Source organism: Sturnira hondurensis, unplaced genomic scaffold, assembly GCF_014824575.4.
Source record: "Sturnira hondurensis isolate 20B ecotype Veracruz unplaced genomic scaffold, ASM1482457v3 Scaffold0013299, whole genome shotgun sequence".
NCBI lineage: Eukaryota > Metazoa > Chordata > Mammalia > Chiroptera > Phyllostomidae > Sturnira > Sturnira hondurensis.
Window position 1 is genome coordinate 1,426,363 of NW_028085930.1, and position 72,089 is coordinate 1,498,451.

The following is a 72,089-nucleotide window of genomic DNA, read 5'->3' on the forward strand; positions in this document are numbered from 1 at the left end:
TGTGCAGTTGATTACCCATTCATTTGACAACACTGTGAGCACCTCCTCAGGGTCATTGAGGACAAGGTCCTCACTCTCAAGATGCTCCCGCTCACATGGGGGAAGCATACAGAGAGGGATGAATGTGTATGTTTATTCATCCACTCAACAGACAGTGTTTGAGTGGCTACTGAGTTCCAGGCACTATGTGGGGTGGCCAAGGCAGACGGGGCCTGTCCTCATGGGGCTCAGGGAACATAGACACCAAAGCTGTTATAACAAAACAGTGCAGTGAGGCCCGGAGAGGGGCTGCACGGGGTTGGGAGGACCCCTTGCAGGCAGGAATAACAAAGTCTCCCTGGAAGAGAGATGTTTAACAGAAACCTGCAGTAGAAGTTTGTTCAGATAAAGGAGCGGAAGCAACTGTGCTCCCGGTAGGGGAACAGCCTATGTGGAGGAGGGCTCAGAGGCAAGAAATAGTGAGAAGCTCTCGAGGGCTTTGAAGATGTTGAGTGGGGTGTGTGCTTGCAAGTGTTCATGTGCCTAAGTGTGTCTATCCATGTGTGCACGTGTGCAAGTCTGTATATGCATGTGTGCATGCGAGTGTACATATGCATCTGCATGTGTGTTTATAGCATCAGGAGCTTCTCCTCTGCACCTGACCTAAGCTGAAGGAGTGTCCCTGCTCTGCAATCCAGAGGTCCCAGGAACAGCACCCCACCCCTGCTACATCTCAAGGGTACCCATGACCCACCCCTTGTTGCACCCTGGCCTGATGGAGACATACACCATTAGCTCCCCAGGTGGGCACATGGCGACATGGCCTGTGATTGGTGTGCAGCACTGACAGAGGAGGCAAACTCTGGACTCAGCCTCAAGGCAGCCAGAGCCCCTCCTCCTCAGGCCTGCTGGGGTTTCCTGGGGGCCTCCCACTTTCCCTATTAGAACTGCATGTGACCCAAGCTCAGTGTGACAGGGCACTAGAAGGGGCCCTGCCACTCACTGGACTAGACTGCCAACTGCATCTGGATCCGCCCTTGCCCATCTCTGAGCCTCTGTGTGCTCTGCTGTGAGAAGAGACCCACCTGCAAGGAAGAGACTCCCTCCCCATGTGAGTCAGACAACCCCACCATGAAGACATGTGGATGAAAGCCCCCCAAGACAGTCTAGTTTCAGGTCCATTTCTCCTTGTTAGTGGGCTTAGGAGCTAGAAGGAGTGGGAACTGGCAGGGAAGAGGTAAGGAATAAGGCTGGGCCTTTCCCAAACTCAGTCCGTCAGTGGCCCCAAGGGGAAGCTATTCCAGAACCATGTCTCCACCTCATCTGCCATCAGCTCCTCAGCAGCACACCAGAGAGAGAAAGGAGATCGTCACAGTACCAATAATATTCTCAGGACTATTCCAATCATTCTCTTTCAGTCCTCCTGTTCTCTATGGGCCTTTTCCCTCCATCGGGACTCAGTTCACTGCAAATAGTAGAAGCAGAAAAAAACTAACAGTGGCTTTAGCATGATAAATGTTTCCCCATGAAAGAAATCTAGAGGCAGGCATTCCAGGCCTGGTATGGTGACTCTGCAAAATCTGTAGGGACCCAGGCCCCCTCCCATTCACTGCTCTGCAGCTGTTGAGGCCAAGTTTATCTCATCCTCATGTACAAGATGGCTGCTAGAGCTCCAGCCATCACATCTGTGGACAAGGAAGCTCTTCCATATTTTTTAGTTAAAAAAGCTGTACTGAGGTATAATTTACATAAAATAAAGTGCACACATTTTAAGTATAGAGTTTAGACAAATTTCAACACCCATATGACCACCACCTCCACTGAGATACGGAACATTTCCATCTCCCTAGAAAGTTCTCTTGTGCTCCTCTGCTGACAATGCCCCACTGACATTACTACAATTTTCTTGCTCTAGAACTTTATATAAAGGCAATAATTCAGTATGTACTTTTCTGTGTCTGGATTCTTTCACTCGGCTTAATGCTTCTGAGATACATCTGTGTTGTGTTGTATCAGTGGTTTGTTTCTTTTCATTGCTGAGTAAATATTTCATAGTATAGCCACTGTTTCTCTACTTACATGTTGACAGACACTCACTTATTTCCTCTATCTCTCTTTTGTGAGACTTCCTAGAAGTTCCATGCGACATTTCCTTTGGATTTCAATGGCCCCCAATAGTCATATGGCCACACCTGTCTACAGGGAACCTGAGAGATGTGGCACTTTAGTTGGATGGCAGTTGGGACTTTTTCTAGGAGGGAGGGGAGAGTGGATGTTGGGGACAGTTAGCAGCCTCATTTGACTAAGAAACCAAGATCCAAAGGAGCAGCGATTTCTCTAAAGTCACACAGAGGTGGGTCAAAGCTCTAGATTTTGGGACTTTTCAGTCTGTCCCCAGCACCACTCACATCCAGTGGGAACTGCCCATCCACCAATGTCCACAGACTCTGGGGTACAAGGAGAGAACCCCTCGAAGTAGCTGACTGGCCTCAGGAAGGAGGGAGAGTGTTAATGCCACGCAGGATTTGACTGAGCATTGACGAAGCACCAGGCCCTTTGCCCACAGGCCAGCTGCTCTGTCAAGCCATCCAGGGGGCTCCTTACTCCTGTTAGCCCCATTTCTCAGAGGAGGGAACCAATCCTTCAACAGGTTAAGCAAGTTATTTGAGGACATGCAACTAGCAAAGAGTGCCTGCGGGGTTCTAGACCTCCGGTTCTGCTGAAGTCAAGTTCTGGCCACAGAAAGAAACATACTCCAGAGAGTCTCAATATCCTTTCCAACACGCAGAGGAGGTTCTACGTTGGCACTCACAAATAGACAGGCCCTCAGAGCCCCGAACGTTGGCCTCGAGGGCCCGCCACATACCCACACTCCCCTAATTCATTCAGGACTTTCCCTCACAACTCGACTCTCCCCCATGTCATGCCTATAACGTATTAACGTAAACAGCGGTGCTGACAGCAGCTCACCTCTAACCGCTCAGGCTGGAATCTGACCGATGGTTTTCATCAGGGAAAAAGACTAAGCAGGTTAAGATGATTACATTTTCTTAAACCTACAGCTAAGCCTAATCAAAGCCACTTGTGCAGAGGTGTGTGTGTTTTTCCTTTGCTGGAAGGTTGACTGGCAGCTTTAAATAGATGAGTATGACTTCTGGGGGAACAGAGCTGAAGTGCGGCACTTTCCACAATGCCCAGACCCAAGCACGGGCCATCCCCACTTCCCTGGGTAGCTGGAACGCTCATTTTCCCTGAGAAATATCTGATAAGGAAGTTGAAATTCAGAGTGTCTACACTCTACCCTCTCCCGGTCTGCCCCCATCCCAAGTTGAGTTCTTCTATAATTAGAGTGGTCTGTGTTGAGTGAATAGAGAAGTGCCTTAGCTTCCCAATTTCCAGGAGTTTAAGGGGCCTGGAGCCTCTTACACAGCCTGCCCACAATTCCCTGGGCAAAGCCTTTCCCCTCTCTGGGCGATAGGAGCCCTGACTATACCGTGGAAGGCTGGCCCTGAGGATCTCCTGTCTACCTCTCCCAGGCAGGCAGTGGAGTAGAGGCGCAAAGAGGGGTCATGGTGGGAATCAGCCCCCGCAGGTGTGATGCTCTTTGCCACACGGAGCTCATAAGAGGACTTGCTGATTATGTCATATAACCTACCTGGACACTGAAAGGGCTGAATGTGCTGGGGGCGCACATAGGTGACTGGAGAAAGAAGGAGGAAACTCCCGTTTGTAGTTCCAAGACTGACTTGCTGGCTATTTTGCCCTCTGTAACATCAGACACCAAAATGCTGCCCACCCTGCCCACCCACTGGGAGTGCATGCACAGGGTCTACGGACACCTGCTCACTGCACGGCACGGCTCTCTAACGATGGCCATGAGCCTCCTGGCTGACCTCTTCAATCCTGTTCTCAGCAACCCCCTCAGTGGTTCTCCTCAGAGCATCTTACCACTCAGACGCCTCTCCACAGTAGGCTGGTCCTATCTAGACGGCTTGAGCCGTAGCACCTCCCATCCTTCCTGCATGACCTACAGAAAACTCAAGTGAGGCTGCTCTACTGTCATCACCCTGCCCCCCCCCCACTGTGGGCCACTTGGAGTGGCTTTTTGAGCCAGACTTTTGAGTCCCTGGAAAGAAGTAGGCAGCGGTGTCCATGTTCACCGGCAGCCCTAAACTCCAGGTACGCATGCCACTTCCTCTACCGCCCTTTCCTCTGCTTCATGCAGCAAAATACCCCGTGGGTTTCTGAAGTTCAGCAAATATCCTCCCAGGCCAACTCTGAAGTTCTGAAAGTACTTTGGAAGTGCTATGAACCTTTTAGGGGGAGCAGCCCCTTCTCCCCCAAGGAGTAGCGGATACGGGAGGACATAAGACTCCTAAATTCTTTTCAGATCTATTTTCTTTCTCGTAGACTAGAGGTAAATGATGGGGGAAGGAGTCGCTGGACCATTTCTGCTACCTTTTGGCATTACCTGCCTACATGTGGCTCGCATCTTACTTTATAATGTATTTTTCAGCCTCAGGGCTTCAGGGTTGTAGGGTTTTTCCAAGTACTTTGTCCTACAAAAAAAGAGGGACAAACTAAACCCAAATAAAGGAGGAGACAAAAAATGAAGACTACAGTGGAAATAAATACAACAGAAATCCAAAAATAGAGAATAATTGACAAAATAGAAAGAACAGAATTGACAAACTTTCAGCTAGACTGGCCAAGAGAAAATAAAAGGCCTCAGATAACCAAACTCGGAAATGAAAGAGGAGACATCACTACCAATCTTACAGAAACAAAAAAGGAGTATAAGGGAATACTACAATTTACCATATGCCAACAAAGTAGATAACTTAGTTGAATGGATGAATTCCCAGAAAGACACAAACTGTCCGGAATGACCCAGAAGAAATAAGAAATCTGAATAGACCTGTAAGAAGAAAAGAGAATTAATAACTTAAAAACTTCCCACAAAGGAAAGCTCAGCTTCAGATCACGTCACTGCTGAATTCTACCAAATGTTTAAAGAACAATTAATACCAATCCTTCACAAACTCTTCCAAAAAATAGAAGAGGGAACACTTCTCAACTCATTATGTGAAACCAGAATTCCTTGATACCAAAACCAGACAAAGGCACCATGAGAAAAGAAATACAGGTGCCAAAAAAAGAAGTCCTCAACAAAATACTAGCAAACTGAATCCAGAAACATATAAAAATGGTTATACACTACGGTCAAGTGGGTTTTACCCCAGGAATGCAAGACTGGCTCAATCTTAAAATCAGTCCATGTAATCCACCCTATTAATATAACAAGGGATAAAAAGCCCACACAATCAACTCAACAGACACAGAAAAAGCATCTGGCAAAATACCCAAAGGGGAGGAGACACAAAAGGTACTCCCAGCAGAAGAAACAACCTAAACAAACTTGCAAAGAAAAAAGTTTTATTTGGGGGATGTATGGGAGTTGAGAAGATACTTTTCAAAAGGCGTAATGGGTGGTCAACCTGTGGACAGCCTTGAATGGGAGTTTGAGAGATCAAGGGGGAGCCATGAGGGCTTTGGGCAGAGCTCTGATATAATGAAAGTGGCATCTAGAAACCCAATCTGGACCAGTGATGACTTTACACAGGCCAAAGTGATTCCGAGGTACAGAGTTACAGTCACATAATGTTCTGGAGGATGAGTTGCAATCTACTCTACTCCCAGAGTCGATCAACGCTTTGCAGCTGGAAGTATATGTAGGTTTTGAGGCCCTATTTAAGAAAACAAAAATAAATTATAAATCAAAATTAAATACAAAAATGAACATATATTTAGAATGAAAAAAGAAATCACAGCAAATTACACCATATCCATGGCTACTCCAAAACATTCATTCAATATAAGTTGGAGTGGAAAGAGGAAAGCATTTTAACCAATGCAGTTATTATATCTGACTTTTGCAAACTGTACAAAAACATATGACCATGTGATCATTGCATGGGCCTTGGAAGGATCCCTACAAATGAGAAGCCCCGAAGCTGGAGCCCCCTCTGCCTTGCGGTGAATCTACCCACAAGTATGCTGAAGCCAGTGTGCACAGGATCAAGAAAAACAACTGTTAAAACCCTTCCCAACTTAACGTTCCATGATGTCATGTTGGTACTTGCGATCAGCCATAGTGGGAGCATTTACACCACAGAAATTGGCAAGTGCCACACATTAGGGCTTCTCTCTACTCCCAGAAAGCTGGTTTTTAAACATTTGCCAGAACACTGCTGAATCCACCTTTACTTAGGGCAAAAGTGTAAATCCAGCTCTAGTGCTTGGCACAAAGTCCCTCTCATCGGCCATCACAGCTGGACTACGCAGAGGTCAAAGTCATTAGACTCAGTATCAAATCAGGAGAGACCTCACTAGGGCAGTGATCTCAGAGCCTTCCATCTGAGCCCTGACCACTTTTTCCATTGTATCTGCTTCACTCTCTCATCTTCTCTGTGCCTCGCCTACGAAAACAAAACAAAACAAAACAAATAAGCAAAAACACAAAAGTGGCCCTGTCACCATCTCTGAGAAGGTGAGACGAAAACATTTCAGATCAGGACTGAATGTGAGCCCGTTTCTAAGCCTAGTAGCTGCAAGCAGACAGGATCACAGGGGAGAGAGACTCTCTAAGCTTCTAGCCTGGGAGTCTTCCAGGATAAAGACCTAAAGATGAAGCCATGCCCTCAATGACCCACTGGTGCTAACCCTGAGGTGACCTGTGTCTCCTGAGTTAGGTAACATTTCCAGCCTTCACCACTTTCAGAGCAGTGAGGCCCTCAGTCTCCTCCCCAGTGGCCACACCCCCTCTCACTTTGCCTCAATGGGCTGACCTCCAGTCTGAAGGGCTAGGGGGAGGAGTTCGGGTTCCTCTCTGTGCTCTCCAGAGTTCGCAGGCTTTGACCCCCTTCCTGTTCTTCCTCCCCTCTCCAGGTTCTGGTGGGCCTCCATAGAGCCAGCCTTCCCCCCCCTTCCTCTGGACTGGCAGTCCCATTTCACTAAGAGGGAAACTGGGATTCAGAAATCAGGAGTCACACTGAGTCTTGCCTGACTCCAAGGGCCATGCCCTTTCCCTTCCATTACGTTGTCTCCCACATAGGTGTGGGTTCTGTCTCCTGCTAGCAGCATGCACCAGGTTCCTGTGAAGAGTGCCCCCCAATCCTCCACACAAGGCCCGGAAAGCATGGAATTCCCAGCGTAGCCACCTCTAGCTTTAGGGCTCTGAGATGCACAAGTGGGAGAGCAGGCAGGGTAAGGACAGGGGAGGGAGGGGCTGGGTGGGTATGGAGCCACGTCCTGGGGTTATAGCCTGAGGACTTCAGTGAATGGTACTCAGTGGGCTATACCTGAATGCTTCTAATTTCTGGGGATGCTCATGTGCATCTAAGTGTGTGCGCCATCCATCAGCCAGTGTCGTAACTGCCTGTGATTATGCCCAGGCTCTGCATTCCCTTTGAGAATAAGCAATGGATACCGGCAGTGGGTTAGGAACATCTTTTTGAGCCAAAAAATACAGGTCTGAATTGAGGCTCTGTTACTAACTAGCCATAGACTGAGGAGAAGTCACCTAACCTCTCTGAAGTTCAGCTTCCTCCCCTGTAAAGTGGAGGCAGTAAAGGTACCTACCTCATGGGTCATCAGGGGGATTCTTGGCTTACAGGAACCATGCACAGTGGTCATTACCATGATGCCAAGATTGCACTATACCTCACAAATGTTTACTGACCAAATGAATGGCGGTCCTTGCCCAAAGATATCCAGCAAGCCAGTGATGAAAGGCCCGCTCACTCAAGGGAGATAGATAGTGTTGTCTCCCTGTGGTTAGGCACATACACTTAGAGGTCCTAGTACATAGGTTCAAAATCCCAGCTCAGCCTGGGCGGATTACTTAACCCCTCTGTGCTCCAGTTTCCTCACCTGTAAAACGGGGACAATAATAGGGACCAATTAGGTAGATAACAGAAATAGATACATAGATGAGTAGCGGTATAAAAGATATGTCGTGTGCATATGCACACACACACACAGTTAAGTTAAGGCTTAACCTAATTAAATTTGCAAAGAACTGGGCACAGTGCCTGGCACATTTCGAGTGCTATTCAGTGTGAGCTATTACCGCTCTCTGGGTGTCAGCCCGTGGCTGTCGGCAGAGAGCAGGACACTGGGCCCCAGAGCTGAATTACTCCCTCCAGGAGCTTTTGTCCCCACCACATCACCCCACCCAGAAGGTCTCCCACAGCTGCCAGACCTCTGTCATCCAAACCATCAGCCCCACCACTCACCCTGCTCAGATTTCCAATTATTTGTCCTGTTTTGAATTCAAGTGGGATATCAGCAGCAAGTCTGGCTTTATTAATGGCGGTGTCTTTAGTGTTATCGACTTTCTCACTCACTCCTCGCTCTCACTCCGAGAAGCTCTGTTTCCTTTAATTAAGCCCCATGCTAAGTGCAGAGCAGGTGACGCGAGTCTGGAAAGGCCTTTGTTCTGGGACTTAGGCACTTTCTCATGGGCTGGAGATGGGAGAGACAGTGTGCGCTGCCTTTGAAGTCTGACATCCATCCCCACAAACGGAGAAGTGGAACAGTGTAGAGAGCCAGACCCCAGAAAAAGGAGGCCAGCCCCCCCCAGTCTGCCTCCCTTATACCTGCAGAGTGGGGGTGGGGTGCGTGAGAGTGTCTCTACCACCGCTCCCGAGTGTGATGCTCCGTCAGCATCTACTGACGACTGGAAGATGTCAGCCCGGCAGAGAGGTTCCATTCTGCACGCTCAATGACAACGTGACAGAAGTCAGATACCAAGAAGGAAGTGAGGCATGGAGAAAGGGCCCAAACACTGCCTTCCCCTACCTGCCCTGCATGCCTTGCCATGTTCCTGAAGTATACTGAGCCTCAGTTGCCTCCTCTGTAAAATGGGGTGATGAAAAATCTCCCTCTCAGAGATGACAGATGGGAGCCATCCTCAAAGCCAGCCCCATACTGCTAGGGTCTTTCTGAGCAACAAGCTTGCTCTTTGAAGGACAGCTCCTATCCCCAGCCTCCAAGGCCTGCTTTGCTGTCTGCACCTCCTCCTGTTTCTCCTGATCGCAGATAGGACTAGTCCTACTCTTCTCTGTACACGTTTCCCTGTCTCGTCATGGACAGACGCATGCATCCCACACTATGAAATGATGGAGGACATATCCGAATTTCCAGCCATGGTCTGCTTCTTATTCTATCTCTGGCAGTGGAATGGGGACGGAGGCAGGCTCGGTAAATAGTAGGTACTTGGTGACTGAACCCGTTGAGTTCGGCTGCATTTACTTTACAGTAAGCCATCACTGCAGAGGCCAAGAAGACCCTCTCGCCTGGGTGAGATAGCCCTGCCCTTAGTTCAGGACTTTAAGCCTTTTCGAGCAACATCAGAAAAGTGAGGGTCAGGGCAGGTGACTCACTGTGAAGGGAGGACACAAAGTCTGAGTGTAAAGCCCCCAGCACAGTGGCTGTCACGTGGAGATACCTGGCCACAAAGCCCTTGGGTAATGACCTTGTGGTGAACATGACTGTCTCACACAGACGAATATTGCCACCTGCTTCCCTGCCTCATCATGCAGTTGGAAAACCCCATCACCTTGAGCTGGCCCTGAATGCCCACACGTGTCCTGGACAATCACTGAAGTGTCCTGCTCACCCCTCAGCAGAGGGGCTGCTAGGGTGGGCAGGAAGAGAGACAGTTGGGAAACCTCGCTTAGGTGCCAGACAGCAGCTTTGGGGCCTCTTTGCCAGAGGTCTGGGGCAAGTGGCCTCAGTGCTCCTGACCGAGGACAGTCCTGAAAATGCCTCCAATTCTACCACCCACCCTGTAACACTGTCCTGGAGGCCTGTCTCACCACCCCCATGAAGCCCTGCCCACCTCCTAATCTTGCGCCTGCCCCTCATCAAGGACCCCCAGGGCCGTGTGATTGGAGCGATTCTCTGTAACACACAGCACAACTTCCTCCTCTCAGCCCCTGGCTATAGTTAGATGCGGCTCTCTTACCTCCCTTCCAGGCCTGGGGGCTTCTCCCTGCTGGGTTGCTTCTGATCTTCTCTATGTCCCCAGCACCCAGAGGAAGAGCAGCAGTCAGGAAAACTGGCACACTGGCTTCAGTCACAGAATAATGCCAGAAATCTTTGATTTTCATAGTCTCTAAATTGCATTCATTTGTAGAAGTACCTACTCCTCACTCCTGGCAACTAGTCCTGTGCCTACTAAGTCAGAACTACTGGCCTCTGTGTAAAGGACTGAAACCCACCTCAAACCATCCAAGACAAATGAAAGAAGGCCAAGCCTGGGATTAAAGTGTGAGTGAATCACCCATGGCTGCATTCAGGTGCTTGACCATGGACCTAAGAATCTCTCTACCCCCATTTCCCAAGTATTGGCCTCACTTTCTGGGGAGCTGCCCTATGAAGTGAGATGGCCCCTTGGAGCTTCAACCTCTGATTCTCCCAGTTTATCAGTTCCAGAGCAGCCCTCCCAAGGAGGCCTCACATTGTCCTGTGTGGGTCACGTGTCCATCCCTGAGCAAGTAACTATAGCCAGAGGAGGTACTCTGACTGGCCAGATCTGGCTCATGTGCACCACTCTGGCACCTAGGGCTAGGAGGAGTCTGGTCAGCTCTGCCCGGACCACTTGGATGGAGACTAGGTAGTCAGTGGTTTCCCCAAGGGAAATCGGGGTGCTAACTTTCCAGAAGAAGGAGAATGGACATTGCACAGGCAAAGGCAATTAATAATCACCAAAGCTTCCATTAAATAAGGGGGTAGGGAGGAACAAGTCCAGATCCCAAAGGAATATCTAACACCCCTAAGGAGACAGAGCACCAAGCAAAACTGACCCAAGCTAGTGAATGTCTAAATAAAAGCCAGCTCTACCTCACAGAAGCCTATGTGCCACAGACTCCGAGCAGTTGGAGATTTAAAAAAAAAGAGCAGGCTGGAGCAGTCAGGAAGTCTCCCTGGAGGGAGAGGTCCGTCTTAAAGGACTGGCAGGCCCAAGAAAATGAGGAGAATCACCAGGCTGCTGTGCTTGGGCATCAAGGGCTGGTGCTGGTCTCAGGCGTCACAGCAGGACACGGAGCCGGAGCCGTCACAGGACCAGAGTAGCTGGGTGAGGGGTGGGGAGGGGAGTGGAGGGCAGGGGAACCTCATTCCTCCAAAGGACTAGGCTCCACCCACAGGATCCGAGCCAACGAGATCAAAATCTAATTTACTCATTAGGCATGTTTCTTCTGTACAAATCAAATCACGGGCTATTTTTCCACATCGTAAATATTGTTTTAAACTCTTGCTCATGGGCAATTAGATTACAAGCATCGCCTAGTGAGTTATATGCCCTCGTGTTTGGCGGGCCTCTGGCTGCTTTGTGAGCAGTTTCCTTTTGAAATCTTTCCCAATGATTTTTAAGGGGTTCTGAAATCCTCTCCCTAGTGATGCGTGAGGGCCCTTGTCTATGACCATAAATCTCCATAACAGCTCAAGAGAGACAGTCTCATCTGTGTTCATTTCCAAACAGCCACGTTGAGCTTCTCTTCTCCTCCCTACTTCTCCCTTTCGTTCTATTTCTCTTCCCCAGTGTCTCCGTGGCCCCACCCACTGCCTCTGTCTTTGTGTTCACCCTGAGCACCAGCCTTCAGGGGACCCGCATTCCAGTGCCAAGATCGTCATTCATTTTGAGCAAGGTATTCCCTCTGCCCTACCTGGGCCTCAGTTTTGACAACTACAGAATGGGGTTAATTTTTGCCCCACCCAAGTGGTCCCCTATTCTCCTCTGCTGGCCCGACCAAAATGCTTAGAAAGACTTTTGGTCTTTCTTTTCTCCATAAATGCTCCTTTCCCTTCCAGGTCAGCCCCTGGCCTCTGTACATATCCTCTGTCCTAGAATGACAGCTCTCTCCTTAAGACCCACATAACCCCAACCTGATCTGGCTAAGCACCAGGGCCACCTCCTCCAAAAAGTATGTTATGACTTCCTTGGCCCTCACTTACCTGTCTCCTCTGTGGACATTCACCCACGAGACATAGTTTGGTCCCTGATAATGTAACAGGGTGCAGACAAGAGGGGGGGGGGGCAAATAGGGATTTGGAATGTGGTCCAGAACTCAAGGTGTCCAGGGAATATTAGGATGTCCTCACGCCACAGGTGTAAGTTGGGGGAAGGGACCCATGGAGCAGGAACATGCAGAGCTGTTTTGTACAGCAACAGCTTTGCAGCTAATCCATGGCATGGCCATTTAACATACCTATAACCTTTAACTGGCTGCATAGATATGTTAAATAGCTGTGGCCATGCTCTGAGCCAGGGGAATGGAAGTGAATTCCCCTCAAGATGTAACTTGGGGCAGGTCCCCCAGGTGACAGTGCCTGCATGAGAGCTTGGACAAGACTGGCTCCACACCATGGGGCCACACCTGCCTGGACTCAGTACGGCAGCCCAGTAAACTTGGAATAATACAGGAATGCTGGCAGGTATAACTGATTGTAGGAGGAGTCGGAAATGGGGGTACAGAGGAAGATTGGCATGGGGATTTAAACGCAGACACGGCAGCCATTGAAGAGAGAGCCACACTCTTTTGGCCAGAGTGGGGACCCCCTTGCAGCTTTGCCAGGAAAAGGGATCCACATGGTTTGGCCAGAGTGCAGACCCCCGCAGCTCTGGTGGAGAGAAGAGCCATGCAGTTTTGGCCAGAGTGGGGACCCCTGCAGCTCTGATAGAAGAGGACCATGAGGCTTTGGGGTGCTCCTTTTGGCCACGTGGCCTGGGAAGCAGGAGAGACTTTGCCTGGAAGAAGGCGAAAGAACTCTTGCCAGTAGACCATGAGAAGGTGTCACACACTTTGAATTAATTAGAGATCCTGCCTGGAGGGCGACACAGCTGACTGTGCTGGGAGCCTGAATCACGGATGCCTACTTCTTTTCCTGAGACACGGTACCCCGAATTGGGGAAGGAGGAAAAGCACTGTGGGTGTCTGTGGACATCCAAAAAGGACTCTGATATTTTAATGAAGACATTAGGTCACTACTTTAAGTCTGTATAGGCTTAAATAAACATTGTGCTTCCCTTCCACAAATCTCTGGTATTGAGAGACGTCTTTCCTATTGGCAACGGACAATTGGACCGGTTAGGGGGTCCTTTCGGTAATAGTATATCATGACCCACCTTGGTCCCTTGTTCTGTACCAATAATAATGACAATAACTATAACCACCTTTTACTGAGCACATCCTATGTGTCAGACACCATGGTAGAGGCTATATACATAAGTGTTATTACTCCTATTTTACAGATGAAGAAACTGAGGCTCAGAGAGGTAAAGTGGCATCTCAAGTTCATACAACTTTAATAGCTGAGCCAGAATTTCTCCCTAAGAAGAATGATCTCATACTGACCCTGTACTACGTTGGACAGGGGCTGAATCTCACTTAATCCCCACAACAACCCTCCATGAAGCCGGCAGTGCCATCTCCACATCATAGAAAACAAAGGCCCAGAGAAGTGGCGTCTGCCACCTGCAGCTTCTCAGCCAGCACGGGGAGGAAGAGTCAAAGTCAAATCCGCCAGCTCCACAGACCTTCCCCTCCCACCCATCACCCCACCCACACACCGCCACAGAAGACCAGGGAACAGCCCCATTTGCCACGGCACCAGCCCACCTTCCCAAAGACAGTGTGCCTGCTCTGAGCTGTGAGCATGAAAGAGAAAGGTTAGGAGCCCATGCCCACCAAGAAGGATCCAGAAAGCACGACAAAATGTAAAATCTTGTCCAAAGGTCTTTTCATTCCTTCCTTCCTTCCACAACTACTTGTGGAGCAGCACTCTGTGCAAAGGGTAGTGCCTGGCTCTATGTCCCTCCTTGCTTTAGAGAGACAAAGTCCCTGCCTGTCTTCCAGCCAAGAACTTTCTGGAGACGTGCTCCCAGGGTTGCCAGTTCTCCTCGGGAAAGTGAGTCCCTGGGCACCGACATCCTGGAGGCTGTACCAGCCAGCACGGATGGGAACGGAGGCCTGATCCGGGGCTCCCAGCCCCTGCACTCAGGGAAGGGACATGGACCAGAGTTCTCACACTAACATCTGTCCCCAGGGAGTGATGTCAGCCCTGCCCTCAAAAGGAGGGTGGACTGGCTTTTGTCGGGCTGCAGAGAGTCGTGAAAGCAGTAAAGGGCCTCCCCCTACTCCAGCAGTGCTTGGGGCTCTGGCCGGGGGCTCTGTGAGGGCCTGAGGTTATGAGACAACTGCCTTGCAACACAGGCAGCCCCTTCCAAGGGTCTGCCTCTGACCGTCCTGTTTATTCCTCCCTGCATTTGCTTTCATCAAGCTGAGCTCTGACCTCTACTGAAGGACACTATGAGAAGCCCCCTCAAGAAACCCTTTCGTCATCATTGAGGGACGCTGTTGCTGAGGGTATCATCTATCACATCACATCTGATCCTCACAACACTGACTTCCAACAGTCCTCTCAGTCCCAACATCAGGAACACTCACGTTGTTAATATTGTGGCTGTTATGAATTCTGTATCTGATCATACAGGGTCAGGAAAAGTAGGTTTGTAGTTGTGAGCATGTGAACGGAGTTTATTCTTGTGCTACTATTCATTAATTACTGGTGTTATTACTTGTTAATTATGGTATCATTTTCCATAGAACAGCTGTAAACCTACTTTTGCCTTACCCTGTGTGTCCCTCTGCGCTTTGGTTGCTAGGGAACGAGGTCAACATTCATCTAATTCCCAGCGGTTGCATAGGACCTTATGATGCAGGGCCTTGTTTTCTGTCCCTATCTTGGTTTTTCCCCCTCACCTCAATTTACTCACATATTTTTATTAAATTCTTTTGGATTGAATATTGTTCTGTGCGCACTTCAGGTACATCACTTTTCTGCTGTGTGCCCTGCAGAAAGTCACCTCTCGGAGCCTCTGCTCCCGGGATGCGAAGTGAGGAGAGGGGTACACATCTCCGCATCAGGCTGTGAGGGTTAAATAGAAAGTGCGGGCCACACACTTGGCACCATGCCTAGGGCACATTCCTAATCATTATCTACCGTTACTGTTAGTATGGGGACAAACAAACAAACAAAATTAAATAGAGACACCTCAGTGGTTTGGGAAGAATTCTTTTATATTCTCTTCGGTTACAAGCAAAGATCAGGAGCTAAGAATGGTTAGAATTTAAGGTAGAATTTAGCCCACACTTCAAATCACGCCACTGCACAATTGGCCTCTCCTCACCCACCTGCCTTCGCTTTGTGGCTCCCATACTGTTGGTCTTGAGGAGTCTCTAGTGCCCAGAGAGAAGCTGGGTGGAGTTGCAGCTGGCTGTGATCCTTCCCCATGGTGTTCTCCAGGATTTGAACCCTGAGTCTTGGTTGTTGGGCAATCTGTTGGGGGAGGTGACCTTAAGGGGAATCATCCAACGAAGGGAGGCAGGTCTGGGAAGGAGACGCAGGAGTTCTAGAGCTCCTGGCTTCATTTCTCTCCAATTATAATCAGAAAACACCAGAGCAGGAAGGTGTTACTTAGCGTATAATGCAGCCACCTGGTGTTGCCCATGGGGAAACTAAGGCACAGAGAAGGAAAGGGGTTGGACTAAAATCACACAGCAATGTAAGGGTCCCCTTGCCTGCTCCGTAGTCCCAGCTGAGACCTCTCTCCTGAACTCCAGGCCCACCCCCTACTTGCCAGCTGAGGACTCCAGCTGGGGCTGTGATGGGAGCCCCCCAGTCTACCGCAGCCATACAGAAAACCTGGTCTTTCCTCAGAACCCGTGCTTGCCATAGCCCCCCACCCTCCCTCTGGTTAACGTCAGCTCTGCTTTTACAATGACTAGAACTGACATTTTGGGCATCGCCTTTTCTAGCTCTCATGCTCTCTCCTCCCCACTTCCCCGCCTCTACCATCATCACCACATTTGGACTATCGGCAAATCCTCTCATCCAGATTTTCACCACTGGCCACCCCCTGGCCCAGGCCACCATCTGCTCTTGCCTGGGTGGTCTCCTCACTGATTCTCCTGCTCTTGCCACAGGTCCCTATGTCTAGTCTCAGTATGGGAGCCAGAGTGTAAATATAAATAACCCTCCAATGGCCTCCAATTTTGCTCCGGGTAAAGCAAAGTCCTCTCTGTGACACGCAGGCCCTCCACAATTTCCTCTCCCTGCCCTCCTCTCTGGCCTCATCTCACACCCTTTACCCCTCGCCCACTCCGCTCCCTCAGGCCCACTCTGCTCCTTGTACAGACACTCACTCTTCCCACAACCCCCTCATGGCTATTTCCCTGCTTCCTCTAGGTCTTTACCAAAAATTTTCCTTTTCCCTCAAATGAGCATATTATTTTCAATAAGAGTCCCAAGACCGTGCAATGGGGAATGGATGATCTTTTTTCAACAAATGGTACTAGGAAAAGTGGACGTCCACCTACAAAAGAGTGAAGTTGGACCCTTACCTAACATCATGTACAAAAGTTAACCCAAGACAGATCAAAACCCTAAGCACAAGAGCTAAAACTATAAAGCCCTTAGAAGAAAATGGAGGGGAAAGCTTCATGACATTGGATTTGGCAGTGACCTCTTGGATATAACACCGAAGGCACAGGCAACAACAAAAAATAGGTCAACTGGACTTGATCAAAATTAAAAACTTTTGTGCATAAAAGGACACTCTCAACAGAGTGAAAAGGCAATCCACAGAATGGGAGAAAATATTCACCAATCAGGTATCTGATAAGGGATTGATAGCGAGAATATATAAAAAACTCCTAAAACTTGGCAACAAAAAGCAAACAATCCAACTCAAAAATGGGCAAAGGACTTGAATACATATTCTCCAAAGAAAATATACAAAAGGCCAATATCATTAATCATTAGGGAAATACAAATGAAAACCATAAAACCAACTTCATACTCATTAGGACGGCATATATGTATGTGTATATACACACACACCCCTACATATACATACACACACACATACATATCTACATATTTTAAAATAAAAGCAGAAAACAAGTGCTGATGGGGATATGGAGAAACTGGAACTTTTGTGCACTGCAGGTAGGAATGTAAAATGGTGCGGCTGCTATGAAAAACGGTCTGGTGATTCCTCAAAAAGTTAAACATAGAGTTACCGTACGATCCAGCGATTCCAATTCCGGGTACATACACAAAGGACTGAAAGCAGGGACTCGAGGATACATCTTACACCGCTGCTCCCAGCAGCAGCGTTCCCAACAGCCGAAGGGGGGAACAACCCTAGCGCATTTCGTCTCAGCCGCAGACAAAGAAAACGAGGTGCAGGCCAACAATGGGAGGTGGGGAGCTGCTGTTTAACGGATACAGAGTTTCTGCAGGAGGTGATTTAAAGGTTCTGGAGGTGCATGGTGCTGACGGTTGCACAGCAATGTGAACGGACTAGATACCACTGAACTGTACACTTAAAATGGTCAAAATGGTAAATTTCATGTTGGGTGTATTTTACCTCAATAAAAACAAATAAGTCAGCTATTAAAATTATAGTACCTCTCCCTGAGGCCCTCCCTGGCCACTCTCTGCAACATTCCTACTGTGCCCCCATGAGATGGTTCATATCCCCTAGCTTTATTTTTTCTTCTTAGTGCTTATGACCATCTAATATGTTGTTGTATAATACTTTTTCACCATTTATTGCTGTCCTCCCATATCAAAAGTATATGGGATATAAACTCAATATGGGCAGAGATTTTTACCTGTTTACCTTCGCATCCCCAGTAGCAAAGGTGGCGTTTGGCACAGGCACAAATGTCAGGTCAGTGAACGGAGGGCCCCAGAGGACAATGGGAGCTGAGAAGGTGCCTCAGGACGTACCTCTAGCATGTCCACGGTTCCCAAGAGGGCTCTCATCCTAGAAAGGGGCCATCCCGGCGCTGGGCTTGCACACCCCCGGCTCCTCCCGCTGCAGAGGGAGCTGCTCTAGCGGGTCACTAGTGCTGCTGGCGGGGACGGGGTGGGGGCACCGGGTGCGGGGAAAGGAGGATCATCAGAGCCAAACGAGAAATGAAGAGGGGTCTTCCTCCTGCTGCAAACCCTTCCTGGTCCCCTGGGGGGAGGTGGCTGATTGGGTGTCCCCAGCAGGAGCCACTGACAGGTCAAGCTCTGAGCCAACAATCAAGCTACGAGCATTTACTGAGCATCCACTATGTGTCCAGCTCCTCACTGAGGTTATGGGACCAGCTCCTGAGAGCTGTACTAGAGGATAGACACACACATACACCCCGCACTACAGCAGGAGATACGACTGAGAGCCGAGTGCTCCACTGCACGGTGTGGGCCAGGCAGCCCAGCAGTGCCCCTTACCTTTCCCATGGGTTCTCACCCACTTTCATGCAGCCAGAGGAGTCCTGCTCCTGGCCCTGTCCCACCTGTTCCCACCTGCCCCCAGGTAGATACACTATGCAGGCCATTTACCCCTTAGTGTGAACTGAACCTGAGCAGTTTTTTCTCTCCAAGGGATTCCACGTCTTTTATTTATCTTTAGCCTTCCAGTGAAATTCCTTACAACCTAAGAAATGAATCTGAGGCCTCAGGCGTAGGTGGGGGAAGAAATGTGTGGAGATTCTCCCAGGAACTCTGAGGAACCTGTTGCTGGTGTAGTCCTGGACGGCACAAGGGGACACGTGGCACCATGAGCCAGGGAATGTGCCCAAGGAACAGATTCCTGTCCCAGAACAAGCGGGTTATGACAACAGGGCACAAGAGTGGGTGACATCCTGAAGCCAGCTGGCTACAGCCAAGAGGTTCAGGGGAGAGGCTGTGTTTTCTTTCTGGCGCCCCAGGATTCATGCCTGACTGGTGGACATTTGGGGAGCCTGGCTGGGCCAGGCCCCGGGGCAAGTGTTGGAGCTGCCACCAATGCATCGGACACTGCTCTCATCCTGGCAGAGGCCACGGTCCAGGCATAGAGCCCATTGCAAAAAGAAGGAGGCTCTGGAGGGGTAGGGGAGCCTGGAGAATGGGCCCCTCACTCAGTCTTCAGGATCAGGAATGACATATAGGAGGGGACAATGTCCAGGCTGGGTCCTGAAGCCTTAATGGCAATTTGGCTCCTCTGACAGGAGCAGAGGTAAAGGAGGAGAATCCCAGTCCAAGGGATGGCATGTCTAGAGCCCTCATCACCACCTCAGAAGCGGTGACTGCTTGGTGGCTGGGCGGTCAGCAGGCTGGGGTAGGGAGAATGTTGAGAGGCCGGACCCCAGGAACCTTGGGTTTCATGCTGAAGGTCTGGACTCTCTCCTTGAGTCCAGAGCTTCAGGCATGGCTGTGCTACGATCAGATACGTGGCTTGGAAGATGTTTCCTACTGCTTTGTGGAGACTGGATGGAGTGGAGGTGGGGGACTAAAGCTTACGGAATCAGTTGGGGAGTCACTGAGGAATCCAGGGGAGAAGTGGAGATGGTGCCAGAACCGGGAGGTGAGCCGAGGAGAGTTGGTGTGGGGAAGTGAGGCTGCGGGGCAGAGTGTGAGGCCTGGGCAGCTAGACGAGAGATGACCCCGTCCCTGCGCCAGAGGCAGCAAGGAAACGGTATGAACCCTTTCACGGTGTTGAGGTTAGATGTCTGTGGGACATTCAGGTGGGAATCTATGAAGTTCTGGAGCTCAGAGGGGAAGTCTGAGCTGGAACTGCAGGTTTGGGAGCCACTGTAGAGGGAACTGAACCAGGGACTAGGAATGTGATCACCCCGAGGTGGTGGAGCAAGGACAAGGGAGCAGGGGAGCACCCCAAGGCACCCCAGCACTGGAGGTTGGGCAGAGAAGAACAGGCTTCAAAACTGATGAAGAAAGAACAGTCAGAAAGGCCAGATCTGGGAGTGAAGGGGCTGCATAGCTATCTGCAGGGGGGCGTGATCATTCAGTCACTCAACAAACGTGTGTGAGCTTCCGATCAGGACTGCAGAGAGGGGCTCAGAATTGTTTCCCCACTTAGGGAGCTCAGGCTTGTGCTGCAGCCTCCCTTCGTCAGAGGTCACCCCAAACCAGCAGGAAGGGAGGCCCCGCAGTCCTGCCTGGTGTCCTTCTTCCCCAAGACACTCATCCCATTTGTGCAGGAGGCAGCATGGGCTCTGGAGTGACACTATGTGGGTCTCAGTCTCATCTCAGTCACTTACAACCTCTGTGACCTTTGGCAACTTACTTAACTTCTCTGAGTCCTAATGGCCCCATCTACGAAATGGGGACAACTGCTACCTCTCAAGGCTGTTTAGAAGATCAAGGATGATTTGTGTAAAAAGCCTGGCTTCACATTTATTATTCATTCATTGAACAAACATCCACTGAGTGTCTTCTATGTTTCCAGACACTGGGCCAAGCCTGGGAATACAAAGATGAATATTGCGGAATTCCTTCTTTCAAGGATTTAACAGTTCAGAGAAGGAAACAGCTAAAAACAGACAGTGGTTGTCCGGTGAGATTAGCACCCTGGAGCTGAAGCTAGGAGTGGAGACAGGAGGGCCCTGGGCTCTATTCCAACTCTGCTCTTACTTGCTGTGTGACCATGATCAATGACTCAGCCTCTCTGAGCTCCAGGTTCATCTGTAAAATGGAGATAATCCCACCTCCCAGGTACTGTGCTCGGCGAGAAGATTCACAGGAAGGAGAAGGGGCAGAAGTACCCCAAATTCAGGACATTTGTTTCCACGGTTTCTGGGAGCTCTGAGGAGAAGGTAAAAAGGAGGCAGGAGTTAACAGAACAACTGGAAGGAGAGGAATCAAGCCAACAAGAGAACAAGCCAGGGATCAGCATCCTCTGGCTCCCAAGGCCTGCGCTCCCAGCTCTATCGGCATGAAGGGGAGCTGCTGAGGACTTCCAAACAAAAAGGGAAAACAAGTGCATTCTTGAGATTAGCTGAGGCAAACAAGAGCCAGGAGAGCCTCACGTTCCCATGGACCCCGCCTGGGCTGTCCCCAGGAGAGGGCAGGGGCAGCAGCATCAGGGGAGGGTGTCAGGGGGTGCCGAGAGGCCACACCTGTGCGAGGGTGCCCTCAGGCACCAGCTCCAGCTCCAGGACCAGCTCTGGGCTTCTGCTCCATTTCCCACAGCCTGGCCCAGTGCTCCCAGCTTAGCTGGGCTCAGCAAACGCTTGCTCATGGCTGGACCCCCTCAGCCACCGAACACCTGTCAAAGCCTACCTGGGTCCAGAGTGCTGAGATGGGCTCGGGGACCTGAGGTCAGAAGGAGCCCCGAGGCCTCGCTTCCCAGCAGGGACCACCACAGTGTGCACCCCTAGAGCCCAGATAATCAGGTGATTGTTTGTGGAGATGTAGGGTCAGGGACCCACTGTGGACCCAGAGGTCCAGCCACCTCAGATCTCTGAAGACTCGGCCAGTGTGGTCGCAGTAATTGTCATCTCTGGCCATTTCTGGGCAGAATGCCCTGCCTGGCGCGGTGGGAAGAGGGCTGCAATGGGGAGGTCTGACCCTGGCTCCTCTCCCCTCTCCAGACCCCATCAGTGTCCCCGCTCAGGGGACACGTCAGGCTGTCATGCTTCTTTCCCCAAAAAAGGGCTGAAGACTCCCTCAGCTCCTCCCTCATGATGCTCTGACTGAGAAGAGGGCAAGCCCTTCTCCAAGGGCTCTTCTGGAAGGCTCCTGGGCGCTGGGCCTCCTCTCCCACGGGGATTTCAGAGTTGTGTGGTAGGAAAAAAGAGAGAGATGTTGCCTGGGGTCAACATCAGATAGGCTCGATTTTTCAAGGTCTGTATTTATGGAGACAGGGGACAAGGAGGGGGCAGAGGAAGAGGGGGAGGAAGAGGCGGGAGAGGGAGGAAGGAGGGAGGTGAAAGGAGGAAGGGGAGGAGGGGAAGAAGGAGAAGAGCCTCAAGGGGAGGAAGGAAGAGCAGGAGCATTGGGAAGGGGAAGAGGGGCGGGCAGGGGAGAAGCCCTGAGACTGGGAGGCCAGAGTTCTGTGGGTGGAAGGACCCACGTCCAGGGACGCTCAAAGCCCTGAAAGTGACAGGCCATGGGGCAGCCTCAGAGCTGTCCAGACTTAGGAGTTCTAAGTCCTGTGTCCTGGCCAGCCACAGAGAGGATCGCTGTGGCCAAGCCTGCTGTGCAGGCATGGGAGGCAGCTGACACAGGCAGCAGAGCTGCTGCTGCCTTCGAGCAGACCTGACGGGTCCTCTGAGCTGATGCTCCAGAAACGGCCAAGGAGAGCCGCTGCCACCACAGGCTTCCAGAGCTCTGGGCCTGCTCCACACAGGGGAGGGGGAGGGAGCTTCAACCCATGAAAAGTGAATTTTCTTGGTCTTCAAGTTTTCAGGACACCTAATGGTTACCAGGTTGCTGTTCTGCGTAACTTCTATCTACTTGATATTTAATAAGAGTATTTCAATGCATTGATTTTTTAGATGAAATAGTCTGTGGAGACTGTATCAAGACAACACGTTGAGCACGTGCATTTGCCTGTCCTCCCATGACCCTCATAAGCGGTCAGGATGCACACGCACATCAGCAAGGTGGGATGAGAAGCAGCTCTGTGATGGGCGGACACTAAGAAGAGTTCCTCAGAGGCAACGCGCAGATGGGGTTGGACCACTAGAAGTGATCGCAGTCAAAGATCCTCGTGGAGACCCCTGTGAAATACAGCACAATGCTGGGGGTGCTCCAAGCTGAAAGGCAGGGCACAGGGAGCAGGAAGAAGTGACCATCAGAATAACTGCTTGGGGTGTGACATTCGGAGCAGCCAGGCAAAGGGGTCACTTAGCCAAGCTCTCAGCCAAGCGTCAGGCGGCGGAAACACCAGCCCCCAAGTGAAAGCCGGGAGCTTAGACAATGTCAGAAAACAAGCCTTGATGTTCCCATCTGCAGTGCACACCATTTTTACACACCGCTCTCCCCCACACTCACCCTTACCCTTCCTTCCAAAAAGAGATGACCAGAAGCAGGCTGATGAGCACGGGTTGAGCACAAACAGCATGTCCAGATCAGTAGACAGAGGATATCAAAAATAAAGAAAAATACACACTGCACAATAACCAACATATGAAAGAAAGGCACCAGACTCAACAGAGAGCACAACATCTAAGGAAAGAGAGTTAACAGACAATCTGAAAGTAGCTTTAAAAGTATATTTATGTCCTCAGAGAGATAAGGGAGCAGACCACATCTCTCTCTCTCTCTCTCTCTCTCACACACACACACATACACACACACACCAGCTACCATTTAAATTAAAAAAAAGAACAATCAAATGTTTGGGAAATGAAAACCATGATTGTCAACATTAAAAACTTCATAAATACACCAAACCAGAAAGGGCAAAGTTGAGAAGTAAATTAAAAGATTTACTTTTATCTTTTAATAAGTGCTAAAAGATTTCTCTAATTTTACAATTCAGGACAGAAGTATAAATAACGAGAAGGCACAAAAAGTAGTAGCTAATTATTAAAGTTCACATATTGTACTGCACATTGGAAAGTTGCTCAGAGAGTAGATCCTATGAGTTCTCACCACAAGAAACAACTTGTAACTAAGTGAGGTGCTGAAAGTTAACCAGATTCACTGAGGTGGTCAATTTGTAATGTATATAGATACAAAATCTTCTGTAACTGAAACTAACAAAGTAGTATATGTGAACTATAACTCAAATTTTAAAAAATAATAATTCAGAGATATGTGTAAATTCCCTATCTAACAGGAATTCTAGGAGAAGTGCACAGAAGAAGAAATGGCGGTGGGGAAGAAGACTTACACAGGACACTCAAAAGGACAACCTCCCTCTAAAGGAGGCAAGCCAACACAGACATGGTTCCATTCTCTGGAACCCGCCCCTGGAGACAGCCCAAAAGTCAAATGGATGGCACAAACCCTGGCATGATCACCCACTCCACGGCAACACAGGCAGTTCCATAGACATGTGTGCGCACAGGGAAGGAAGACGGGAAACGGCAGCTCAGAGGCCACAGAGCCCACACACCATGGACGGGAGACAGGGTCGGGAGGTTCTGGACTTCTCTTTTTCCCCCCAAATTGTTCTGGGGATAACATGGCTCTCCCTTGGCTGCTGTGAGGCAGGAAGACAGCGACCAAGAAATATCAAGATGGCTTTCAAGTCCCACTGGGATGTGGAGTAGTTAAGAGCAGGCAAGGAAACACTGGCCGACTTCTACATTCTCCCTGCTGGCTGCAGAGCGGGGCTCAGGTCTGGACTATCAGCACTGGTGGGGCAAAGGTGGAGACTGAAAACTCGAGATGTCCTCTCACTCTGGGAGACCTCCACCCGCTCTGCCCCTTGTCTGGATACACTAGAAGGAGGGACAGAAGCCCTTCTCCTCAGTCACCAAGCCCCCCCCCCATCAGTGTAGGTAACTAATACCCCCAGGGATCCGCAAGGGCAAAGGGAAAAACAGAGAAGTCACTAAGTTTAGTTGGAGATTTTAACACACCCTTCTCAGAAACTAACACATGAAGCAGAAAAAAACATAAAAATATTAGCAGAGCTAAAAGTTAAATTGTACAGTTAAAATCATGAAATACTTACATCTGAATTGTACTACATGAAAAACCCACAGAGCACAGCTAAAATGGTACATTTATGAGGTTAACAATGAAGCAGGCGTTCACATTAAGAAACTGGGCAGGACAGCATAATGCATATGTATCTCCTAAAGAAAAATGAGAAAGATGGAAATAATACAAGAAAAAAATAGAGACAGAAATCATAGTAGAGAACACAAAAGAAGAAAAGATTCAATCTGTTTTTTTAAAGACATTTTAAAAATGGACAAACTTATCAGGACTAATAAAGGAAAAATGGGAAAATTATAAGCAAAATGTAAAATGGAAAAGAAGAAATAATTACAACAGAGATTAAAATCTTTCTAAAAATCTATATGACAATAAGAGATAAAGTTTTGGGGGAAAATCACAGTGCCAAACATGGTAAAAGACAAACTGGACATAAAATAGCCATTAAAAAATGGAAATTGCATAATGAAAGACTACTCTGTCACTACGAAGAAAAATCTGAGGCCTGGATGATTTTAAGGAAAGGCCAGCACAATCAAGAAATCACTAAAATCTGTATTATACGAGTCGTTGTAGGGAACAGAAAGAGGGAAGGCTATCCAACTCGTTTTATGAGGCTGGAATCATGTATCCATGATTCCAAAGGCAGATAAGGACCTTATAAGCAAAGAAAGTAAGAACCTTAATATTAGCTAGCTATCAGAACCCAAAAGTGTGTTTAAAAGAATACATTATATTGAAAAAAAAGAATGCAATTGAAATGAAATTTTAAAATTAATGCATCCATACACTAATATACTAAAAAAGAAAATACACGATTGTGTCGCTAGGTGCAATAAACACAGCCTAATTGTTTATGATAAAAGCCTAACTATTTAAGATAAAAGTTCTCAGAAAACTAGGTAGAGCTGGAACTTTATTGACAATGACGATAGATTACAACCTGGACTCAAAATACCATCCTCCACGGGAAACTTCAGACACGTACTCTCTGACAGCCACAACTGACCAAAGATGCCCACTGTCACTGCTGTGACTAGGTCCGATCTGTACTAGCAGCCCCAGCCTGCAGAGTAAAACAAGGAGAAGAAATAAGAGGTAAAATATAGGAAGGGAAAAAACAAAACCCTCATTATTTGCATATAATTTGATTATCCACGTAGAAAATGCCCCCAAATTGGGTAAACAACATAAACAATAAAAGAGTTTAACAAAGTTGCCGAGTACAAGATCAATTTCCAAAAATCAATACTGTTCTCTACAACAGCAGCCAACTAAGTCATAACAAAAACCAGACACCATTCATAGTAGCAGCAGAAAGAACAAAGTAACCAGGAATTTTCCTGGCAAAACAATGTGCAACAAAAGATACCCTAGACAAAGTGAATGGTCCAGTGGCAGGTTGGGAGGAGATGTCTGCAAAAATGTGTATGCGGATTTTAAAGAAATTCTTGCAAACCAAGGAGAGCAGTTTAAACCTGGATGACTATCAATTTTTTAAAAAGATAATTGACCTCATTAATGAGAAAAAATCCATCAAACATGATATAAGAGAGCCACTAGAGTAGCATAATTTATACAATTAAATAAGTGACAGTGTTGTATGCACAAGGGAAGAAAGCCTGTTTTAACACCTGTGGGTACGTAGAGTGGTGCAGCAATGCTACAGAACAATCTGGAAGCAATTAGTGAAATCCAACATGCATACTCTCCATGACCCATCACCTCCACTCCTGATACTGCTCCAGAGAAATCGGTGCACAGCTCCATAAGAAACGGTATAGAGATGCTTATCACAGCACGGTTTCCTACGGCCGGGAGGGCACAGCCCAGGATCTCCCCACTAAGAAAGCGGGTAAAGAAAATAGAGTGTGGCACACTATGCAGACAGCAAAAGGGACCGTGCTGGGATACACAGGGTAACATGGATGGGGTTTGGAAATGCTGTGTTGAGTGACAAAAAAAGAGGACTAGAAAAAGGTCTGCACCATATCATTTATGTAAATGTAAAACATGCACAAAACAAACACAGATATTTCAAAGGCCTGTCCTTTCAAAAGCGCCAGGCACGAAGAACCAACAGAATCAGCAGACAAATAATAAAACTAAAGAAGAGTTTAGCAAATTTTGGGATATAGTATGAAGTTATAAAACTCAATCGCATTCTCTAAAACAAAAAAACCTAGAATATGTAATAAAAATATTGTATCATCAGGATTTCAACGAAAACTATCATCTAAGAATTATCCTAACAAAGAATGCCCACTTCTGAAAGGCACAGGAGATGATTTGAATAAACAGAAACGGATATCACACCCCTTCAGATGGGCACCTCAAGTATTATAAAGACACTGACACTGCTCCAAATAATCTAAAATGTCATGTAATCACAGTTAAAATTCCAGCAAGTCTTTTGAAAGCTTAATAAATTTATTTCGAAATACAGTAGGGTGTATTAAGGGGCCAGAAATACCTGAACTATCTTGAAACCGCCCGACTCGCTGTTAAGACGCACTACAAAGCCATAACAGTAACAGGGACACAAGGACAGACAAAGGGACGGAGGTACAGATGAAAGAGCTCAAAGATCTGCCCTTGCGTGTGTGAGAATTTCATGCAGATAAAGCCGGCATCGCAAATGAATGCAGAAAAGATGGTCTCTTCAGAAGACAGCCTTGGGGAAAATGGCACACTTCAGAGAAAATTTTAAATGGGTTCCTTGCATAATCAATGCATGGTGATGGAACTCAGAAGCATTAAAGGTGTAAGAGTAAAGTGTAAAATTATAAAGTTCATAGTAGATAATAAACCTCTGTACTCTAGAGATGGATCAGGAATTCTTGAATAAAATCCCCACATCACAAACGTAAGCGATAAATAAGTAAATAAAAAATGTATTTTACTAAATAAAATCTAAGAATTGTTTTTTTCCTGACAGACAGCACAGACAAAATACAGGCAGAAGTCCAAAAGATACATTTGCAACGTTTTGGGCAGACAAGGACGTAATTTCTAGGCTAAAAGAAGCAACAAGTAAAACAATCAACAACAACAAAGGCAAACACCAGGAAACCTAAGAGAAAAATATATGGGAAAATGATTTGAACAGGCAATCAAAAAGAGAAAACTGATATCACTAGACTGTTTCATGATTAGAGAAATGCAAATTAAAACAAGACAGGTTCCTACATTTTATTAGATTAACAAATATTAGAAAACTGGAGAGTGTCAGTGTTGACAGAATGTTGGGATACAGTGACTTCCCTCTACTATGATGAGTGTGCAGTAGAACACACATTTGGGGCACAAACTAAGGAAGTCTATACCCCATCATTCAAAAATAAGACTCCTGGTTATGTATTTCAAGAAAATTCCACATAGGGCCACAAGGGGGCATTGCGAGAATGCTCATCACCATGTGAGGTATAGCAAGGGATGGAGGCAACCTAGGCAGCCTTCACTGGGAGATGGGATTTGATGCAGAGAGTGAAGCAATGGTCCTGCGTCACATCCAAGGACTGCGTGTTTGCTTGGCGACATAAACAGGTCTTTAAAAGCCGGTGCTCAGTGAAGAGTGTAAAGTATGTGAGCTCTGTAGTGAAGTGCTGTACCTGTAGATTGAAAACATCTTCTCAGACAAACAACCCCATGCATTTTGAAAGAGCACATAGAAATGTCCAAGAATTGAGGACAAAGGGGTTGGGGTAGTTGAGGAGACAAAATGAGATTTAAAAAATAAAGAGAGGGCAGAAATAGACAGATAATGACAGCATTGATGAGCCAAGGAGTTTGATAAACTCAACTCTCTGCACCTGAGGTTTGGGGTGGGGAGAAAGAAAAATATGTACATACACAAAAACATGATATAGGGCAATGATATATATACCAAAGGCACCAGAAAGGGTACCACTGGAGAGAACAGGGGATGGAAGTGTAGATCAGTGTGCTGAGAGGGAAAAATGGTAAAATTAAACAAGAGAAGTTCTGCACGGGCCGATGGGTGAACGGGCTCTGAATTGAGGAGATTGATAACCTCAATTGTCTGCAGCAGAAGTTCAAATAAAAAAAATGATGAAATGGTAGAAGACAATTTCCCAAAGTTGGAGACTCCAAAGTTAAAAAAGATAAGCCAAATACTAATTTGGCTGAAAATGATTATCAATGATCTCAATGATAAGTACTAAATAGTAAATAGTTCATACCTAAGAGTCTTAAGAAGAATTCTTTTTATTCATAGATAGTCCCAGAGAAAAGATAACATAGAGATGAATAAAAATCATATTAACAAGCGACTGTTCTGTTTCTGGAGCATCATGGGAAAAGAAGGAAGGTGGGGAGGGAGGGAGGGAAGGAGGGAGGGAGGGAGGAGGAAAGAGACAGAAAGGGGGGAGGGGAGGGAGGAGAGGAGAAACGGATTTGTTGATACTCTGCCAGGATGGAAACCTAAAGGTGGATCGGGCTCTGCTCATACACATCCCAAAACATTTCTTCCTGCTAGGGAGAATTTTCTGAGAAAATGCACCTACAATCAGCTAAACGTTTCCACGTCTGAAATACTCTCTCATTACTTCTTGACTGGTTCAGGAGTTCTAAACCCTTCACTATGTTCTAGGATTCTGGGGCAGAGCTGACAGGAGGAGCATCCCTCCATGGAAAGGACACTGGGTAATTCTGACTTAAAGAAGGTAGCCTCTTCCCTCAGTTCCGTCTACTCCATATCTGCGTTTGCTAACCGACCATGAGGTCCCGTGGCTTGGGGCCCAGGTCCTGGAACACACAGTAGGTACTTGTATATGTTTGCTGGTAGAATGAGTGAAGGAAGGAACGAAGCACAGATTACAGGACAAGCGTCTTTGACGTGGCCTAATGATGGCTGCAACCTAGACTGTCTTTGGTCCCCAGGAAGTCTGTGACACTAAGACCTTTGCTCCCTCTGACTTGAGCCTCATATCAGAGATACTCATATTGCCGGAGGGGCCAAGGGGCCAAGCTGATCTTGGGACACGTAGTATTAGGCTACCAGGGTCTGAGTATCTCTGGGGGGACTTCCCCTGGGGACAGACTCAGGCTCTAAATCTTAGTAAAAAATTATCTTGGTCATTGACATCCCAGAAGAAAGCAAACGGGTGAAACTGGAAGAGAGTCCAATGGGGTCGGGGTCTCTAAATGTTTCTCTGGGGTCACTTTTTTGATATGGAATCACATGTCTTGGTAAGGAACAGTCCCGGAGGCACCAGAGCAATGAACTCTTCTTGTTCTCCGGCTGCCTTCTCAGAAGAACCTTTATTTTCTTCTAGTAAAGCAATGTTATATACATTCAGCTAAAACATTGCTGGTGAAGTTCAATGCCCGATCATAGACAAGCTCCAACCAAATGATTCGAAGGAAGGTCAGTAAGTAGAGAATAGCTTAAACGGCAATAAAGCCATGGGGAAAACTGATTAAAGTCATACACATGTGCAGTTTACAGACTCAAGTTGAAAAAGAAAAAACTCTCCTTGGAATGAAACCAAATGATCGCCTGGATCCCAAAGTGAAGCGATACTGTTCCAACTTTTCCTTTATCAGACAAAAGAAGAGGTCTTACCACGTAGCGTTTTGACACAGAGCTAATTTAAAGAAGATTTGGGAGTATGATGCAGGATCAGATGCCTTTGCAGAATTCCTTGCTGTTTTCATTTGAAATCTCTCGTTTATGCTCAAATTTCCAATTGGAAATTTAATGACTTTTTCTTTATGGGAAGTTGGCAAGCTGGGGTGGTTTAAATACAAACCTCCCAAAAGTAAAAGATCAGACATCATTATAAACGTAGAAAATATTTCCATTGTCCTTTCGAGATGTTTCTCCTAAAAGACGTGAGGATGTTTCTGAACAGCAGATGCGTTTTGGTAAAGCAAAGTTGAAAAATATGTGAAACTTTTGACATTGGAATTACTTCCTGAGCCGTGTCAAGTTATGTGGCTGCCTGGGGTAACTGAGACCATTCTATTTGTGGCAATAAAGTTGTTGGGAAATGCCCAGTAATAGAAACTCTCGTAAACGGCTCTCTGATAATTCATGTTCCCACTCTGGGCACAACTCAGCCTCCCTGCCTCAGTGTCCCCATCTGTCAAATCTGACGCATTCACACTTTTAGGCTGTCTTCAAGCATGGACATGCTCTGAGTTTATGAGATATGAACACGTCAAATGAATTTTGCACTCCACCTCGAGGAACTTCTTTTAGCTAGCAAAATATCAAATAGCTGAGTAATTTCTTAAATCAAACATGGGTCAACCAATGCAATCAAGCAACACCCCGCTTTCCACCAAGGGCCCAAACGGCTCTGAAATGGCCTGTTTCTCGGCCTCTGTGCCACCCAGCCGCAGATGAGCCCAATTCAAAGACCTGATCATGTTGAAGAATAAATAAAGAGATGTCCTTCTGCAATGAAAATGGGCTAAGAAGTGCTTTCTGATGGTAGCTCAGCACATTGCAGGTCTTTGCCTCGGATGCAAATGTAGGAAACACCTCGACCACCCTTTTGACCCTGAGCATTTAACCTCCCTTGAAAGCCTGCAGGGTCTAGGATGTGGCTGGTCCACCTCTGCGCCCCCAGTTCCTAAATCAGGGCCTGACCAAGCGAGAGTGAGTCTCCTGAATAAACGAGATGCGCTGACAGAGCCGATCTCGGAGCTTGTTAACAGAGGCTGCCTCGGTGTTTACACGGAAAAGAATCAGGGGCAGAAATTTGTTAAGAAGACAGGCCGGGTGATTTGTCTCGGGCCTAAAGTTGCTTAATAAGAATATCCAATTAACAAGAACTGTAATTTCATTCTTTATTTATTATTTAATTAGTTAATGAATCTGCTTGGTCTGTACCTCCTGTAATTGGGAGGGAGGTGCCGGTGGGAATTCAGAAAGCCCTATTCCCAAGCCACGCTCTGATGCCACCAAGGGCAGCTGATGTCTGAGGATTCCCTCCCCAGTTATCCCATCTAGAGGCATCCAGGACAGAGAGGAAACATCCTTCTGTTCCATCTGCACAGCCCCAGACCACGCAGGCACTGAGGTCATGTGGAGCTGCGTGTCCCGGGTGTGACTGTGTACACGTGTGCCCTGCAGGGGCACGTGTGCCAGTGGGAGGTGTTTCCTGAGGGGCAGGGTGGGCAGTGGACAGAGTGTGGGCTCTGGAGGAGGGCAGGGCTGGGTTTCACCCTGGGGCCATGAGGACTGGGGTTGAGAGTCCGTAAAGAACCTTCCAACGTTGATGAACCACTTAATCTCGAGGCTGTAAAGAAGGGAGACCCTTGCCTCCCGCAGAGGCTCATGCCTAGACCTCCACGAATGGTTGGATCTTGTGCCATTGATCCATCTCTTTGTTACATGGGCCTGGTTGACACCGGCCTCTCCTGGCCCTTGTAGCAGGCTCCGTTCTCCCCGACAAGCACAAGGAACATATTTTCTTTGTCCTCCCGAAGCAGTCGAGAAAGTCCATGCAGGTGACCCCTGACCTTACCCCAGAGTGAAGTCAGGGGTAATCACCTCACTCTGGACTCCTGTCAAGGAGAACCAGGACGCTGTGCATGGAAGCAGAGAGAGTCTGTGCTGCGCAGAGGCGTCCAGGGCAAATGTTAGGACTGGACAGACAGGCCCTCAAATCGGTTTTGCCACCCAGACGCCCAGAACCCTTGAGTCCTGACAAACCTGGCCTTTTCCAACCTTGCCGATGATGACGGGGGCTGGGAGAGTCAGGTCAAATTTCCTGACCTGCTTGTCCCAGCCTGACCGGCAGCTTTTCTCATTCAAACCACACGTCCCAGCAAGGCATCGCTGGTGTGCCCATGAGAGTGGGTTTGCGTGCAAACGCACATGTGCATGCGGACACACTTGCATGTCCCCATGTGGATATAACAACGTGACAGCTTCTCAGGCCAGAGCTCATTTCAACCTGCTCACAAAAGGGGAGAAAACACAGCAAAGATAACCTGAAACACATTTGCCCTTAGTGATGATTTGAAATGGAATCAGAAAAATCTGCTTCAAATATGAGAAACACCTTTGTGGGGGCGGGGGGAAGCTTTAAAAAAATCTCAGTTTTCAAGAAAATAATTCCCTGATGAACTGATCAACAAGAATATTAAAAGTCATAAAAACACGGCAATATACTGAAATGTTAGGCATGTGATGTGTTGATAGTATATACACATAATATCCAATGTCAATCACATAATGTTTTTAATTACCCTTATTAAAGAGAAGAGTGAACGTAAAGTCGATAATCACGTAATCCCTTTCTGGGGCTGTACTTTCACTTTATGAGGCGCTGTCTCGTCGGACATCTAACAAACCTCTTTTGCCAACATGCCAAAATGTTAGCTGATCGAATTAATGTGGAGGTGAAAGTGGACGTGATATCCTTATAAACATTCATGCAGAAGGTTTAAACGTGGAGGCCTGAATAAGGTTTCATCGACTCTGAATAACCGCTGGGTTTGGGTCTTCGCAGTCCAATCCAGTGCTCTAAGCAATTTTGTGGCAGAATTGTGTTTCCCCCACCAAAAAGAATCATAATTTTAGAGAAAACTCATCTTTTTTTACCTGGTCCATCAGATATACCAGTACACCTAAGTTTCAACGTTTGCCATGAGAAAGATTAAGAACAAGACCCGAATTTCTGGTGCACTCTTACCGTCGGAAAAATATCAGCTAGTGAGCATTACTAGCTATCTTCGAGTTGACAAGAATGCAGGATTAAGTTTCTTTAAGGCAATTACACTTTTGATGACCCCTCTGCATATAAAACATGTTAGCTAATGGGGGTGCAGAGGGGCAGGCTTAAGTGTTTGATCAGGAAATCCTGCGTGAGCATATTGGATGGAAATTTGATTAGTAGCCTTAGTGACGGGCGATCAGATCCTCCAGGTCTGCGCAATCAGATCTGGCAGCACTTGCTTTCTTGCCTCTTTGAAGGAGGCGAACATTTGTACAGAATCAAGACAGTGCTGGGTCCTTGAGTTGTTGTGTTTTTTTTTCCTGGGTCCTTTTCTTTAAGTTATTGCAGACTAAAGCCTGAAAAGTACCTCTTAATTTCTTTCAACAGTATGTTTGCAGTTACCTTAGTGTTGAAGAATAAAATAAAAATCAGCCTTTCCCTGAAAATGTGAGAGCAGGGGAAGCAGAGAGGAAAAATCAGCAGAACCAGAGGGAACTCAGAGAACATCATCATAAGAATCAGCAAAGCTAACACTCACACACGCATCGTACGCAAGGACTTCTGCGCATTCTCACGACGACTCCGGTTTATAGAGGTGGAAATTCATGCAGCACGGTGCAGTGACCCAAGGGCGCATAGCCAGGATCTGAACCCGGACAGCTGCACCCGACCCAGGCTTTGCCCACTCCACTCGGGCCACACATCTGCCTCTTCAATGTTTTAGGTTCCAGAGAGAAGACTCTCCCAAAGGGAATCAGCTGCGACTAAAACTCGGATCTTTACTTCTCATCCAAAGCTCTTCTCTGATACCACAGTCTCTGCCTCTAACTGCACGTTCCTCCAACCACCTGGACAAAACAGGGTCTGCGCTAAGTGCTTTACATCCATCATGTCGTGCAATTTTTAAAGGACCCTCAGAGATGGATGTTATTTCCATTGTACGGATAAGAGAAACTGGGGCCTTGGAGAGCCTAGCGACCTGCCTGTGGTCACACAACAAGAAACAGAAAAGGGATTTGATCTCATGTCTATCTCATTCCAGAGTCCATGCACCCTTCTACTTTCTTACTGGGAAAAATAAGGCTGAGAGGAAAGAAGGAAAAAATAAACCCCAGAAATAGTTTGGGTCAAATGGGAGTTAAAACAGTGAGTTTACATTTGCAAATTTAATGCACTTATTTAGTACTAAAAACAAGGGTCCAATTTTCATATTTAGTTAAAACAACAGATATTTTCCATGTGCCTGATCCTCAGTCAGTGAAGTGACGTTAGATCCCAACTTTTTAAAGTGCAATTTAAAAAACACAGTCGTGCACACACGCACACACACAGTCTAGGCTTCACTCTTCTCTTTTATTTTTACATGGACTCTAAGGTCCCCAAATCCACCTCCTAGTATGAACCATAAAACTATGGATACATTTACAGAGGAAATGAAACAAACAATTCTGAACTCCCTCACCAGCAAAAATTATAGAGGTAGGTTTTGGCATCAGACTGACCCTGACTCACAGAAAAGTCAATTAATTGTGATGGCCATAATGGATCAATTATTTGGGGAAATCTACGATGTGACTTCAGCCCATCAGGCTGACAGGGAGACACACATCAAATGTTCTGGCCTTTTCTGAGGGAGCAAAAAAGGGGGTGCAGAGCCCACCAGCATAACCACTCACCTCGGACAGTGTGGTCCCCACCCGCGGGGAGATCAGCATACATCCCTTCCTCAGCTAGGAAGCTGGATTCTGCCATTTAAAAATATCTTGCTTCTTGTGAGTTCACAATCATGTAAATGAAACGTATTTTTAAAATACAATTCTGAAACTAAAATCGCAACATGCATTTTTTTGCAGAAGGAAGGAAGACACACATGCGCGCACACACATATACACATATTTCAATCCATGTCCAAGTGAATTGAGTTAGTTTTCTTCAGGTTTCAGGGTTCCACTTTCCTTTGAAAGTTTTTATCGACTATAAAAATAATTCCCTGAAAAGTAGAAGACAAAAGGCTCTCGTCCTTCCACCCAGAGAGAACCTCCATTAACATTCATACTACATTTTATTCCAGACATTTTCAATCTAATATATAATTATAATCACTGGACACAATCAAAATCGTTACACTACATTTTGAAAAAGTCTCGTTGATGTTTTTTTCTGATGACAAAACTCATATAAGCCCTTAGAGGAAGTTTAGGACAAGTTAACAGAATAGTAGAGAGAAGAATATGAAAATTCCCTAGAGCCTATGCCTGAGCAAGAAGCCCTCCTAACGAGAATCCCTGGGCTCTGCCCTGCTCCCCTCTCCAGCCTTTGGGTCCTCTGCTCCAGCACCCAGCCGTCCCGTCTCTGCATCCTGGGACAGGGGAGGAAGGGGCTGTCCTTACATTAACCCTCCCAGCGCCTCCACCCACGTGCAGGCTGCAAGCCCCTCGGTCCTGGGGCTGCACACACACCCTACGGCCGTTCATCTCCTTGGCTACTTTATGTCAAATTATTCATACTTGTTTTTTGACTTGTTAGCTAATGTCCTTTGCCAGCCGTCCCCCGCACCCGCCACACCCCACTTTAAATATCATGGTCCTAATTACAGTGGATGATTATTGAATGGCCAAACGGGCGGACAGACCACGATCACACTCCAGAGGCCCGGCCTCTCTCCTACAAAATGGGACTCCTTTTTTTTTAACACCATCCAATGATGTCACCCGTTTGCGGTTTCTCTGGGACTTTATTAAAATGTTTGTGACGGAGCCAATGTAAACCATCCTAAATCCAACACAGAGCTGAAAGGACTGATTTTAGGGAATGCAAAGATATGGATCATTGGGCCTGTCGAAGCCCCATCTTGAGCCAATTATTGGTGTCATCTTGAGCCAATTTAATCAATCCAAGAGGGATTGGGGGTAGAAGGGGGCGCGGGCCGGGGTTGCGAGTGTTGGTCAAACATGCTGGCTCAAATGCGTACGTCATGAAAGCAACTAAGCCCCAGCTCCATGGGTTTCAGTTGCTGCCCTAACCTGCATTTTTATCCTGGGGTACCTTCTTGTGCCCACTTTCAGCCTCGTTGTTGGGTTTGTTTGAAATTGCTGAGTAGTGCTGGCCCAGGTTTGAGAGAGGAAACCCCAGAAAGCCTTCAAGGCCATTGGCGAGACCATGTCAGGGACGCAGAATGCACCACACACTACTGATATCTGAGCCATTGAAGGGACCCAGGAAAACAACCTTCCAATCCTTCCACCCCAGACATGCTGTAGCTCACAAGGGCTGGGAACAGGCAGAGAGGGACGCTGGGAGACAGAATGCAGTCACTAAGCAGCTCCGAGTATTTACCTACTACTGAGTTGTTCTTTCTTTCTTTCTTTTAAATTGGGCATCCAGATTACAAATTATAAACTGGATGTTTTCCTCACATAAAACACATCAACTAGAAAGAAAAGGCCCAGAGTCACCAGCACTGAACCGATGTGGCCACATCAAGTGCTGAAGCATCATCAGCTCCCAGTTTTATGCTCCGTGCCTTGAACAGGTGACACAACCACAGGTGACACACACAAAATGGCGATGCATGTGGCACACAGCTACTGCCAGCCTCTCGTATTATTATTTATCCACATGTTTTTTTCTATTTTTCCATGCTCCAAACAGGACATCAGGGGTGGTACCTAGGCCTGACATACTTTATTAGCTGCCCATCCTCTCTCCTGCATTGTCCTCACCATCCAGGTTTCAAAGGGCTGCTTCTCTCCCTCCCCCAAGGCAGATCCTTCACATTTTTTTATGATACAGAAAGAATGCAGGCTGTGTCTAGTGTGTGCACTTTGTGTGTTTTGATGGCTAATATCCATGAGCATGCTCACTCACTTCTCCAGAACCGCTATTTGTCTTGGACATGGCACGCTGCAGGCCGGGGTGCACTGGAACGGCTGCCGCGGCAGGGAGCCTGGTCACAGCACATATCTGTGCAAGCGCGAGGCCATGCAATGGAATGCAGATCCATAGCACAATCGTTCTCGACCCCACAAAAATGGGTGGAAAAGGCCCTCTTGAGTTTCGGAATGCATGCTCACCGTCGGTTCACAAAGGAGGTCTCCAAAATATTAATCCAGGAATGAAAGAATACAAATGAGACAACCACCACAATGTTCCCCAATTTAATCACTTTAAAGAGCCTGCCTCACCACCACTGAGTTGTTTTCGGAAAACAATGGATGTTGGATTCATTTCTTCCCGTAATGTGCCATCTGAAAGCTGCTTCGATTGAAACTGACTTTCCTTCTATTTTAACTTGTTTCCAACGACTTTAATTGCAAAACTTATCATTTCTGTAAACCTGACAGGCTTCTGGGACAACACAGGAGCCTCGATCCTCTGAACGTGTTTCAATAAAGCCCAGAATGAACTTTGATTACTGCAACCTCCCAGGAAAGAGCAGGACCTGCAGCTGTGTGGGCCAGGCTGGCTCGGTCTCCCCATCAGTATCTCCACTTGAAAATGTGTTAGTCTGTTTAGAAGCCAGGCTAATCCTACCTTTCAATTATGGAAGGAAATGGATTTTAGATTCAAGACTCAAGGTGGGTCCTCCGAGTGCGAGGATCAAACGCTCTGGTGCTTTCAACAAGCAAATGCTACTGCCTGTCTCAAGGCGGAGGCCAGACGGGACTGCAGGGTTTATAAACAACACTCTGCTATTTATTGGAGCTGCCCACCCGAATCCAAATCTTCCTCTCTTCAACAGCGGCCTATTTACCGCAGTTTAAACGGGGTTCTGCAGCCCGGCCTGCGTCTGCAATTTATTACTTGCTGTGCAAGCTCAGACCCAGACTTTCAATGTCCCTAGTTGAAAGTTTATACCAGTCAGGACAGAAAATTATTCTCTCTGCCTAGGTTGAAGCACATTACTTCTTTATTGAATTAATTATGATAAGGATCATAACTTTAAACGAGGGGTGAGGTGCTGGCTTTCCGCTGGGATTGCTTGGAGCAATTTTCATCCAAGCATTTTTGTAGAGTTATTGAGTCTGGCAGGTCTGAACTTTGGAGAGGAGTAACTTTCTCCAGAACTTGAAAGGGGTTGGACATTGATCCAGGCAAAGCTGTACCAGATTCCATGTCCTGAGACAGGGAAATTTGCACTGCATGCTGAACAAATCACTGTGGGACCGGATGAAAGACAGCTTGGGAACTCCTCATGTGGCCTCAAGCTTGGCCTTTCCCTGGCAGGGCTGGCCCAGGGAGGGCAAGGGACAGGCAGGGACAGAAAGGTCCCCAGCCAGCCCGTCTTCCCCTGCCTCCTACCCTTCCAAGCCCAACCTAGGCTACAGGGGTGTGCAAGCAGTGTGCCTGGCCCTGATACACCGAGGGTGGTGGGTCGATCAGCTGGACCCTGGCTCAGTGGTCAAATGCACCCGTGTCTGAATCTGGCTTCTGCCACTCTCCAGTGGTGTAATAGAAAGAGTGGCCCTTCCCTCCTCTGTCTCTCCCTGTGCCACTGAGCTATTTAAAGTGTGTTTGTGTACGTGTAACATACAGCTGACCCTGAACAGTAACATGGCTTGAACTAAGAAAGTCCACTTACACATGAATTTTTTTCAATAAATATTGCAAATGTATTTTCTCTTCCTTATATTTTCTTAATAACATTTTCTTTATTGTAAGAATACAGTATATGATACACAAAACATACAAAATGTTGTATGTTAGCTGTTTATGTTATGGGTAAGGCTTCCAGTCAATAGTAGGCTGCTGAGAGTAAGAATTATATGCAGATTTATGACTATGCCAGGGGTCAGCACCCCAACTTCCATGTTATTCAAGGATCAACTATATGTCATATAGAAAAACAATATTTTATATACACATGCATGTGCATGTACACACACACACACACACACACACACACACACACACCCCTAGTACTTAGGTGAGGCTTATTTAAAGGTAATCATGAACCCTGGCTGCTGTGGCTCAGTGGATCGAGTGCTGGCCTGACAACCAAAGGGTTGCCGGTTCAATTCCTAGTCAGGGCACATGCCTGGGTTGCAAGCCAGGTCCTCAGGAGGGGGTGCATGAGAGGCAAGCACACACTGATGTTTCTCTCCCTCTCCTCCATCCTTTTCCCTCTCTCTAAAAATAAATAAATAAAAATCTTTAAAATGAATAAAGGTAATCATGACTACTATCATCATTATTACCAGGCAATAGAAAAGTTGAGCCAGGCCAACCTCTCATATCTCTTTCAGCTACAATCTCACAGCTCCTACCCAGGTGACAAAGCAGTGTGGGTCTCCAGCTGCTGGCCCAGGCCTCCTTGCTGCCAGCAGACTGAACTCAAGGCAGTTCTCTGCCCCTCCCCTCCCTACCCCTACTCTCCAGGTTCAGAGGTATGCTGCCTGGCTCCCAAGTGTTGTGACTGGGCATGGCAGTCCCCCAGACCAGCCTCACCCTGGCTAGGTCCCTGTAGCCCCTCAGGAGCAGGCCTTGCCAGGGAAAAAGGGCACTTTCCCGAACATATATTCATATTCAGTGGGCAGCCAGCCCTAGTAGGCAAAGTCTGGCCTATGGGTCAAAATAGGGTGACTGTATAATTTACTATCCAAAGCAGAGCACTTCGAACAGTGAAAGGGGTGCTGATAACAGTCACTCCAGGATAACACACATAACCAGGACATGCTGGCCCCCAGGATGTATGGTTACCCCAGCCTCAGGCCACTCTAGGTCTGAGACACTGCTCCCCTACTACAGAGGAGGACGAGAACATTCCTTTCATATAAACTACACTCAGTCCAACTCTTCAAAATGACCTTCCCTGATGACTCTTGACCTCTCCAGGCCAGGTAGGTTGGTAGGCCCCTGAAGAGCCACACCCAGCTTCCAGCCACATATCCATCACTCATTGTTTTCAGTGTCCCTTTTTTATCCTGATGGGTGAGTGACTGGAAAAGTGGCTGGTCAAGCCCAGTGTCTAAGTTGTCTCTTAGGATTTAAAGAGGGGGGGCCCTTGGGAGGCCCAAGAGCCCAGGCTCATTGCACTCTCCGGTCTATAGCCCTAGGTACCCCAACATGCTCGTCTGCCATCCAGGATGACCTCAGCAACTCTGCTGATGGCCTGGGCAGCCACCACTCAGGCAGCGCTCACAGTCACGTGGTCCTCACTCAGGTCCCCCATGTGTGACTGCTGGAGCCTCACTGGGATTCTATAGGCAGGTGCTATCATCAGCACTGATAGGCAAGGAAACAGACACAGATAAGTAATTTGCCCAACATCACCATGCATAACAGTGGCCCAGCCAGGCCTGGAACCCCAGCAGCCTACAGATGCCCTTAGAGGCCAAGACTCACAATGTACGGGGTGAAATGGGCTTAGGCCTAGACTCCAAGTCTGACTTCACCAATTCCTAGCTGTGACACTGGAAAGTTCCCTTTTATGATGAGTTAATTCAACTGAGGCATGTTCTACGATCAAAAGGGACAATGTACACACAGGTATCTTATAAAGTGGTGGGCCCAAAGCCGTTTCTTAATGTGTCTGTTGCAAAATTCCCCCTGGCAGTGAATCTTCCACTGTGTCCCCAGCAAGAAGCAGCATGGCTGGCCTGGAACAATCTATCCACCATCCTTATCCTCCAGGCTCTGCCCTCAGAGGCTTTGAGGCTGGCCTTGAGCCTCAGTCTCCTCAGAAGGCTGACTCCACTCTGAGAGCAGAGCTCACCATCCCAGGAGCTCAAACCACCAGGTCCTGATGGAGGCAACCCCATTTTACTGTGGTTTCATTCTGCTCCTTCCAAGGAGCAGTGGCCTCCAAGTCTTCACCCCAGAGATGTGCCTGCAATGGATCCACCAGTGTTGTCGAGAGCTGCATTTCCAAAACAGGTGGCCAGTTAACAATGAAGTAGCCAGTGGTGGAGAGGCCGGGGGCTCCACTGTTCAGCTGGCCCGGGCACTGAATGTCCACCCTGAGGCCCTCGAGGCAGGACACATGCCTCTGAGACATGGCTTTTCCTGGTACCTTCCTCTGTCTCCTCAAAGGTGTACGCACACTTTTCATCCCACACACCACAACCCCACCATGGAGCCCACATGGTTTGGGTTACTGGATCCGCCTCTAAATGGGGTGCTATATCATTTTAACCTGCCAGAGAAAGGGTTCCAGAGCTGGGAGCCTGGCAAGGGACAAGGAGCAGGGACAAGGAGCAGAACCTGGGCTCTTGTGGTCTGGCCAGCGCCTGCCCAGCCCTCCCCTTGCTCCCTCCACCTTTGGGCCAACTGAAGCCCTGTCTCTGTATGAGGAGGGTCCCTTCTTCCCCACAGAGCTGAGTGTGGGACAAATACCGTGTTTCCCAGCCTCCTGCAATGTGGGGTGGACAACAAGGTGTTACACCTCCAAGAGCTTACAGACTGAAAATACCAACAGGTCCCCAGAGGTTTTGGAGAGTCACATGGACCATGACAGAGTAGGGAGCATGGCTGAAAGACAGGCCTCCCTTGTCTTTCAGCAGCCCTTCCAACTCAAGGATCCAAGCTGCTTCAGGAAAGATCTAAACTTGTTCACACTAAAATGATCAAATGTTCTGCATGCATTACACTTCACAGAAGTTTTTACATGTTTACAGAAAACATGTAAATAGAAATTTTCAATACAACTCTCCACTCATTACCTTTCCCAAAATACAAATGCACACACACACTGACATACACAAACATGCACATAAACATGCATATGCACACACAAACACACGTGACTCCCCATCCAAACCAAATTACTTAGTATTTCCTGAACACCCCTGCCCTCTCTCCCTAGCAGGCATTTATACTACCTACATCCATTAAAAAGCATCCCCTTACTGTGTTTCTCCAATAATCTTAAATGAATCCTTCAAATGAATCCCAGTTGTTACCTCCTCAGAAGGCTTCCCAGGGGTTCCTTCTCTCCGGGCTGCATTGGGAGTCGCTCCATGGTGTGTCCTCTGTGCCTCCCTCCAGCAGAGCCCTCCCCATCCTGGGCTGTCATCCTCTGTTTTCTGACCGGACTCTCTTACTAAGCTGTCAGCTCCTAAGGGCAGGACCTGGGTCTCATTCTCAATTTCATCTCTGATGCCCAGCACAAGGCTTGGCACAGACTAGGTTCTAGGAAAATGTTGGCTGAATGAGCACATGACAACCTGCAACCTGCATCAAGGAGACTTCTTTCTTTCTCAGTAATGAAGTCAGAGCCCCTGCCAGGGGGATGTAAAGCCAGGCACACATGGAGGAGCTCCTGACCATGACACAGCTGTGCACCCAAACAGAGGCACCCACGAAAACACATGGGCTCCTCTTCTCTGACCTAACAGCATTCATCATTTCCTAAAAATCATTTTGACCATAGCTGGGGAAAAAAAGAAACTAACAAAATCAAAAGCTTAAAGAATTGGCCCTGGCTTGTGTGATCCAGTTGGTTAGTGCATTGTCCTGTAAACTGAAAGGTTGTGGGTTCGATTCCTAGTCAGGGCACATGCCTGGGTTGCAGGTTCAGCTCATGGTTGGTGTGTGTAAGAGAGGCAACCAATCGATGTTTCTCTCTCGCATCAATGTTTCTCTCCCTCTCCCTCCCTTCCCCTCTCCCTAAAATTAATAAGCATGTCCTCAGTTGAGGACTAAAAAAAAACTTAAAGAATTGGTGGCTCAGCATGTCGCTGGGGTCCCCCAAGATACATTCACTAAGAACTGTTCAAATTAAGCCAGTAAACAAATATGCCATGCCAAGCTGTGACCTCTCACACCCAAAGCAGTCTCCACGCTTCCATGCTGGAGGTCTCCTAGCCCACCTCATTAGGTCCCCCCAGAGGCAGGCAGATGGCTCCTTAGCCCACACTGGCTATTATGAGAGCCCATGTTTCCAGGCTACCCTTCTCTGTCACTTGGCCTGAAGCAGTACTTCCTTCCTTTCCCCAGTCACAAGCCTGATGGGAGCCAAAGCGCACTCAGGATGGCAGGAGCTGCCCAGGATACATCTGCCACAAAGCACATGTGGGCATGCCCACCTGCCTGCACAGCCACACACTACACACAGGCCTGGGAGACTACACAGCGAAGGGCTGTTGGCCCTGGAGGTGCTCCATGTGGGTTCAAATATTGATTCCACTCACATTTACTAGCTGGGTGATCTTGGGCAAAATATTTTACTACTTGGAAAATTATAAGACACTGAAGAAAGACATTGAAGAATACACAAATAAAGGAAGCATATACTGTGTTCATGGAGAGGAAGAATTAACGTTACTAAAATTTCCATACTACCTAAAGCAATCTATAGATTAAATGCAATTCCTATCAAAATGCCAATGGCATAATTTACAGAACTAGAACAGATATTCAAAAGTGTATATGGAACCACAAAAGATCCCAAATAGCAACAGCAATCTAGAGGAAAAAGAACAAAGTTGGAAGAATCATGCTACCCAATATCAAACTATACACTATAAGGCCATAGTAATCAAAACAGCCTGGTACTGACATACAAACAGACACATACATCAGTGGAACAGAATAGAGAGCCAAGAAATAAACCCATGCCTTTATAGTTAATTCATGTTTGCTAAAGGAGGTAAAAACATACAATGAGGTAGAGATAGCCCACTGAATAAATGCTGTTGGGAAGACTGGACAGAAATGTACAAAAAATGAAACTAGACCACCTTCTTACACCATACACAAGAATAAACTCAAAATGGATTAAAGACTTAAATGTTAGACTCCAAACCATAAAAATCCTAAAAAAAACATAGGCAGTAAAATCTCAAACACTTCTCCTTTAGCAATATTTTTTCCTGATATATCTCCTTTGGCAAGGGAAACAAAGAAAAAATAAACAAATGGGACTACATCAAACTAAAAAGTTTTTGTACATCAAAGGAAACCATCAAGAAAACGAAAAGACAACCCACTGAATGGGAGAACATATTTGCCAGTGATACATCTGATAAGGGATCAACAGCCAAAATTTATAAAGAACTTATAAAATTCAACACCAAAAATCTGCCCAAATAATCCAATTAAAAAATGGGCAAAGCACTGAATAGACACTTTCCTAAAGAGGACATACAGATGGCCAATAGACATATGAAAGATGCTCAATGTCACTAAGTATCAGAGAAATGCAAGTTAAAGCCACAGTGAGATATCACTGTGTACCTCTCAGAGTGGTGATCATCAATAAATCAAAAACAAATGCTGGAGAGGATGTGAGGAAAAGGGAGCCCTTGTGCACTGTTGGCGGGAATGCAGTTTGGTGCAGTCACTATGGAAAGCAGTATGGAGTTACCTCAAAAAATTAAAAATGAAAACGCCTTATGACCCAGCAATTCCACTTTTGGAAATTTATCTGGAGAAACCCAAAATACTAATTCAAAAGAATGCATATACCTCTTTGTTCATAGCAGCATTATTCACAATAGCTAAGACTTGGAGGCAGCCTTAGTGCCCATCAGTAGATGAGTGGATAAAAAAAGCTGTGTTACATTTACAAAATGGAATACTACTCATCCATAAAAAATAAAAAATCTTACCCTTTGCAACAGTATGAATGGACCTGGAGAACATTATGCTAAGTGAAATACACCTGTCAGAGAAAGACAAGTACCATATCATTTCACTTATATGTGAAATCTAATGAATGAACTGAATTAACAAGCAAAATAGAGACAGACCCATAGAGAGCAGACTGACAGCTGCAAAGGGTGGGGGCCGAATGAGTGGTGGAGAGATTGAGCAAAAAAGAAAAAAGAGGAAAAACTCACAGACACAAACAACAGTGGAGTGATTTTCAGGGGGAGGGAGAGGAGGCAGAGGAGGATAAAGGGGGATAAACAGTGATGGAAGGAGACTTGACTTGGGGCGGTGAACACACACAACACAGTGTACAGATGATGTGTTGTAGAATTGTGCACCTAAAACTTGTATAATTTTATTAACCAGTGTCATCCCAATAAATTCAATAAAAAGGGGAAAAATAGATAATCTGTACCTTTTGGAGATGAGGTACATTAATTTAATTTCTTTTAAAATTTATTTATTTATTTATTTTTAAAGAGGGGGAAGGGAAGGAGAAAGAGAGGGAGAAAAATATCAATGTACAAAACACACATCGATCAGTTGCCTCTCTCACACCTAGTCTGCAACCCAGGCACGTGCCCTGGCTAGGAATAGAACCAGTGACCTTTAAATTTGCAGGCTGACACTCAATCCACTGAGCCACACCAGCTAGCACTAATTTAATTTCTAATACTACATCAGGTTTGCATGCCTAGAATAAACCCATTGGCTTACTCTGGGACATTATGTGCTCTATTTTAGAAACAAATTTCTGAATCAATGTGCTAGCTCTGGGCCTCTCCTTCCTCATCTGTTAAACAGGGGAAATAGTATTTCCTACCTCATATAAGTGGGATGAAGATTAGATCTACCTAAGGAGCTCCTAACACTACCCAGCTACCGTGAGCACTCAGCAGATGTCAGCGATCATTGCTGCTCACCCCCATGGACAGAAATCTGCACTGCTGACCTGTGATTTCCCTACAAGTAATTCCTTGTCATGGGCTAAGAAGTTCCCTTCCCTGACTAAAAGGGGCAACCACCATGCCTGAACATCAGGGGGTTAGGACTCACAATCATTCATTCACTCAACAAACACTTTAATGGGCCTCTACAGTGTGCCAGGTCGTGGGGAACCAGAGACGGGACAAGGTCCAGCCCTGCCTTCAGGAGCACATCTCCAGTTTGGCACGGAAGGCAGAGCTGGTGGTAACAACGGTCTGTTTTTTTTTTTTGCCATAGTTGGGAAAAAAGAAACAAACAAAATCAAAAGCTTAAAGAATGGGTGAAAGACACTTCCTCTCAGCATGACATTGATGTCCCCAGAGATACACTACCTGAAAGTGCCATGATGAAGCATTGAGAAGAAAGGGAGAAGTGGAGGGAATGGAGAGGGGAATAATCCAGCTGTGGGAAATCATGGAAAGCTTCTTGTAGGAGGAACATCTAAGTACTGAATGCTGAGCAAAAGTATACAGCTATGTGAAGGAGTGAGGAATATGGGAGATGAACCTAGGCTGCACTGGCTCAAATTAATTAACTAGTGACAACAAGCATCACAACCAATAACTTCATCTTTCAAGCATTTTCTTTGTGCCAGGCCTGCTGTCAAGCATTTTAGCCACATTACCACATTAAAGCCTCACCCTTAGCTCTAAGGAGAGAGGACCAACAGTCTCTGCTTTGTGTTTTGTTCCTCAGTGGCATCTGGAATGTAGGTAGTACCCAGTAAATATGTGTTGAATGAATAAAGATCAGCACCCTTAGAAGGTTGGTTCTAATGTGGTCCCCATCTTACAGTTGAGGAAACTGAGGCACAGAGCAATCAAAGCCTCGTTGAAGGATGTCCCACAGCCAATTGTGAAACAGACCTAGGGTTGGATGGAGCTCTGTCTGGTGTCGGACCAGCACTCTCCCCACTTGGGCTCACTGATGGCGAACTTGGCCTGTAGAGACCTCCACAGCCAAAACAGCCACTCTCTCATGTGCTATAAAAGACCAGGTCATGGAAAATCAACCTGAGCTCCCCTCAGAGTGGGCTCTGTGAGAAATACTAGCCAGCAGGGTGCCCACTGCCCTGCCCACCCCAATGGCTGCCCATTCTGCAGCCTGTGTTTACATTTCTCCCTCAGTCTGGAGGCTACAGATTGAAATTATCTCCTCTCAGCTGTGTCAGCCCGTCCTGAGCCTCACTCCCAGCCCCAGCACCTCCCAGCAAGTCTGAAGCAGACACAGCTGGATTCTGATAAAGACAGTTCTGTCCCATTGGTTTTGGATGGGGTGAGAGAGGATCCACTCTCTCAGCCAGCAGCCCTCCCTGCCTGGGGACTGCAGGAAAGCGGAGGGATCCCCCACCCCATCCCAGCCCCAGCAGCCCCTAGGAGAGCAGAGTCTGTGTTTGGCCCTAGGCCTCCACACTGACTTCCAGGGAAGTAGCCATCCTCACTGTCTCAGTGATGAAACTTATTGCTGTGCAACCCTGAGTCAGTTCCCTCCTCTCTCCAGGCCTCATTTATTTCATCTGTACAGTGAAGGAAGTTGGGTGATATGCAGGGATTTGCCTCATGCCAGCCTCTTCTAAGCTCCCTGAGGCCAGCCCTCATTCTTATCTGTATCCCCAGCAGCCAGCACAAGGCCTAGCAGTCAATAGGTGCTCAAGGAGTGTTTGTTAACTGAGTAAATGATACATGTCTCTCTGTCTTCCTCCCCTGCCAGTGATGACTTCCCTTTCCAAGCTCTCAGGGCCCTCATGAACCCTATCATACCTTGGAACCCATCTCCCCACCCCCTTGGCCAGCAACAGACTCCAGGCCATATCTTGATCTACAGAGTGATCTTTCCCCATCACTGCTCTTGATGTAGGGTCTCAAAAAAATCATTTAGTGCATTGCAGGATCTCAATATACACTAGCTATTACCATTATTATCATGTCAGGTAAGTTCATTTACACAAAAGTCTTAGTAGTCAACAGAAAATGAACACGTCTCTTTTCTAGAAGGGACAATCCCAGAGAACAAATCTCTAGGCATGATATCCCAAGTGCTACTTGACATCTGAAGATGTGAGCCTGGACCCCAGGTGTGGGAAGGACGCAGGGCAGCCATTCCTAGCAGGGCTGTGGGGTCCTGAGGCTGAAGTCTATGTCTCCAGAAAGACAGAGGAGGCAGAATGAGGGCAAGAGTTTCTCAGCTAGGCCGGCCACAAGAACATGTCCCTGTGCGGAGGGGCCACGTACTTAGCATGACCTGGAACCGTGATGGCAATAGTGCCAAAGGTAGAAATGCAAGCAGAGAGGGATGGGATCAGTATGGGCTGAGGCATGCATAGGCTCTGTTGTGGGGAGTCATGCTTGACCTAGAACCAGGTATTAAGTCTGAGAAACTTGCAGAGCTAAAACAGGCTGAACAACATGTCCACAATACAAAACAATTTTAGACGCAGTGGTTGAGTTCTAGGCTATGCCATAGCCAGTATTGAATTCTTATTCACACTTCAAAATCCTGATAAGGATTTCTATTCCTGGTAATATTGTGGATTTGATATTCTAAAACAAACAAACAAACTCCTGGTTTAAAAATGTACTGCATGAAACACGTCAAACAATCCTTTTAAATGCAGAGCTGGACTTGCAATGAAATAAGGACTCTCCGAATGTCAGAGGTGAAGAGGAGACAGGCCTCCAGCCTGGAGCACCAGTGCTACACCAGGGCAGCCCCGTGGCATTTACTGATACCAGGATACTGAAGTCTCAGGGTCTATCAGCAATGGGGAAGACAAGGCCTTGGGCATATGTGTGATTGGATCCCCATCCCACTCCTTTCCCATACATAGAAGTTGCGGCCTTTGAAGGGCTATACCCTCAGTGAAAAGATGGACTAGAAAAAAATCTGCCCACCATCAAAGGAAGAAAAAATCTCAACTGTTTTAGACCCATAATTTAATCTCAGGCTCGAATCCAAGTGAGGAAAAAGAAAAATTTAAAAAAAGACTTGGCTGAATTCATACCCAAAGCCCTGCACTCTGCAAGTCTGGGTTCAGATTTCCATAACCTTTTCAGTCCAGGGAACCCCAAGTCAAGAAACTAAAGCAGTCTCAGGCCAGCAGTGCTCTGCAACACACGGCAGAGGCAAAAGCGGACTGTCTCTGGAGGAGCACTGCATCAATCCAGGCCCCTTCAGTTCCCTGGGGGTTCAGAGTAGTCAGAGTTCACAGTCAAAAAGGTGCAGGGCACAAGGAACTGTAAGTAGAAATCCTCAGAAACAACCAGTAGTAGAATTATACCCAGAAGGACATTAAACACTGGAATAATTAGGTACAGTGTGTGATTTAAATAAGTTTAAAATGTTGAACAAAGTAAAACAGAACTGAAAACTCAAGAAAGAAACATACTATTAGAAATGACCAGGCCGAGCCCTAGCTGGTGTGGCTCAATTGGTTGTAGCATCGTCTGTAAACTGAAAGATTGCAGGTTTGAACCCCATTCAGGGCAGGGGTTGCAAGTTCAATCCTCAGTGAGGGCTTTCTCTCTCTCCCGCTCTCTCTAAAAGCAATGAAAAAATGTCCTCAGGTGAGGATTAAAAAAATGAGCAGGCCCATTGGATGGATAAATACAGGATAGATAGATAAAACTTCTTGAAACAGAAACTCAAATCATTGAAACTGAAAGCCCAATGGAACTGGTTGAATGGTTGAATACAGAATTCCTACACTGCAAGGCAGATCTACAGAAATGTCTGAGAGTGCAGCACAAAGATAAAGATATGAAAAATATAAGAGACATGGAGGATAAAATAAGAAGGTCTAAATTATGTCCACTTAGAGTTTGTGAAAATATAATTTAGGGACAGGCAATCTTTGAAAACTAATGACTAAGAATTTTTCAAAATTGACAAAGAACATAAATCGTCAGATTCAGGGATCACAAGAAATCACACCAGGAAAAGTAAAAATGAAATCACATATAGACAAATCATAGTGAAATTGCAGAAAAATCCTTAAAAATGCCTCAGGGAAAAGACAGATGACTTATAAAAGAACAAGCAGACCAATAACCACAAGAATAGCGGCTACAGGCAATAAAATAACACCTTCAGCACGTTGAGGGAAAATAACTACCTAAATTCTACACTCAGCTCCACTCTCACTCTAGTATAAGAGGAAAGCTCTTTGGCTCCGGTGGCAGCAGCAGCTGGCTCCCCAGCACACGCCTGGTGACTCGGAGCCTGTTGTTGAGCCCCAGTCCAGGGTCATGGCAGTGCTCAAGGCAAGATGTTGAGGTACAGAGTGGAAAAAACCAGGATGCTTAAACCAGACAACTGCAAGACGCTGTCATAAATATGGAGAAGTATTATGAAGAGCTGTGCCAAATCTTTGCTGCATATGCGCAGAACACTGCCAGACTACGAGACAAAGCAGACCTCCTGGTGAACCTCTACATGCCTCTACAGAGAACCCAAATTTAAAGCAGGGCCTGAAAAACTTTGCTGATGGGTTTGCCAAACTTCAGAATTATCAACAGGCAAAGGTTGAAATACTTAAAGCCAAAGTAGTTGAGCCATTGAAAGTTTATAGAACCATTGTGAAAATGAAACGAGTTGACCTCAAAGCAACACTAACATCAAGGAATCAAAAAGCTAAACAGCTCAGTTCAGAAAGAACACATCGGAGACGACTGTACTTGAACAACAATAATAAAAAGAAAGAAAACACATCAGCAAAACCCATCTGATTGACATGTTATTTCACATGCAAAAATGAAACTACAGAGAGCTACAATGGATGCTACCCAAACAACTCACCATCTGCAAGAAACTATTGACAATTTTGAAAAGTATAAAATACAGCATATAAAGACTTTACTTTCAGAATTTATTATTATTGAAATGTTATTTTATGGCAAAGGTCTAGAGGTCTACAGTGCTGCCTACCAAAATATACAAAAGATTGATGAAGATTTAGAGGTTTTCTTGAAATTCTTTCTACCAGATTATACATCTCATTTAGATATTGTAAGAGCAAGTCTAAAGTCACCTCTTCAGAGATCACTGTCAGCTAAGTGTGTATCTGGAACAAAACAGGTCAACTGAGAAAAGATCAAAACACAGAAGATGATGACGAAGAGGACGAAGACTTAGATTTAACAGAAGAAAAACATTAATTTTCTTAAGTAAGCTTCACCTTTCCATTTTTATCTTAAATGATTTATAATCCAGAATTACTGAATTGTAAAACTTTATCCTGGTTTGATACATTAAACCTCAAAATGAAATACTACTGGAAATACAAATTAATTCAAGGAAGTTTATGCTGACAGATACGAAGGCCTTCAAAAACATTACACACCAGTGATTTCAACATCCTGTCTAGCAGCACGTAGACTTTTTGGATAGCTCTGTTTTTTCAAAAAGATTATGCATTTCAAAAGTATTTCACATTAATTAATGCACTATACTTAGTTGGGGTTGCAACAGTGAGTAAATGACAAAAAATAGATTGAACAATTGCACCTGCTTTCTTCTAGGTTAACACACCATGCTTTCATCATCAGAAAAGGGTCCTAGATAGTCATTCTAATTAAATACGAATTTTATCCCATAAAACCTTAATCAAAAAGACAAGGATTTCCCCTTACCTTTTTTTTCACTTTTATTAAAACCTGAAGTTTCATCATCTAATACATAATTTTACTTTTCAACAAGATTGTCATCACTCTTCAATTAAGGGTAATGGAAATCTAGAATATAAGTGTTTTACAGCTACACTTAAAACATAAATTTTAGCTTTAAAAAAATAGGCACATTCAGCCTGATTCTGATTTTATTTTATTTTATTTTTTGTTTGTATATTGTATTTTTGTAATAATTATTTTACTGTTGTTCAATTATAGCTGTCTGCATTTTCCCCCCAACCACTCTGATTCTGATTTTAAAACAAAAGTGCTATCACACTAAAGCTGTACATGGTACTACAATTACAGCTTTGGAAAAGCAGTAATTTAGTGATGTTGCCTTGGAAAACCATGAATCATTAAAAATTACATGAAAATTTTACCAAGTTACCATTTAATAAATAAAAGAATATACAGTCACGCTTATTCCTAATGATATAAAACTATTTATTTATGTGTTTGTTTGCTTATTTATTTATTTAACAATATAAAACAATTTAACCAGAGCCTTTCTTTATGTCTGATGCTTTTATTTCTTTAAATGGAGAGCTGTACTTTGTTATTTTGTGGATCCCACTGAGGCATATAAAAATTATGAAATTTATAAAATTCTTTGGGAAAACTAGAAAAATCAATTATTCATAACAGAAAAATAAAGACTTTCTAGAAAAAAGAATACGTGAACAACATCCATTTATCCATGGATGACGAAGATGTGGGGTCTGCACACACGACGACACGTTCAGCCCTAACGAGGAAGGACATCCTGCCATCGCACAACAGAGAGGACATTATGCTAAGTGAAATAAGCCATATGCTGCATGATCTCACTTACATGTAGAATCTAAAGTAATCGAACTCATAGAAACAGAGTAGGATTGTGATGACCTGGGGCTGGGAGGGATGCAGAGCTGTTGGTCAAGAAGTACAATCAGTTATGCAGGATAAGGTTTGGAGATGTAATGTATAAAACATGACAGTAGTTAACAATACTGTATTGTACACTTGAAATTTGCTAGGAGATATCACCATGCATACATATACACACACAAATAATAACTATTGAGGTGATGGATATATTAATTAGCTAATCATAGTGAATATCTCACAATGTATACCTATAACAAATTATCAAGTTGTACATCTTAAATATACAAATTTTTAACTGTCAATTATACCTCAATAAAACTAGGGAACTAAATAAGAGGACCATAGCCTTTCAGACAAAGAGCAGTGTTTACTACCACAAGTCTTCACTAAAGGACCAAAAGAAGAAAAATGGTTTCAGAAAGATCTTCTACAAGATGAAACTGAGAACAAAGAAAACAGTAAATATGTACCTAAAGTTAAACAAGCATCAGTTCTATTATATGACAATAATAGCTCAGAGTGAGGTAAAAATAATTTGAATTAGTGGACAATGATAATAGTAAGATATGGGAGATGAGAGGAAGGTGGTTATCTTTAAGCATTAAAGGTATCTGCTAAAGTTTTTAACAGTAACCACTAAAATCAAAGCTAAACTTTCCAAGTCAACAGAGAAAGAAATGGAATTTTTAAAAAAATCTTAAAGTTTAATCCAGATTCAGCAATACATTAAAAAGATCATACACCATAATCAAGTGTGATTCATCCCAGGAATGCAAGGATGGTACAATATTTTCAAATCAATAAATGTAATACACCACAAAGACAAAGTAAAGGGCAAAAGTCACATAATCATACCAATAGATTCTCAAAAAGCACTTAATAAAATCCAGCACCTATCTATGATAAAAAAAAACCACTCAGTAAAGTAGGAATAGAGGAAGTATACCTCAACATAATAAAGGCTATATATGAGAAATCTACAGCCAACATCATACTCAATGGCCAAAAACTAAAAGCTTTCCCCTAAGATCAAGAACAAGACAAGAGTATCTGCTTTCACCACTCTTATTAAACACAGTACTGGAAGTTCTAGCCACAGAGATCAGACAAGAAAAAGAAATGAAAGGCATCGAAACTGGAAAGGAGGAAGTAAAACTGTCATTATTTTCAGATGACATGATAGTGTACATAGAAAACCCTATAGTCTCCACCAAAAAACTAATCAACCTAATAAGTAAATTTGGAAAAATAGTGGGATACAAAGTCACTATTCAGAAACCAAGGGTACTTTTGTACACCAATATTGAAATATAAAGAGAAACTAGGAAAAAAATCCCATTTACTAAAGCAACAAGAAAAATAAAGTACCTATGAATAAACTTAAGCAAGAAAGTAAAAGACCTGTACTTGGAAAACTATAGAACACTGAAGAAAGAAATTGAAGAGGATACAAGTAAATGAAAGCATATATCATATTCATGGATTGGAAGAATTAACGTCATTAAAATATCCATACTACCCAAAGCAATCTATAGATTCAGTGCAATTCCTATTAAAATACCAATGGCATATTTCACAGATCTAGAACAAATATTTCAAAAATGTATATGGAACCCCCTGGCTGGTGTGGCCCAGTGGATTGAGCACTGAATTATGAACCAAAGGGTTACAAGTTTGATTCCCAGTCAGGGCACATGCCTGGGTTGTAGGCCAGGTCTCCAGTATGGGGTGCTCTAGAGGCAGCCACACACTGATGTTTCTATCCCTTTCTTTCTCTTTCCCTTCCCCTCTCTGAAAATAAATAAATAAAATATTTTTTAAAAATGTATATGGCACCATAAAATACCCCAAATAGCCTCAGCCATCTTGAGAAAGAAGAATAAAGTAGGTGGGACCACAATACCTGATATCAAACTATACTACAAGGCCACTGTAATCAAACAAGTCTGGTACTGGCATTAAAGCAGACATATAGATCAATGGAACAGAATACAGAATAGAGAGCCCATAAATAAACCCATGTCTCTATGGTCAATTAATATCTGACAACGGGAACATGAGCATACAATGGAGTAAAAACAGCCTCTTCAGTAAATGGTGTTGGGAGAACTAGACTGGTACATGCAAAAAAAAAAATGAAACTAGCCCACCAAATCACACTATACACCAGAATAAACTCAAAATGGATAAAAGATTTAAGTATAAGTTGTGACATCATAAAAGTCCTAGAGGAAAACATAGGCAGTAAAATTTCAGATATCGTATGCAGAAATATTTTTGCTGATACATCTTCTAGGGCAAGGAAAATAAAGAAAAAAATAAATCAATGGGACTACCTCAAACTAAAAATAGTTTGAGTTGTATACTTCTGTACAACTTAAGAAACCATCAGCAAAATGAAAAGGGAACTGACCATATAGGAGAATATATTTACCAATGATACATCGGACAAGGGTTTGTTCTCCAAAGTGTATGAAGAACTAATATATCTCAACACCAGGGAGACAAACAAGCCAATTAAAAAATGGATGAAGGACCTGAATAGACACTTCTCAAAGGAGGACACACAGATGGCCCATAGACGTATGAAAAGATGTTCAACATCACTAGCCATCAGAGAGATGCAGATTAAAACCATAGTGAGCCCTGGCTGGTGTGGCTCAGTGGATTGAGTGCTGGCCTGTGAACCAGAGTTACCAGTTCTGTTCCCAATGAGGGCACATGCCTGGATTGTGGGCCAAGGATGTGCAAGAGGCAACCACACATAAATGTTTCTCTCCCTCTCTTTTCCCCCTCTTCCCCTCTCTCTAAAAATAAATAAATAAAATCTTTAAAATATATACAAAATACTTTTTAGTGTAAACACTGGTGACATGAAATATTCATTGCTGTATCGCTTATTGTGTTTTTATGCTGTATTATACTTTTTTATGAGTTACAATAGCAGCAATGAAGTTGTTTGTATTTCGCTTAACTAAAACAAAAATGCTTTTATCTTGCTATAGAAGACACATATTTCAGTTAAACAATAAATATTAAAAATAAACCACAATGAGATATCACCTCCTACTAATCAGAATGGCTATCATTAATAAATCAACAAACAAGTGCTGGCGAGGATGCGGAGAAAAGGGAACCCTGTTGCACTGTTGGTGGGGATGCACTGGTGCAGCCACTGTGGAAAACAGTATGGAATGTCCTCAGAAAACTAAAAATGGAACTGCCCTGTGAGCCAGAGATTCCACAACTGGGAATATACCCCAAGAATCCTGAAACAATTCAAAAGAACTTATACACCCTAATGTTCATAGCAGCATTATTTACAATAGCCAAGTTCTGGAAACTGCCTAAGAACCCATCAGTAAATGAATAGATCAAAAAAACTGTGGTACATTTACACAAATGGAATACTACACAGCAGAAATACAGAAAGAAAGAATTCCTACCTTTCATAACAGCATGGATAGAAACGGAGAATATTACACTAAGTGAAATAAGCCAGTTGGTGAAAGACAAATACCATATGATCTCACCTATAAGGGGAACGTAATGAACAAAGATAAACTAATGAGCAAAACAGACCCAGAGACATGGAAACATGGAACAGACTGACTGGGACCAGAGGGGAGGAGGGGGATAATGGTGGAAAGAAGGGGAAGAGACTACACAAAGGACATGTATGCATAACCCATGGACATGGGTGACGTGGTACGGATAGACTGTGCGAGTGGGGGTGCACCGAGTGGAGGAAGGCAAAGGGGGAAATTGCGACAACTGTAGTAGAAAAACAGTTAAAATTTTTCAAAAAGTCAATGAATAAAAAAAAAAACCTTACGGTTAAGCAAGATATGAATAGTCCCTGACCTTGAGAGGCTCAGAGTCTTCTCAGGGATACTCTGGGTATAGAGGACAAGCAAATAAAAACATAATTCTACTAACAATGTTATAAATGTAAGACAAGGTCAGCGCTGACAAGAATAAGGGGAATGGGTTGTGATAGTCATAGTTCACATGAGTAAAAACCAATGCGGTCGCTCCTACGGCTCCCCCGGTATTCCCCTCTCACTTCAGGGCCCTTAGAGCCGTGTGGCCCATGTGCAGGTGTGTGCAAAGGGGGCACCTGTGGGAATGCTACTGCAGCACTATGTGAATACCAAGCCCCCCAAACAACCTAAATACCCATTAATAAAAGAGTGGGCAAAAGTGCAGCTTAGCCATAACCTAGAATATTTCTTCACAGTAAAAGGAAGATAAGGTAGATCTACTATGTTCTATCATCAAATATCTAATATCAAATACTCACTTTAAACCTACACACACACAAACACATACACATACACACACACCACATCCCATGCGTAGATCTTCCAGGCCCAGGACAAGGACCTGGCACCTCATAGATGCACAATAAATGTGAACTGAATTGAACTGAACTGAACTGAGCCAAGTACACAGAGAGGGGTAAAACAAAACAAAACAAAACCCAGGAGGAGCTTCTAGCAGAAAAAGAATAAGACGGGGGATGAAAGTCCCTGGCTGACACTATGGGGATGCTTTGTCTACAAGCAAAGGGCAGAAACAGAGGGGAAACCCACAGACACCTCTTCAGCATAGAGGCTCCCACCCCTGCCAGGCCCACACCCAAGGGGATCTGGGCATGAGGAACCAGACCCAGACTGAGGGGGAAGAGAAGGCTGGAAAAGGCTCAGGCAGCAAGCTCCCACCCTTGCCGCCTTCCCACACTATCAGCTCTTGACTTCCTGTTTGACCAAACTTGGCAAGTGTGTTTTTGAAAGCCCCTATCTTTGGGAAGAGTTATGGGGGAAGGGAAGCCCAGATTTCTCAAGGGGCCAGAGTGACTACCCAGCCCACAGCTCTGCACCTCTGCCTTGAACTTCCAGAGAGGGGAAGTTCTGCCGTGCCTGGGTCACAGGGCTCAGGCTTCTCTCCCATGGGAAGCCGAAAGGTCACATAAATCTTAGGGGGTGGGATGTCTGTCTGTGCGTATGGGTGCCCACGTGTGCTTGCATGTGCATGCTCCAATTTGACTCCTACCCAACCACACATAAAATTATCTCCTGCTATGCACTGGGCACATTTTGGGGCCCTGGAGATGAATCAGCTCTTTTCTATGTCTGAGTCCTGACCTCTCATGCCTCTTCATTCACCATTCTGGGCTCTATATGGACTATTAGTACATCCTACACATAGCAGGCTGTTTCTCCCTGCCAAGCTCTCACTGAGTACCGCTCCTCCAGCCTGGGACTCCTTTCCTCTCTCACCTGGCTACCATTTTCCTGTCTTTCTGATTTGGCACAGGTGTTACTGCCTCCAAGAAGTCTTCTCTGTCACACCCTTGTTCCTAGTTGGGCCAGAGTCTCTCTTTGGGATCTTAATCATGTCCTGGGCCTCAATATGTCTATTGTGGAACATACAGCAATATGAAAACCAACATTAAAGAAGCGTTTCCTGTGTTCCAGGAGTGGTGCTAAGCAGTGAACATGTACTAATGTGTTTAATTTTCATAATACCCCTATGAAACGGGATAGCTTCTAGCTGCCTTCCTGGAAGCCATTTTCTCTCCTTTTTCACTTACTTAGCTCTAATTCTATTGGGAACAGCAATATCCCCAGCTTAATAATCACATCTCATTCCTATCTTGCAATTAAATTCTGACCAATAAATAGGATGTAGGTTCAAGTTGTTAAAGGAGAGTTATGGGAATAGTCTTTTTTTTTAATTGTTCAAATATAGTTGTCTCCATTTTCCTGCCATTTTCCCATGCCCCACTCACCCCACCTCCCACCCTCAATCCTATTCTCCTTTGACTTTGTCCATGGGTCCTTTATACATGTTCCCTGATGACCTTTAAAGGGTGCCTGATACAGCTGGAAAGCACATGTTGCCCTTCCTCTTTAATCCCTCTTCCAGCCTGGAATGTTGACATGATGGCTTGAGCCACAGTAGTCATCTTACAACCATGAGACAATCTTGAAAAGGAAGGCCACATGCTAAAAATGATAAAATAGCAAAATAGAAGTAAGTTCTACTTTTTATGTGGCCAGGTAAACTCCTAATGGATTAAACCTCCCAGTGATAATAACTATTAACTCTGAATGAAATTAAAAATACAACTATTTAAAGGCACTGGACAGTGAAAAACAGCAGGCAAATTCTGGATGGAAGATGGCATTTGGAATAGGGGATAGGGCACAGGCTCTTTCTCACTTTTGTGGCTTTTAGCTTGAAGACAGTTCAAAGTCAGTTTAGGCAGACACTGACCAGACAGCGCCATGTGGGATGACTAAAGCTCTTATAAAACCCCTTGGTTTTTCTGGCTTAAAGAAGAAGAGGATCAAGCTTAGGGAAACCTCAGCTGCCAGAAAGTGAAAGGAGAATTCTAGAAAGAACAGAGTCGAAGACAAAGAGCCCTGAATTCTGCGCATAAACTTTCACGCCTCTGGTGAGTGCTGACCCGTGCCTTCATGCAGCAGGCTCAAAGCTGCTCAGCTGAGGATAAAAGAACTCAGTGAGATTTGCACTGCTGACCCAGGAACATAATCTACAGTTGGAGTCCAACAAAGGTAATTTCCAACTAAAAGAAAAAATCAACACCCTCTGTAAGAATATAACAAAGCCCAGTGCCTCCACATATTACACTCACAATGTCCAGGATACAATAAAAAAAATGTTAGCCCTGGCTGGTGTGGCTCCGTGGATTGAGCACTGGACTGCAGAGCAAAGGGTCACCAGTTTGATTCCCAGTCAGGGCACATGCCTGGGTTGCAGGCCAGGTCCCCCGTAGGGTACATATGAGAGGCAACCACACATTGATATTTCCCTCTCTTTTGCCCTCCCTTCCCCTTTCTCTAAAAATAAACAAAATCTTTAAAAATATATATTAGTCAACATATATGAAGAACAGAAAACCACGACCAACTTGCAAGAGAAAAGACAATTAATGGAGACAAGGAAGTTGGAATTAGCAGACAAAGATTTTAAAGCAGTTATTAGATCAAGGATGTAAAGAAAGTGCAGTAGCAATGAATCAAGATGGGAACAGATGTTTATGCTGTTGCCTTTGGGCTGAGCGCATCTGGGGAAGATAGGATACCTGTGCAGAGCTGGGATTGAGAAGGGAGAGAGAAAGAAGGGGAAAGAAGGGAAATAAAGGGAAGGGAGAGAGAGAAGGAAGACAAGGTGATAAAAGAAAAGTGAAGAGAAAAGTACAGAACAGCAAGTGCATGGGTTCCAATGGCTGAAGAACAGTGTACTGAGAAGGGAGAGCCGTCCCCTGCCCCCTGACCTCTGTGACCTGAGAGTCACCCTTTTCCAGGTGCCTCAGTCCTCATCTTGTCACCTCAGGAGCATTGTTCATCCTGTGACCATCCAACTCCTGCTTCCTCTGAAACTACTACATCCAGGCAAGGACATTCCAATACTCTTCCAATGTGCAGGGAGAGGAAGAAGGAAACAAACAGAGGCTCCATGATTAAGTAGGAGAGTGACAGGATAGGACTCATCCTGTACAACTACAAAGCCCCTTCCCATGCCCACTTCCAGCTTCCAACCATGTGGTGGGCACCATCAAGCTGAACCACATGGACTTGCACCCAGTTGCTCCCAGGAGGGCTTCTGTCGGGACAGCTGGGCCACCAGCCAACACTGCCCAACCATACCTTCACGTTGAGGTGCACAGAAACTGTGTGGGTGTTGAGGTGGTCTTGGAGGACTCTGGGTATACTCAGACACACAGTGAAATTCAAAGTACAATTTCTGCAAGTACAACACCCAAGTCATAGCCCTTTGCTCATGGGCAGCAGCAAACAGAACAAACATAAACATCACATTTACCCCCTCGCTCTAGTCACCTTCACAGCTGATTTCTGCACCTTGTCATGGTTCTATGGGATTGCCAGGACAATCTTTTCTTCCACTTAACAGAGGTAAAAACTGAGGCCACCCAAACATAAGAAATGGGTTTCATTTTGCACAGTGATGTACAAAAAATAGCAGATGTAGGTCTATAACCCAGGGGTCCTGTGCCCCAGTCAGAGCTCTGTCCCACAAACCAGAGAGGTAGGTGCCTTCCTGCATCCTGTGTTATCCTGTGCCCCCTACCATTGCTTGTGAAGTAGGCATGTTCATCTACACTCAGCTATGAGCTTTTAGAGGGTAAGGACTGTGTCCCTTCACTGCTGTCTCCAGCAGCCAGCACAGAGCAAACAGAGACTTGAAGTATGATGTAAAAGCTTAAACCAGCCTTGGGAAGAGAAGAGTAAGCTACAGTACAAGGCAGACCTTCTCCAGAAGTCGCCCCCTTCTTTCCCAACAAGCATGTGACTGCAGCTGCCCCAGCATTGGAGACCACCAGCATAAACACAACACATGTCATCTTTAGGCAAAGGAAATTGAAACCAATGAACACAGTTGGCCACCTTTTTTTTTTTCTTTCTAACGTCCCTCTAAAAACATGCAGGCAAAGCAACTGGTTTGGAACATGGGGAACTGGAATGCATTTAGGGGCCCCGAGGTTGTCCAAACGGAACCTGCGTACCCAGAGACATTACCTCCTTTCCCGGGCCCTGACAAGCTGATTGAGCCCTGACAGGAAGAGTAACTGGCGGGTGATTGCAGACTATCCAGTGTCGGCTCATTGTTCCGGGAGGAAGCTGTCAGGACCAGACCTCCCGGGAGTGCCTGGGGCCTCTGGTTCTTATTTTTCCCTTTGTAGGTGGGGGGATGTTGGGGGTGGAATCAAGGAGCCATCATCCTTTCGCCCAGCCAACCGGACACAACCAACCAGATGTCGTCAACCCAGGGTCTCCACATTCCCAACTCCCAAGACCCCAGATAAGGGGGCCAGGGGCCACCTGATGCTGGTTTTCCTGGGGTTCCCTTAAAAGCAGCAGTTGTGTGCTTTTCTTAATTTTGCTCAGAACACTTAATGCCAGATCTACCTTCCTTTAAAAATTCTAACTACACAATACACTATTATTGACTACAGGTACAATGTTGTATAGCAAAGTCCTCCAGGACTTGCTCATCTTGCTTAACTGAAACTTCACGCCCATGATTAGTAACCCCTCGTTTCCCCTCCCCCCACCTCCAGAAACCACCATTCCACTCTTTGATTCTAGGGTTTGACTATCGTAGATAAACTCAGAAAAGTGAAACAATGCAGTAGTTGTCTTTCTGTGACTGGATTACTTTACTCAGCATAATATCCTCAAAGTTCATTCATGCCGTAATATATTGCAGAATTTTCTTCTTTTTAAATGCTGACTACTCTTCCATTATATGATGTATCATTTTTTTATCCATTTGCCTGTGGATGCACATTTAGATTCTTTCCACATTTGGACCATTGTCAATAGTGCTGCAGAGAAACTGAGCGTGCTAATAGCTCCTTGAGATCCTGATTTCGATTATTTTGAATAAATTCCCAGAAGTGGGATTACTGGTGAGCCTTCACACTGTTTTTCATAGTGGCTGCACCATTTTGCACTTCCACCAATAGCTTGCAAGGGTTCCAGTTCCTCCATATTCTCACCAATACTTTTTTTTTTTTTATAACAGCCATCCCAACAAATGTGAGGTGATATCTCACTGTGGTTTTGGTTTGCATTTCCCTGATGATTAGAGATGTTCAGCATCTGTTTCGATACCTGTTGGCCTGTGGTGTGTCTTCTTTGGAGAAATGTCTATTCAAGTCCTAAACCCATCTTTTTCTATTATTTCATTCTTTCTTTTATTTATCCTTTAAATGTTTTATTGTTATCCTATTACAGTTGTCCCAATTTTTTCCTTTGCCCTCCTCTGTCCAGCCCACCCCCTGCTCCCACAGGCAATCCCCACACCATTGTCCATGTCCATGGGTCATTTGTACATGTTCTTTGTCTGAACCCATTTTTTTATTGATGGAGGTTAAAATGTTTTTTTTTCATTTAAATTATTTTATTATTGTTTAATTACAGTCATCCTTATTTTCTCCACACTCCTCCCCCTCACCCCCTCCAAATCCACCTCTGTCCCTTGCTTCCACCCTCCCCCTTGGTTTTGTCCATGTGTCCTTTGTAGTAGTTTCTGAAAACCCTTCTTCCCACTGTCCCCTTTACCCTTTCCCTCTGACTATTATTAGATTGTTCTTAATTTCAATGACTCTGGTTGAACCTATTTTTTAATCAGGTTGTTAGTTTTGTTGCTATTGGATTGTAGGAGTACCTTATATATTTATAAAATATATAATTTACAAATATTTTCTCCTATTTTGTAGGTTTCCTTGTTACTCTGTTGATTATTTCCTTTGCTGTGCAAATGCTTTTTAGTATGCTGGAATCCCACTTGTTTATTAGTTTTGTTTTTTTACCTTTGCTTTTGGGGCCATATCCATGAAATCACTGCAAAGACCAATGTCATGAAGATTTTCCCTGTTTTCTTCTGGGAGTTTTATTTCCAGGTTTTATTAAGCCTTCAATCCATTCTGAGTTGATTTTTGTGTATGTGTAAGATAAGGGTCAATTTCATCCTTTCACACGTGGATATAGCTTCCCAACACCATTTGCTGGAGAGACTGTCTCTATCCTCTGTGTATTCCTCACACGCTTGTCGAAGATCAGTTGACCGTAAATACATGGATTTCTCTCTGAGTTCTGTATTCTGTTCCACTGACCTATATTTCTGTTTTTATGCTAGTACTATGCTGTCTTGATTACTGTCATTTTATAATATATTTTAAATACCTCCATATAATAAATGCTACTTCTGAAAAGCCCACAGCTAACATCATACTTAATAGTGAAAAACTTAAAATTTCTCCTCTAAGATCAGGAAGAAGGCAAGTATGGTAACTCTCACCACTTCTACACTTGATCTTAGCCAAAAGACCGAGAAGCGATCACCACTTCTATTTAACACAGTACTGGAAGCCCTATTCAGAGAAGTGAGTCAACAAAATACAATAAAAGGCATCCAGTAGGAAAGGAAAAAGCAAAATTGTCCCTGTTTGCGGATGACATCGTCTTGTATACAGAAAACCCCAAAGACTCCACAAAAATACTGTTAGAATATATAAATTCAGTAAAGTGGTAGAATACAAAATCAACATACACTAATGTTCTACATACTAACAACACCTGTCTGAAAAGGAAATTTAAAAAACAATCTCATTTACAATAGTGCCAATAAGAATAAAATACTTCAGAACAAACAGCTGAAAAATTTGCATGCTGAAAACATGTTTTCTTGCCACAAAATATCAATGAAAGAAATTTTTTAAAAGCATAAACAAGTGGAAAGACATCTACATTCATGGATTGGATGGCAATATTGTTTGTTTGTTTTTACTGATATCCAGTTGCTTCACCATCATTTTTCGCAAAAACAATCCTCCCCCTCACCACACAGCAGTGGCATCTTTGTTGTAAATCAAGAAACTATATTCTTTTTATTCTGTTCCATTAGTTTATTTGCCTCTCCTTATGCCTATACTACACTGTCCTAACTACTGCCACTTTATAATAAGTCTTGAAATCTGGAAATGAAAATCTTCCAACTTTGTTTTTATTCTTCAAGATTGCTTGACTATTCTAAGTCTTTTGCTTTGTTATATAAAGTTCAAAATCAATTTGTCAATATTCACCCCCCCCCAAAATTCTGTTGTAAAGTTGATTAGGGTTGAATTGAATATTTGGAAAAATATTCAATTTGGAAAAAGTGACATTTTAACAATATTGAATTTCCTAATCCATAAACATAAAACATCTCTCCATTTATTTAGGTCTTCTCTAAATTTTCTCAACATCATTTTATAGTTTTCAGTGTAGAGGTTTAATATATTATTAGACTTATTTTAGATATTTAATTTTTGATGAAATTATAAGTAATATCACTTTTAAAATTTAATTTTCCAATTTCTGATTATGAGTTATAGAAATACAAATAACCAAGCTTGGCCATCATTTCACTAAAGAAACCTTTACTTTCTTTGCTGACAAAAAGAAAAGAAAGAAGGAGGGAAGGAAGAAAGAAATGATTTGTGTGTATTGCCTTTATATTCAGTAGTCTTACTAAATGTACTTATTAATTATATTGTTTGTAGATTCTTTTGGATTTTCCAATATGCAATCACTTCATGTGCAAATAGAGATCCGTCTCCTCGGTGCTTTCAGGCCCTTCGTCTCCTTGTGCTGTCTAGGCCCTGAGCACAGCAGTGAAAGAGGCGGTGGCAGTGGACACCCTTGCCTGGCTTCCAACCTCAGAAGGTAGTGTCCAGTGTTTTGACATTAAGTATAATGTTATAAGGATTTTTATATTAGCTATATAGGTTTTTCTGTAAATACCCTTTATCAGATTGAGGAAATTCCTTTGAAGTTTCCTAGTTTGATTAGGGTTTTTATCATAAATTGATGCTGAATTTTATCAAATACTTTTTCCACATCTACTGAGCACAAGCAGCACCACAAGTCACATCATGATGAACTCTTTGCAGCGGGGGCTAAAATGAAGGATGTTGAGGGTTGTTATCACCACCCCTTTGGAACATCAATGTGGGGGTGAAAGCACCACATGGCGAGGCTGGTAGAGAGTCAGAGAAAGTCTGTTACTAAGAGAGCTTTGCCTACCAGAGATTGAGAAGAGGTGTCCTTCTTCCATTCCAAATTTTGCACATATCACTAACTTGGTATCTGTCTTTACTTAACCATTTTGTGCTAATGTTGGTGTTATCCAGGAATTAAATCCAGAGTTGTGTTTCTTGGATCTCCCCACCCTAGGGGGGAAAAGCTTCTGGGTTCTCTAGGGTCCAAACTCCCCCATCACCAGCCTCCCTGAAGGTAGGTGGTTAAACTGTGCCTTTAAAAAAAAATCAAGAAAGGACTCCATTTCCTCTCTTTCTTCCCAACAGGTTCCCAGGATCTCCAGGAGCTGCCTCAGCATTCAGAATGGACTCCTCAGGTCCTTTCCCACCCAAAGTAGGATACAGAAGATGGGCATCACTTATGGGGGCGTGAAAGAGTGGGGTGGGGTGGAGTTAGTGCTGCCAAGAGATCTGGAGGTCCAGGAAAGCCCACCACACAGGGTGCCCTCCCAGCCCCAACCCAGGAACCTGAACACTTTCTTCCCTGGGAACTTCAAACGACTTCATTAGCAGGGCTGGAGAATTATTTGCAGAAACCAATAACCATCCTACCATCTCTGGATGCTGCAGTCTGGGCACACATTGTCACAGGACAGACCAAAGAGGGTCAGCAAAACTTGGAGGATAAGACCTCTTGCCTGGACAGGATCAGAGCTGTTCTCTAGGCCTTGCTAATTCAAGGCCACCTAGGTTTTGGTGTTAACATAAATTCACTTTGAGCCATTGGGAGTTAACCCACGGCACACTGTGGAAGGTTCGGTAACTCCCAACTACACCATCTGTGGTCTTTGTGAAGTCTTCACCGGAAGAGCCTTTCCCTCTAGACACTGGTAAACATGAGGCCAGGTCCAGATGGCTGCTACCCGGATATTACAGGAAATAACACTGGTGTCCACACTGAACCAAACTGAACAAGCAGCTCCCCTCAGGGCTGACAGTCCTGCTGGTGTGCTCTCCATTTCCACCCTCAGGACCTCTCCTTTTCACCATCCCTTCTCCCAGACCTTCACCCCATACACTGTGGCAAGGGGCCCAGCTGGTTGCTGCCCATCCTCAGCAATCAAGCCCTGCCCCTCACCTCCCCATTGGAAAGGGGCTTGTCCCTCAAAAGTCCCTCTCTCCAGAGAGCTTCTCTGATCTCCTCAGTGGGGTGGCAACCCACTCCTTGAATTCAGGGACCATACCATTCTCTTCCCACACCACGTATTGTCCTATAACTGTCCTCTCAAATTGAAGGATTTGTTTAGTCCTTCAATTTCCTAACAAGCCTGAGTGCTTCTTAAGACCAGGGACCAGGTTTTACTGGTTTTGGGTAGCAACTTCTGCTCCTTGGACTTTTCTGGGTCCACTATGGGAAGACTGGCGAAGTAAGTGATGCTTCCTACATCCTTCTGGCCCCATCGCCAGGACCAGTCCCTCGGATACCCGCCATCACTGGGCAGCAAGGTCCTTTGACTGCCAGACCCACCCATCAAGCAGCAGGAAGCTGTTAGTCCAACTCTGGGGAAGGAACAACTTCACCCTGGGAACAAACTCCAAGAATGGCTATTTGGATAAGCTTTCGCCAAGGTGTGGGAACCTTGAGGAGCTGGGCCAGAGGTTTCAGGAAACCCCACAGGGATATGTGGCATGGACACAGCATTTGGCACACAGCACACTGGAGGAAGTCAGCAGTGAGACTGCCTGCCTGCCTGTTCAGTGGCCACTCCCCCATAAGTCCAGCACATTTGCAAAGCTTTGGCACAAGGCTGCTCCCATCCTTGCCGGCATGGGTTTATGGATATTAAAAATGTGCTGATGTGAATCACCATGCAAACACGCTTCACTAGAAGTGCTGCATGCAGGAACACTGCTCTTTTTATCGTCTCTTCCACCTCTGTTGGAAACATCCACCCACAGATGATGCGGAGATTAGTGGGGCGTCAGGCTGCTGCGTGTTTTTAGGCAGCCTGTCAGCTTCCATCGGCTACGCTAGGGCCACAGAGGAGGCTGGGACACACCTCCTTGCCCCTGCCCAGGGCCCAAGGGCAGAGTCTGGGGCAGGAAGAGTGGCTTGGATGTAAGAGAAGGAGTTTCCTAGTCAAACATATTCTCAAGTATCCAGGCTGTTGTCATTACCCTGTAGAAACATGGTAGCCAGCACCTCTAGAGTTCATTTGGCCAGACTAGCAAACAGCATCAGAGAAAGTCCAAACCCTCCTGCTCTGGGACAGCCACTCTCATGCCCCCTCCCTGTTGGGTTGCCAGGTAAAATACAGTCCCATGGGAGTCGGGGAGTGGGCCAGACAGCCCCTGCCCTTAGTGTACGCAGAAAGGTATCAGAACCTGATGCAGACATTCTGAGAATGGCCATGGTAAGGGTTTGGGGGCAGATACTCTGGGAGCTCAGAGGTGCCCTCTGCTAGGAGTTCAGGGAGTGCTAGCACTGAGTGTTGAACCACGACTAGGCTTTAGACACTCCGAGACTAGGAGGTGGCACTCCAGGTGGCAGGAAAGGCCTGAGCAGACGTGAGAACTGGGAGAGCACAACATCAAGGACCAGGTACTTTCCCACTCATGCTCATCCACTCTCCGTATCACCTTGTCCACATGCTGCCTCAAAAAATGACTGTCAACATCCCAGGCATCATATCCAAACCCGACCAGGGCCAGAAACAGAAGAGCTCCTCTCTGCCAGTGTGTCCAGGAGCCAGTGAGGGGACAGGAAGCCAATTTGAAGGAGGAGGTGCTGGCAGGGGGAAGGAGCCTGTCTTGGCCTGCCTCTGACCAGGGCATTCCTGTGCCAACAGTGAAAATCTGGCCCACTGCTGCCATGCCTTGTCTAACACCTTCATTGTTTGCAGGGTCTTCTGGACTCCCCAGGGACCCTATGGGGGCAGAGGTTCTGTCCCATGCATCTCTGCCCACAATCTAGCATGCTGTTTGGTTCACAATAAACTCTAAGGACCTCATTTAGAAGACAGTGAATCATGACACCCATCCTCACTGGCTTACTGTTTGCACCTACTTGGGGCCACTGCACTGCATGGCTCCCCAAGGCTGTATCCACACGGAGGACAATGGGAACTCTGAGTGCCGCAGGCCTGCAGCTCGTAGTGGTCAAGTGAGTGGGGCCAACATTTATGGGGCTGTTATCACATTATAGTCTAGCTAAGTCATCTTAATATAAGTCTTATAGTGAGGTTGGGCACTATTATATCCCCAGATGGAGAAACTGAGGCACACAGTGTTAAATAACCTACTCAATGTCACCCCTGTACCAAGTGGCAGTGTAGGATGGGAACCACTTCAGTCGGCCCCAGAGCCTGTTTTAAACCACCGTGCCCTCTGCCCCTGAGAAAGCTCTGCACTTTCCATCTACAAGAAGTGCCTTCTAAATCCGATCTCTTAGAAGACAGACCAGATTGTAAACATACGTACAGCATAGCAGAGCTAAGAAGGGCTTTGGCAGCACCTCCCCCCACCAATCCTGCTTACATGCCCTCCCTGCCTTTCTGTTTCTGAGACTAGCCTAAGGCCTAGACAGGAATGTATGGCTCCCTACCGGTCCTGTCCCAGCTCTCTGTAGCAGGTCCAGCATCCTCTCCCGGACTCCCTCTGCCTTTCCAATAGAGGCTCTGCCTGCCCTCTGTGAGGGACACACGGATGGTCGGGAGCTGAATCAGAAAGGTGCCCACAGGATTGATGCAACCATAGGAGTGGACCCAGCCAAATCTCTTGACCTTTTGCTGATGACTGAGCAGAGCCTAAGCTGAGGTGCTCCTTACAGAGTGTCCCTTTTGGGGACACTAATGAGGCCTCAAAGCCCTACTAGGGAAATGGGCCTCCCACCAGCCACCCAAAAGGAGGGGCTGAGCCTCAGAGCCCCGGGGGTTCGGCAAACATCTAGATGTCCCTCCAGGGCCTGCCCTAAACCCAGAGACCACCATGGGGAGACAGGGGCATCCAACCAACTGCCTCCCCAGCTAGGGGTGACCACACCCATGTTGGTCTACAGGGAGGAGGACAGGGGAAAATGAAATTCCATTATGTGAAATTCTTTCCCTTGGGTTAAAACCAATTTGAATTAGCTAGATCTTTTCTTTAGGATATTGTTGAAGGGGTTAAGGGGAAAAACGAGGGGCCAATGTATTTGAAAAGAATGACAAGGCCTTCAAGCATTCCAAGGTAGAACTGGGCTTGTGTTTTTAATAGAAAAATCATGTTTTTAATTACCTACCAGCTAACTAACTTTCAATCAGATAACTCCAGTTGTACATGACACCACAGACAGACAAGCCACACTCACCTCTGGCTTCTAGAGCCCCACTGTGCCCATGCATACACCTCGGGTTGAACAGCAAGAGCTCAGAACCAATTTTAGTACCAGAATCTCAGAAACTGAAAGAATTCCAGGGGTCATTCAATCTTGGGCTCATCACCTTGTCACCATAAAGGGCTCCTCTTATTATTCCCCCCAATATCCTGGGAATCCAATGATGACATCAACGCTAACCAGCACTGGTGACTTAGGATGGACTAACCATGCTGAGATGGTAAAATTTCAGCCAAATGCCATATTGCCTTAGATAACCTGGCACTCTTCCTTTGGGTTAAATACTGGCTTTCTGACCAGCATCTCAAAATGCTAAAAACAGTTTCACGTCATATTTATTTCCATTCGTCAACCCAAAAGTATCTCGGGCATCGAGGGAAACTAACCAGAGTCCAGGTCTGCTTGGCAAACCTAGACTGTGAAGGTGAAGACTGTGTATGGCAGCCCTGAAACTACAGGCCATGGGGCCACGTGGCCCACAAGAAGAGTCTGGTCCTGTGGCCATCAGCCCTGGGTGGGGGAGGGGCTGGGGCCGGGGCTGGGGCCGGAGCCGGGGCAGACCCAGGCTTCCTCAGAGCTTCTTGCTCACCATAGTGTGGTGCCTTTGATGCCCATAGCTGCTGACGTTCACTTTCCATTTGGCTTCCTGGGCAAGGCCACTGAGAAAGGCCAGGCGGTGGGACTCTAGGACCGTCATCCATAATGACATCCCTAAGCCCAGGGGAACAGGATATGGAGAACAAAAGTCAGCAACTGCTCAGGGACCCAAGTGCAGCAAGAAGCATTCTTTTCGTTTTGAGAGAGACCAGGTCTGGGATGCTCAGGGACCTCGTCTACCCCCAGGGAAGGGCCACCTGAGGCTGAGGGGAACCTGGGGGGAGGCCTCATGAAAGCAAGGATCCGGATGGTGGCAGTGCCTCCTAAACGTTTCCCGAGGGCATTTCCCACCCTGGGCAGGGGCATGGGGCCTCCACCCCCAGATGCTTTGCCAAGTCCCCTCCTGTACATTCTGTGGGTTTTCTGAGAAGGTTTTCTGTGTATAACCCAAGTTTTTGCTAGAATCCATGAAACCTGCATTGCAGATGTCCCCATATACACCTGGGGACATCTGCATTCAGAGGTCCCCAGGTATATATGATACTGTGGGCATTCAGGTCTTAGATTTGTCCCACTTTCACTGTGTGACCTTTAGAAATTCCCTTCTCTCTCTCCAGGCCCCAGTCTCTTCATGTATCAAATATAGGGATGAGTATAGCCAGTGTTATCTATATCAAAGCAGACACATTTATTGGATACATTCTGTTTCCTTCTGTTTTAGGTACACTATTTCTTTTGATCTGTACAAAACTTTATACTAATAGAGCTTGGCATTTTATCGAGGGTTTACTACAGGCCAGGCCTTCTGCAGGGCTCTTTTTCTGTATCGATTCGCTTAGTCCTCACAATAACCCTCTGATATAGATTTTGTTATTATCTCCACATTATAGGGAGGAAACCGGGGTGCAGCGCACTTCGGGAACTTCCCCAGTCACGCAGCTAATGGGTGGGGAACTGAACCCAGGTGGACAACGTCAGAGCACGCAGGCCACTTTTCTGCAGACTTGTGCGGTTTCTATATAACATGGAAATAAAAAGAGGATAAAAATAAAAATAAAATAAAAACTTCCTCCCTGGGGAGCTGTGAGCATTACATTGGTGGTCGAGAACTTCATGAAACATAGGGACATGCTCAGTGAGCGTGCGCTCTTGGTCTCACTATACTACTGCAACGACTATTTTTATTATGATCATCATCATCGTCATCGCCATCAGCATTTTTCCCTTCCCTCTCGGACTCAGAGAGGTGAGATGCAGACCCAGGCCTCCAGCCCTGACAGCACTGCCTACCCAGCCTCTCTCCTGCTGCTCCCTCCATTCCTTCAGCCCAAGGCAGCCCCGGACAAGGTGAGAAGGGCCACCCCTTACCTGTCTGCTTTCCTCATCCCCAGTCTTCGAATTTCTCCACTTCTGCCTTGGAGATTCCTCTGCACCCACTCCCTCTCCCCAGGGTCAAAGGCCCCCACCTCCCAGGGAGACAAAGGATGCCCACTCCCTTCGGTACAGTGCCTGATCACAGCTTGGTGCAGGGCCATTCTGCAGGGGCACATCAGCCTGTGGACGGGATACGGAAGTGGAGTGTTCTAAGAGAGGACCCCCGGGGGACAGCCCAGGACAGAAATCGCAGGAGGTCCTCTGCAACCCCTCCGACCAGCCCATTTCTTGGAAATGTCGATGGTTAGGGCCACCAGCTCACAGCTCCGCAGTCCATCATCAGGGAGGATGTCTAGCTTCAGATTTTCTATTAGAGAAAGACTTGCCAAAGTTTTTTAAAACTCCTTTTGTTTTCAAAGGTAATTTAAATATATATAAATCCCCAAATCATCCCTTAATATTCTCATGTATATGCTCCCAGATTTTTCTGTGATAAAATGTAAACCTCAAAAAATTAAAAATAGAACTACCATATGATCAGCAATTCTACCTCTGGGTATATATTCAAAGGAAACCAAATCACCATCTCAAAATGAAACATGCACCCCATGTTCATGTGGCAGAATTTAGCGAAGTCAAGACATGGAAACAGCTGGAATGCCCACCAGCAGATGAGCGGGTGAAGAAAACCTAGTGCAGGTCCTCGGTGGAGTGTTATTCAGACATAAGAAAGAAGGCCATCCTGCCATTTGCGGCCACATGGATGGATCCCGAGGGCATTATGCTAAGTAAAATAAGTCAGACAGAGAAAGACAAACACTGCATGATTGCATTTATATGTAGAATCTAAAAAACAAAGA

The 72,089-nt window shown here is 45.7% G+C and overlaps 1 pseudogene; it reads left to right on the forward strand.

Annotated features, from left to right (window-relative positions):
* Nucleotides 1–5,464: 5,464 nt before the first annotated feature.
* On the forward strand, nucleotides 5,465–50,999 carry LOC118997493 (protein FAM92A-like; annotated as a pseudogene).
* The last annotated feature ends 21,090 nt before the right edge of the window (nucleotides 51,000–72,089 follow it).